Below are 61,474 nucleotides of genomic sequence, written 5' to 3'. Positions count from 1 at the left end.
GCTGGGTAACGGTTAGGTAATGAGGCAGCCAATTAAGCGACAGTATGGAGAAGGATCCTAGAGGAACGAGCCAGAGTCAGGGTCGAGCGAAGATTTTGGTCCATAGGGAAAGCCACTAGTTCGGCCCCTAAAAGCTCAGACTCATATAGCCATAGGGCTTTGTGTAACCTTGAGATCAAGGAAATATTTCAAAGTCCCCAAATCCTTGATATGAAAGTGTTGCTATAAGAAGGAAAGCAGTCCCTGAATTGCTACTTTGTCGTTGCTAGCGACGATGATGTTGTCCACATAAACTAGAACAACAGTGTAGCAAGTGGAGGTGGATTTGACAAATAGAGAGTAATCGGCCTTGGATTGGCGTTAACCAACATCAGTGAGAAAGCGGGCCAGTGTGGCAAACCAATTTCTTGAGGCTTGCTTGAGGCCGTAAAGAGAGTTCTTCAACTTACAAAAATGAGTCTCCCCCGGGGAGAAAAGCTTGGTGGTAGTCGCATATGACGTCCTCGTGAAGGTCACCTTGTAGAAAGGCATTATTGACATCAGGTTGATGTAAATCCAGCCATGAGCAACAGCAACATCGAGAAGGCTACGAATGGTAACGAGCTTAGAAACCAGAGCAAAAGTATTAGTATAATCGAGACCCTCCTACTCTAAAAGTGGAGGGTTCTTGGTCAGAACTAAGGAAAAACAAGAATGCACAATGGGAAGGAGAAAACTGCAAAGCGAAACAAGACGATAAGGAAGTAGAATTACATATATAGTCTTGGAAACGGGGAGGGTGAGTATGAGGACGGGTGGAGAAATGTGGTGGCAGTGGTAGAGGAGAGGGTGGTGAAGGAGATGGAGACAGTAGAGAGGATGCACCGATAGGAGGCGATAAAGATATGGGGTAGTCGAGGTCAGGGACGAGTAAAGGGAGGACAGAGTGAGGGGAGGGAGAGGTGTGGTGGAGAACGGAAAGCTATCCTCATGAAAAGAGACATCTCGAGATACAAAGATTTTGTGCAAGGCAAGGTCATATACTCGATTCCCGGGTTGCCCAGGGATCAAATTTTGTACTAGGAGTGTGATCGTGCACATAACATAAGCATCCAAAAATCCAAAGATGGGAATAGAAGGGTGGAGTACGAAACAACAATTCATGAGGGATTTTTCCATTAAGGTTTGGGGTGAGATGCGGTTTATGAGATAGGCAATGGTTAAAATACATTCCCCTGAGAAACGTAGAGGGAGGTGTGCCTGAAAACGCAAAGCCCGCGCAACCTCGAGGAGATGGCGGTGTTTGCACTCAGCGACACCGTTTTTCTACAAAGTATCCACACAAGAATGCTGGTGTAAAATGCCATGTTGTGAATAAAAGGACTGCATTGGATGAGATAAAAACTCCATCTCGTTATCCGTACGGAATTGTTTAATATATGTTGATATTAAACTGAGTATGAACCATGGCATAAAACTAAATCATCAAATTATACGTTTTGGATTAGTGATGCATTAGAAAAACCTAAACAACACGTGAATGACCATCACCCAAAGTTAAAAATAATGAGCACCGGTGGTAGAAACAGCGCGACACCCGCCCCAAATATCATAGTGAATGAGATGAAAATGTTGATAACTTCTTATATTGCTAATAGGAAATGGTAAACATGTTTGTTTGGATAAATGACAAACATCACATATAGCATGTGGGTAGGAAAAAGAAGAAACATCAGGTAAAAAGGAAGATAAACTTTTGAGACACTCAATGAAGGGGTGGTCCAACTGCTTATGCCAAAGCGCAGAGGATGAACTACGAGTGGCCGGTAAAGCAACAGGGAGCTAAATGGAGGCCATATCTCGTGAAGAAAAATAATAGAGGCCATCACGCATTGCTCCCGCCCCAATCGGCTTCTTCGTTGACAGGTCTTAGACAATACAGAAGGTGGGAAAAATATTGGACACAATTTAAAGATTGGGTGCTAAATCAAATTAAATTTAAAAGAAGGAACATAGAGCACATCTTTAAGAATTATAGAGGAATTAAGAGACTTATCGCCCTTGTGTAAAACAGGTAAGAGTGTATCATTGCATAACCGGACTGGTGTAGACGAAGAAAGAGAAATGGAATTAAGGAGGCTAGAAAGATCGTCTGTCATGTTGTCGAAAGCCTCACTGTCTAATAACCAAGGCACTGCATGACAGGAGGTTTTTCGAAGTGAGAGAAAGTGAGGAGGGGGGGGGGGGGAGAGGAGAGTAGCATCCAATCTGAAATGAAAACAAAAAGGTCACCTACATAGATACATGCATCTAAATAGTCTCAAATAAATGCAACACCACCTCAGTAGCGTTCATAGGAAGATGGCCGCCCTCCACGGCTTGGACAGTCATATGAACCTGACCTTTCCTGGTAGCCTCCTCCAAAATACCTTGTTGGGCCTCCACTTCCATACCTGTCACTGCTCCCTCTTGGGCCACCAACCCTATCATAATTCCTATCTTTTCCAGATCCATTATGTGGGAATCGGTCTGAACCCCCATACTGATCACCAGCAAAGGTATCCCCACCAGAAGGGTACCTGTCACTGGCATCGCGGTCGCATCTGCCATATCTGTCTTTGCTGTCAAAGCACCCCCTGTCTCCATAGCATCCGCCATCATAACGATCATCCATGTAGCTGTAAGTACTGCGGTCCTCCGGGACGAAGGTTTCCTCAGCCCTTCTTTCTGGTGTCTTGGTGACATAGGGTTTTGGGAGATACATGTGTGTGTGTATGGATGTGGATAACATTATCAATATATGATAAATAGGGGATTGGGATCATGCATTAAAATATGTTAACCTAATGAGAAGTCGCCACCTAGGGTTAGGGCCTAGGACCCATTAAGTGTAGCCCTACCCGTGGTGAGCGGAATCGGGCTACGTGACTCCATATGGTCCAACCAAAGGTTCGGTACGGGTCAGGTTACGAGTGTGGGAAGGTGTTAGGCACCCACCTCGCCCGGCCAAGTCGGTCTCTGTGTTAGATGCTACGTAAGGACGAATGTTGTTTCTCTCTTATTACGGGGATGGGGGATATTATGAACTACATTCAGTGCTATGAATTAAACTAAAGTACAATAAACTACATTATATATGTAAAAAGTGCAGATTAAAGCGGTAAAACATGAAAGGACTACATTGGATCGACAAAATGCAATAATTATACCTGTATGGTTGTATGCCCTTGGCTCGGGGAGATGGACGAATGGATGCGCTTTCTTTCTCGGGAGTAACGGCTCTTTCGAGTGATTTGAAAAAGAGTAAGCAGACGAGAATAACGCTCAGTAACAAGGGAGTTTTGATGGTTATCCGTGGGCACGGGATACCAAAGCTAAGGAGCCAAAGCGCTCTATACTCGGAGGGACAATCGAAGGATCTGTCCACCCCAGGGAAACCTCACATACTCACACACTCATGAGAGAAGGAGGAGAAATGAGGGTGAAAAGGGGGAAAAGATGCAAGGAATCACTTGGGGAGGGTCTCTCTACCCAAAATTCCTTGGGAAATGTGGGAGGGGACCCTCCTATTTATAGGGAGGGACCTTTTCTCTCTCCTAGCAGAAAAGTCCTCCACGGCGCCGTGGGTGATGTCAGCAGGCTGATGTCACACCCCCTCATGGCGCCATAGAAATCCGGTACACCTCCCCACAGTGCCGTGGGAAGGCGTCCACGGCGCCGTGGGCGTGCAGTGCCATTTTTCCTTTTTTTGGGCCTAAAATGGGTCATTTTGTGCTCAGCATGGTTCTTGGTCCTATGGGCCAGGTATCTTTGGGTCTGAAAAGAGGGGGGGTGCATCGTCCATCGTCCATGTCCGTTGTCATCATCGCCAATTAGGGGTGACAAAAATCGTGTCTACAGCTTTGCCCCTCTTTGGCCGAGGCCTGTGCCAGCAAACCAAGGGTAAAGACAAAAGACCAACTAATTTTGTCACCAAGAGCATGTATCACGACGCTTTGCTCAAAGGCGGCGAGTTGCTAAAAACAAAGTGTTAATTGCGATGAAATCTTTCGATAATCCTCAAAAAAAAACTCGGAAGAACCAAATCTTTATTGCTCAAACAATTTTTGAGGGTGATAAGGCACCGCTCGACCAAAGACCTAGGTAAGGCACCACTCGGCCTACCGGATCGAATATGAGGGACTCCACCGGGATAGAATTTTGAGGGTGATAAGGCACCACTCAATCGACGATCTAAATAAGGCACCACTCACGACCAAGATCCAATTTGAGGGTGATAAGGCACCACTCGGCCCGAAGATCCAATTTGAGGGTGATAAGGCACCACTCGACCAAAAGTCAAACTTGGATGGTTATAAGGTTCCACTAGAACGAAACCATCAAGTCCGGAGGGTGATAAGGCACCACTCGACCGAAAATCTAGATAAGGCACCACTCGGCCCGAAGATCCAATTTGAGGGTGATAAGGCACCACTCGACCAAAAGTCAAACTTGGATGGTTATAAGGTTCCACTCGCGAAACCATCAAGTCCGGAGGGTGATAAGGCACCACTCGACCGAAAATCTAGATAAGGCACCACTCGGCCCGAAGATCCAATTTGAGGGTGATAAGGCACCACTCGACCAAAAGTCAAACTTGGATGGTTATAAGGTTCCACTCGACAAAACCATCAAGTCCGGAGGGTGATAAGGCACCACTCAATGAAAGTTAGCATTGAGGGATTTCATGGGGATATTTTATATATATATATATATATATATATTTTCTTTTTTTTATTATTTTATTTTATATATATATATATATATATTTATTTTTTTTTTTTTTTTTGGGTCCACGGCGCCGTGTGGGGGTCCGCACGGCCCCGTGTATGGGCGGCACCGTGCCAGACTTCACGGCTCCGTGGGCAATCCTCCACGGTGCCGTGGCCCGCTGTTCCACGGGACCGTGGAGAATTCCACGGCGCCGTGGGCGCGATAGAGAATTTATAAATAGAGGGTTCCCTCCTCATTCCTTCACTCCCATTTCTCGCTGAAGCTCTGCTTTTTTATTTTCGACTTCAAACCCTGTTTATTTGCTCACACCATGTCTTTCCGCCGACGAGGACGCCGCCTCACCGGGAGCCACTACTCGGTACCACTGATCGCGATGCACGGGCTGCATGGTATCTTTCTGGGGTCACCTCCGCAGACACGGCCCGCCATGGTTGTCGCTCCATATGGGGCCAGGTCAGTATTCTTACTCTTTCCCTTTCAATTTATGCATTTATTTATATTAGCTTCATACTTCATCGCATAGATTAGAGGTAATGCCCCTAGATTCTACCCCAATGCTCCTAATGGCACGCAAACGTTGGTAATGCCCCCAGATATTATCTTAGGCACCTAGCAGCACACAAATTTAAGCGAGGCCATCAGACAAATATTCTAAGTGTCTTTTGGCACGCAAATCTAGGTAATGCCTCTAGATACCCTCCTAGGCACCTAGTGGCACACAAATCCAAGCGAGGCCATCAGATACCACCTTAAGTGTTATTTGGCACGTAAATTAAGGTAACGCCTCTAGATACCCTCCTGGGCACCTAGTGGCTCACAAATTAAAGCGAGGCCATCAGACACTACCCTAAGTGTCCTTTGGTACGCAAATCTGGGTGACGCCCCCTTTTATAGCCTCTCCCTCTTTCTCTCTTTTTTCTCTTTTTTTTTTTATTTAATTGTTTAATTGTTGTCCTCACTATCTCGGCTAACCATTTGCCTTATTTTTCTTTGCAGTGGCAGTTCCTTCCTTCGCCCAAGAAATATTGCGGGTGGAGGTCAGTTTGAGTGGTATCGCACACTTTGCCCACCGTAGGATCGCGGTTGTTCGGACCGGGCTGGGGCACATCGCCTCGTCCCCTGGCTCGCGAGTTGGACAGTCCGATGTGAGAGCTCGATAGAGAGGTGGTGGCCGAGCACCCATACATTTCACCTTCCCTTTGGTGAGGCGACGGTCACCCCCTTAGATTTCTACATGATCACGGACTCCCCTTTGGTGGATTACCGTGACATCGACTCCCGGAGGAGAGGATTATAGCCTCGGTAGAGCCATCGAGCGCCTGGAGTACTACGGTAGCGCTTGGGGATTGCCGTTACGAGGAGAGAGATCCCGCGTCGGTCTGAGGGTAGCTGGGATGAGAGGGTTGTTACGGACGGTCGCCGTCCGTCCTTCGGGATCGCGGCTCGATGCTTTCTCCTATTCTTGCCGGCGTGCGGGTGATCTTGCAATATAGCGACGGTACGGCCAGCCGACGCCGCATATGTTCGCTTCTTTGAGCATTTTGACGTGGCCGCAGCTACGATTGGGGGCTCGGCGTTACGCCTACTTCCTGGATATGTTAGATTATCTGGTTGTGGGGTCATCGAACTCCGATCGGATCTTGCTATGTCTTATGGGTGAGTTCTCTCAACTTTGCCTTTTCTTCTCCTTTTTTGTTTTCATTTTATTCTTACTTTTTTGAGCTCATTTATGATTGCCTATTGCGGACGTGGAGCTATGAGATCCTTCGGTTTCGGGTCCCTACTTTCACTGGGGATGACCCCGAACCACCTTTCCTCGGACTACGTGATGGCGTAAGTCCCACTTGCTCGGAGCGGTCGCCATAAGGACCTTGGGTCCATTCGCGCCTCCTGAGCGAGCTGCAGCCGATCGAGGTAAATTTAAAGTGATTGTTTATCTTATTTTCTCTTTCTCCTCTTCCTTTTTATTTTTGCATTGATCGATGTCTCTCTTGACGGCTTCTCTCCGTCCTTATTTGGGGGAGGTGATTTTAGAGCCGGACATGTTTGACAGGCCTCGGCTCTCTCCACTCGCGAGGTCCTTTTGAGGGCCCATGGGGTTTTCTTTTACATGGGAGAGCGAGTGTCCCTGCAGTGGTCCGAGGCTCGCTTGGTGCCCGCCCTCCTCCTCGGGTCCATCACCAGCCTTGATGGATCGAGATGAGATCAGCAACTGGAGGGTTAGTGAGCCCACGATTGGGTTGGTGCTAGCCGAGACGGACTACACCGACTTCCTTCTTCGAGAGACAACACGTCCCCTCACCCGCGAGGGTCCTCGGGTAAGATCTTCTCCATTTTCCCTCTTCTTCTCGATTGTTAATCTATCTTTTATTCGATGTGTTTCTCCTCTCTTGGAGCTTTCCGTGTCGCCCCATGATTCCAGGGGTCTATGGTGGTGGGAGTTCTTCTCGCGCCTCCCGAGTAGGGGAGGTGGAGTCGGTGTTGGGCCTTCGGAGAGGTTCCACCCTGCGGATTGCTGGTCCGGCGACCACATTCCAGGGTATCGTTCATGGTTCATTCGCCACCACGAGCCTGGGATGGTTGAGGTCATCTTACCACCCCCCTCGGGCTACGGATACGGACCTAGGCCTCCCTCTTCCTTATGACGGGGTAAGCACATCCGACTTTCCTAACTTCATCCATTATTTTTCAAACTCTTGACATCTTGGGTGGTTATCATGTTTAGGTGGATGCGAGCCGATACGCCGATATGAGGCGCATGATGGCGAGCATGGATGAGATGATCATCTCGCGTGTGGACGCAGCCATAGTATGGTAATACTTTGTCTCTTCCCCCCCCCCCTTTTCTTCTTTTTTTTTTTGATTTCAATTTTTGTTATTTCTTGCTTATCTTTTGATTTTCCTCTCTCTCTCTTTCTCTCTCCTTTTTAAAGGGTTGAGCTCGACCATTGTCGGAGAGAGATTGAGAGACTCAGCTTACAAATGATCAGCTGCGTTAACCTTACGCGGGCTGAGGTCGAGAGGGATGCCTTGATAGCGTCCCAAAGCGGAGAGGGGGAGGCTTGGACGTTGACGATTATTCCCCGAGTCATGACCGCTCTTTTTTTTTTTTTTTCTTTTATATATATATTTTTTTATTTGGAGATATTGTTACACTTATGTACATTTATTTTCCTTCCCTTCTCTTTTTGTTTATACACTTTGGTATGGATACTGGTGTAATTTTTATGTATACTTTTCTTCTCTTTTTTTTTGTGTACACAAACGAATTGTCTATGAATTCATTGGATATTTCTTTCTTTGAAATGCACATGAGACTCCATCCCTTTCCTTAGAAGCACAAATTCCATTGGTAAATGGTTCCATTACATGAGCAAGGACAGAGAAATTGAGAAAGAAAGACAGACAAGTAAAGATAGGAACATCCAATTGATATCACTTATTTGTAACATTTTTCGGATAATAGCATCACCACTTCTTGTGTCACATCTCCGAGGTTCCAAATTTTCCATCTTAGGTTGTTCTGCCTTAGAGATACTAAGGAAGTGATATAAAAACTGATGTGAGTTAAACCCATGAATCTCACATAATTGTTCCCGATGTTTCGATTTTTCTCTCTCGGCCTTCATCTAAGGGCGTTCCACTGATTTCTTGGACATCTCTCTCCTCCGATATTTCTTCCAGTCTTGGACCTTGTGGAATTCTGACTTTTCCTTTGTATTTAATAATGCATAGGCCGAGATGAGGACACGGAATTGGTGCGACCAATTTTAGTTTTTCCATCAACCACATTTGGAATACCATCGGAGATCCATGAAGGAAATCAGTCGTATATAAGACTCGACTCATGGTATCAAACCCTTTGAATGTTTCGCTAAAACGGTAGGAGCGATGTCGCATCCTTCTTCAATTTGCCTCACCACTTCTGCAATTATTGATGGCATGCCTTTTCCTGGAGATGCTAACAAGTACCTCCCAATCATACTGAGAATAAGTATGCCTACTTTCTGCGTCGGATCTGTCTTTCTTCTTCAAACCCATTGTTGTTGAAGATCTTCACAACTTTCAATGCATCCACCTTGTCATAACGAGAACTTGCTTTAACTCCTTCTTATTCATGGCAAAGAAATCTCCCAAATTTTTGAAGAGCTGCTCTTTCTTCATAGTTGGGAGGAACGACTTTTCTCGAGGGGTGACATCATGCAAGCCCAAAATTCTTCAATGGTCGGAGCCACGGACTTTTCCAAAGTGAAACGCGTGCAATTGGGGGGTTCCAGCACTTCGACACTTCCCTTAGTAAATCATGATGGAGCTTGAAACAACCGATCCTTCCCAATACTATCGAGATGGTGATCCTCTAGGAGTGTAGGCTCGTCCACATTCATCCGGAGAGTCCACCGACGCAACCGTTTATCGAGTCCTTCTTTCTTTGATCCTCTCATGCTACCTGTATCAAGGATGGGGTTAGCATTTTGCGACCTGAGAATGAATAAATTCTTTGTTAATAACCAGCTCTAGATGACTTTTACTTCTAAGCTAGGTCAAGGAATGGAAGGCCAAATGGCAAGATTTACCCATATGTGCAAGGGGCCTGGTGGAATTTATGGGAGGAAACCGATACAATGCCTTCTTTTTTTTTTTTTTTTTTTTTTTTGAGACCGTGCCAATACATCGAGTTGCCTACATATCCCTTCGGAGGAATCAGGTCTAACGTAGTTCAAATTGCTTCACATATCTCGGACAAAATACTTCTTTAGTTGGTCCATATTGACCGGACCCGAAGATCTTCTCCGTCAAGATCGAGAGTTGGACCACTGTCCTGGCAATATGGTCTTGACTTTGTAGGGTCCACTCCAATTGGGTCGGAATTTTCCTCTTGGGTCGTGGATCGGAGCTCTCTCCTCTCTAAGGACCAAATCTCCTTCCTCAATGCTCCGAGTGCGGACACCTTTATTGAATGCCCTAGCCATTCTTTGCTGATATTTCTTGAGATTATCCATGGCCTTCATCCTTTTCTCATCCAGGAGATTGAGCTCTTCGTACCTGGCCCTTACCCATTCTCCTTCTGGCAATTGACTATCGAGTAAGACTCGAAGAGAAGGGACCTGAATTTCCACCGGTAATATGGCTTCCATCCCATATACCAGAGAATACGGGGTAGCTCCGGTAGAGGTTTGGATAGATGTCCGATATGCCCATAAAGCTAGTGGAAGTTTCTGCCGTCATTGTGTGTATCTGCCATCTTTTGCAATATGACCTTCATATTCTTGTTGGCTGCTTCTCTTGCTCCATTAGTCTGTGGTCGGTAAGTAGTAGACTTATGCCTCTTAATGCCAAATTGGTTGCGAGTTCTTCTACTTTTCCCCAAAATGCAGGCCTTGATCTGAAATCAACTATTACGGCACCCGTATCTGCTGATGAGATTCTCTTTTATGAACTTTGCCACCTTGGCGAGAAGTTAGGACTGCATAAGATTGAGCCTCTACCCATTTTGTGAAATAGTCGATGGCGACTAACACGAATTGATGTCCATTTGAAGCCTTTGGAGTTATTTTTCCAACCACATCAATTCCCCAAGTAGAAAATGGCCAAGGGGCATTTAATGAGTGCAACTCTGTCGGAGGAATATGAATGATGTTGGCAAATATCGGCATTTATGACATCGCCTTACGAAGGTAGCACATTCGACTTCCATAGTGGCCCAATAGTATCCCATCCGAGAATTTTCTTGGACATCCTTGCATTCATGTGTGGTCCACATATTCCTTGATGGATTTCTTCCATGATGATTTGAGCCTGATCCTCATCCACACATAATAGTTGGATACCATCATAAGACCTCTTATACAACAAGTTTCCTTGGAGGATGAACTGAGTGGCATATTTTCGTAAATGCCTCTTCTCTCTTTACGAAAACTCTTCGAGATATCTCCTTTCCTTGATGTAGTCGACCATGGAGCATACCAAGGTCTTCCATCCTCGGTGAGCGTGTTGATTGGTTCTCCATATCTGGGCAAGTCCTTCTTTCTATTAGGAAGGGCTGGACCTTGTCTTGAGTATCACATTCTACCATAGACGCTAAAGTGGCTAGAGCATCGGCGAACCGATTGCTATCCTGGGTAGATACTCAAAAGAAACTTCCTTGAAGCATTGCGTCGTTGTTCGAGATAGACTTGGTAGGGCTTCAACTTCTCATCCTTAGTCTTCCACTTTCCTTGTGTTTGACAGATCACTACAGAGGAATCCCCGTAAACTTTAATTGTCAACTCCTACGAATGAGCCATTTCTAACCCAATAGCACAAGCTTCATACTCGCTATGTTATTGGTACAACTAAATTCCAATCGAAGGCCATCGGCAAGTAAAAGTCTTACGGGGTTATCAATAACACCCTGCGCCAAATCCTTTTTGATTGGCGGCTCCATCAAAGTACATTGCCACCCCTTAGTTGGTCCGGCTTCCACGGAGTATAAATCTTCATCACGGGAAGCGGTCCTCTGTTGCTCGAATCATGCTCGAGGGAAATGCTGCTAGATGGTCGAGATTGCTCGCCCTTTCACGGACTTTTGATGACATAGGTTATGTCGAATTCGATAATAGCAACAACCACCTAGCCATCCTTCCTGTCAATGCTGGTTTCTCGAAGAGGTACTTAATGGGATCCATACGAGAGATCAACTGACGGATGTGACACCATATAGTGCCTCGGGCGCTTAGTTACCCAAACCGAGAGATGTACATGTCTTTTCTCTTGGGGCATATCGAGTTTCATACTCGATGAATTTCCTGCTCACATAATAGATTGCATGCTCTTCTCCATCCGCCTTGTCAACTTGGGCCATCATTGATCCAACCGCTGTTTCTCCCTCTTGACAAATATAGGAGCAAAGGTTCACCGAACACTTGGAGGGACAAGTATAGGAGGAGAAAGTAGATACTCTTTGATTTTCTTAAAGGCATCTTGACAATTCTCGTTCCATTCTTTCGACTCTTTCTTCCTTAGGAGTTTGAAGATAGGTTCACAAGTGGATGTCAACCGAGATATGAATCTGCGATGTCTTGGATGCGGCCCAAAAACCCTCGTACCTCTTTTTCTGTCCGGGTGGTGGCATTTCCGTGATGGCTTTTATCTTTTCAGGGTCCACTTCTATCCCTCTTTCGCGACAAGAAATCCCATAATTTTCTGCTTTGGCCCCAAACACACACTCGAGGGTTCACCTCGGCTTGTATTCTTTGATTCTTTCAAAGAACTTTCCGAGAGCTGCAACATGGCCTTGTCGGTCAATAGATTTGACTATCATATCATCGACATATACCTCTACTTCTTTGTGTATCATGTCGTGTAGGATAGCCGTGGCCGCTCTTTGATATGTTGCCCGACATTTTTCAACCCAAAAGGCATTACTTTGTAACAAAACATGCCCGAGGGTGTGGTGAAGGCGAGTTTTCTCCCTGTCCTCCGGGCACATACTAATTTGGTTATATCCCGAGAAACCATCCATGAAGGACAGAGAGCATGGCTGCGGTGTTGTCTACCAAAATGTCAATGTGGGGTAACGAAAAATCATCCTTCGGGCTGACCTGTTTAGGTCACGAAAATCCACACATTCGACCTTCCCATCTTTCTTAGGACTGGGACAATATTGGACAACCATTGAGGGTCTTGAGTTACTTGAAGAAATCCTGCATTCCATTGTTTGATTACTTCTTCCACGATCTTCTCACTCCATTCCGGCCGCATCCTTCTTAACCTGCTTGGTCAGGCGAGCCTCCGGATATGTTGGTAATTAGTGTTGCACAATCTTTGGATCGATGCCAGGCATATCCTTGTAGGACCAGGCGAAGACTTCCTCAAATTCCTTGAGGAGAGAGATCATTTGGGATGTTTCGTTATTGTTGAGAGAAGCACCAATTTTGATTATTTGAGGGCATTGATCGGTCCCTATATTTACGGGGTGGGTATCCTCTCGGACGGGTTGAGCTCTTCTTTGCTCCAATTGTTCTAACAGATTACGATGTTCTAAGACATTATCATCATCGAAGAATAGGAAGAAGAAGAAGAAACATACTCGAATCGATAATTTCATTCATGATAAAGGGAAGAGTACGAGACGGCCCAATGGATGGACATTTCCACCGGACTGAATCTGAGACTCGGATACTGAGACTTAGACAGGACTATACTAGAGTGGTTACAACTTGATTCATTAATATGGAAATCTTCCATCATTCGCCCAATTCGCTATGGATCCTTGGAGAGGTTGTATGAGAAGATGCGGTGCGATCCTTCTTCTTCTTCTTCAATGATCACTGCTACTTGAATAGTTTGCCGATCCCTTGATCCCGTGACTTCCTTCTTGCTTGATCCAATTCCATGGCTATCCGGTCTACTTCGTTCTTAAAGAATATTTTAAGTCCTGGTAGACGTTGCCTGCTTCTTGATTGAACCATGGTTCGGATTTCCACGATAAGGGAAGTCTTCTCCCTCTTTCACGAAGTACCCGTTCGAGTCTTGAAATATGGCTCACCATTTGCCGTACTATTCTTACATCCTATGGTTTTCTTCCTTGGGTTCTTCCGGTTAAACCCTAATCCACAACGGTTGGCATTGGCTGGTATCTCCGAGAACGCCGGTACCCTTGTTGGTTTTTACCCAATCCCAATCTAGGGAAATATTTCATCTTTCTCATAATCTTTACGAGGCCTCGCTCCACATTGTCGGGATTTTCCCTAGACTCGGTCTTCTTCTCTTGCAGAGTAGTACAAATGTGGCCGATTTCAAACCCACCCGGCTGCACTTCTTGCGAGGATGAACCACCTACTTCAATGTTGGCCAAAGTGTACCATTTCCGGGTCTCCAAAAATGGTAATCACTTTCGATCATATATGAACTTCACTTTTGATGAAGACTTGATGCTAGGGCTCCGAGTTGAATGTAACCATGGTCTTCCAAGCAACATATTGAAGGATGCTTGAATGTCGATGACTTGGAAGTCTATGGTAAAGCGGTGGTCCAATCTTGACATTGGTGGTAAGAATCCCAATCACCTCCCTTCGGAATTGTCGTATGCCCCGATGGTTTGAGTGGATGACTTCATTGTGTCTGAGATAAACCCATGCATCCGGCTGCTTTGAGGGCATCACATTGAGGCGGACCCATTATCTATCGGAACCAGGGGACTGATTCTTGTTACATTCCACCGTAATGTAAAGTGCCCGGTTGTGATTCTTTCCTCCTGGGGTAAATCTTCTTACGAGAAAAAGAGTAGTGAGAATGGCATAAGTGGCTCCCACTATGTGAGATAACTCTTCAAGCCCCATTTCTATGGGCACTTGAACCTTGGTAAGAGCTTTGAACTGCTTCTCGGTGGGTTGGTGACGCCATTAATAAACCCCGATTGAGATGTTGGCTTGGGCTTTCTTCAATTGGTCTAGTACTCGGTTTTCGGCTCAACAACTGCCGTGGGTGGCTAGACCGATATTTTTCCACTGTCAACTCTTTATTCTTGAAGTTTCGCCACTCCTGGTTTATGCCACCTCGACTCTCTTTCTTTAGTGACCAACCGGATGGGCAAAAGTCCCCATCTTCTTCGTCACTATCGGTGATGATAAGAGGACCCTTGGGACAAATTCGGGTTTTACCTCCTTCGTCGAGACAAGGCCAAGATAGACTTCGGGCTTGATTTAGGATTCTGACGGGGTTTCTCGCTTTTACCAACTTTCTTTGGGTGTATGGGGTTCTTCTGGTATCAATTGGCCAATGGCATGAAAGGCTTCAAGCCGCTTGGTACATCTTCCTTGCTTTCGCAATGACTTATAGAAGTGTGATCCTTCTTTTCTCCTTGAGAAACTAAAATTTCGGACCTCTTTGTTGAAATAACTGGGTGGATATTCCTGTTGGGTCATTTACCGCTTCTCCCTCATTGACATGACACATATAGAAATCATCATGTGCTCTTGCCCATGCGCGGTATTTTCGTTACCCTGATACGGAGACGAGGAGGAGTCCCACAGTCTTGTGTCAAGGCCAAAGTTAACTTTACGAGTTTTCCAAATGGCGAATTGCTTGAGGGAGCGCCATGTTCTCTAACGATTCCAGTGTTGAAGCTCCTCCTGGTACTTATCATCCAAGACCACCGTCCTCATGAGTGTTTCTGGATTTTATCTACATCCCGGTGGATCTTGTTCACCGAAATGATAATTCCCATGGTGCAGTCCACAAGTGTTCTCATACTTCTCCAGGCGTGTCCTTGGTTGCCAAGGTTCCTCATCCTCCGTTTCTTCTTCCCCTTCGGACACTTCATCATTGGATTCCTCGATGCGGATTCTTGCTCACTTTCATCTTCTTGAGATGATTGTTCTTCTTCCAACGGTTCTTCCCCTTCAAATCGATGTCCATAGGAAAGATACCTCCGGTGGGGTCATTCGAAATTCCCGAGGCTGATATCATTGATCCATGCGTCCCAGGTTTCACTTCTTCGGGGTGGATCGGGATAGGAAAATGAATCGAATACAAGACCAGGTCTTACGGAGGAGTTCGAACGGATCACGAGCCAAAGCATTGACTAACCAAGTCATATTTTTCAGCTCATGGAGGGTGCAAGAGAGTTCATCGCTCTCATTTGGCATCACCAAGCTCTCACAACGTCTTTGCGAAGTTACTACACACCGATCTGGAAATAGAGAAGTAGCCTTATACGAGGATCTCTTGAGTATGGGTGGAAACGTCGAGTATATCTGCGACTGATAGAAGGCGCTCATGTTCCAACGCTCGAAATCTTCTCGGACCTTCCAATCGCCTCGGGAACCTCGGAGATGATATCTCCTCATCATCTCTGCTTTCATACTCATCGATGATGATACAGGTTGAATAAGGCCGGTAGGGTCATTATTATCATCATTTTCGATGTTATTTACCTAATCCATCTCTTCTACTCCTTCGTCCTCCATCGTCGGACTTTGCTCGGCATACTCTATCCATCCTCGTGGATATCTTGGTCATCTTCCTCATCGAGCTGTTGTCAATATCTCCCCTTATATGGGCAAGAGAGACTTCTTTGGTCGAGCTTGTCCAATAGCTAATCTTGAGGCCTTTAAGGAGTGAGATGTGACTCGGTGATTTTAGTCCCTTCTTCTTCTTCAGGAACCAGGTGAGATATTTCGGATGAGGAGAAACCATACTTGCACAATGGTGTCATAATCTCGAGACCCTCTAATCCATACTCCAAGAAATCCAACTTTGAAGCGGTTGATGGATGCTATACCTCTACCTTGGTCACATGGTTGCCGCTTTGTTCGGATATTCCCGTCACGATTGGTTGAGCGCAATAAACGCAAATCTGCATCCTTTCGCCCGTGCTTGCCGTGACCGCTTGTCTCTTCCTAAATACCACGGGATGGGCTGGATCGATGTGGTAGGATCTTGGAATGGTGTCTCTTCTGCGGCATGTTCACTGATCCCGTAGACGACTCGGGGAATAGGTCCCTTTCACCAATGGTTGTGAGATTTTCCATGCGGGTATCGGTATTCTACCCATGTGGCACCTTCGACTTTGGATGATAGAAAGGGAATCGGGCCGATCCACTTCTGAGACACCTCTTGTCGAATCGTGGTTCTTTTTCCTCCTTGAGTTTCTTGGTCAACATTGCTATATAGACGTGTGCTTTCATTAGCTTCCTCTTCCCGACTAGATGAATCAAGGTAGTAGGATCTGCTTGCTCGGCACCCTCTTGAAGCATATTTACTCCATGGTTAGGTAGAGGATTTGTGGTGACTTTTGGCGGTGCTTCTTACAGTTCAATTTTACCCTCGTCAATCAAGTCCTGGATCGCATGCTTAAGAGCTAGGCATCTATCCGTATGATGGCCTTGTTGGTCGTGGTAATGACGATGATTGGGCTTATACCAGGTAGGTGGATTGTTCAAATCCACGAGGCTTAGGAGGGACGAATTGATCATTCCTGTTTCTTGAGCTTGGTGAATAACAACAAGGGCATCATTCCTTCAAAGTTGAAATTCCTCCCGGGTGCTTCATATTCAGTTTGGATCACGAGAGGGGTGGATCCTGTGGCTACCACCACGGACTTCTTGCTTGGCTGCTTGTCCCTCTGACATTTCCTCCTTTGGCTCTTGGGCTTTTCCTTGCTGAATAGCTTCACGATGCTTCACGGGTCATACCACGATTCTGTCTTTCTTTAAAGATCTTATCTTCAATCTTCTTCCCGATTGTCATAAGAGCATCAAATGTTTTGATGTCTTTGGTAGTATATCTTCTCACGGTACTCCCCATACAGATTTTCTAATAATATCTCGACCTGCTCCTCCTCGGTGGGCGGTTCCACATTTTCGCGGCCTTCTCCCTGAACCGCATGATGTAGTTTGAGAACTCTTCACTTGGTTCTTGCCTCAAGGTTTCCAATTCTCTTGAGTAATGTCCATCTCGGTGTTGTATGAATATTGCTTAGTGAAGGCTTTAACCACGAGGCCCATGCTGGGTTTGGGTGTGATCAAGTGGGTTAACCATCTCAAAGCGATCCGGCCAAAGAATATAAGAACGCCTGTCCCATTTGGTTTTCGAAAGTCCCCATGATCGGCAATGGTGGCAAAAATCTTGAGATGAGCCCTAGGATCTCCCGATCCGTCGAACTTATCAATTTCCATTTGAAATCTTGGGGATTTTCCCTTCGGGAAAGAACACCAGGTCTTCTTCATCTTTTTCTTTGACTTTGCCCTTGACAACCACTTCCAACTCAGCTACTTTTTCTCTCATTTTCTTCTCCCTTTCGGTCTTAGGAGGGTCCATAGGGTGGCTATCTTCCCCTTCTTCCACTGGTATGATGATTGGAGTCTTGAGGGTTGCGGGGTTAGTTTTCCGAACTTCTTGCTCTGCAGTCCAGCTATGGATCCGCCCCTAGATAGTTCATTGACGACTGAACTAGTCGTGCCATGAGTTCTGCATTTCGGCCATGTCTACTTGCAGCCTATCCACTCGATCTTCGACGTGACTTTCGGACAAATGATCCTCCGAGGATTCATGTTACTCACAAGTGATATCTCGAGAAGATGAACTAGAAGAATGAGAAGGAATCGGGGATCTTGAGGAGAATGGTGGGTTGGCTCGAGTCAACCTTCCGTCGCGTCGGACCCAGATGGATAAGGACGGAATCGTGCTTCTACGAAAGAGAGAAGAATACCTAGTTTAGACCCTAAGAAGGCTAAAGAAGAATTTTATTTTATTTATCTTTTTTTTTGTTTGTGATATTTTTGTATTTTATAACATTTGTTTCATTTTATTATTTTATTCGACTCAAGTAATCGAGTGGTCATGAGTTTCGCGGACTCCTTCGAGACCGGACTTGAATGCCGTCATTGCCCAAGCATTTTCGAACACAACAAAAAACAAACAAAAGAAAGATCCTAGTTACCGGGTCATTGATGATTATGTCTGGAGTCAAGATGAGATACCTTCTTTTTTTTTTTCTCGAGGGACATGTAAGGTTCCATTATATGGAAGTGGATTTTCATTTTTCTTTGAGGGACCATCGTGGGACTATGGAATTCCTTATCTTTGGCGGTATCTCATGTCAAAACCAGGTTAATCGTCAAATGACCCTAAACTCGGTCTTTCTTACAGCTAACAAAGGTTAGTTTGTGTCGTACCCTAATCATATGTGGTCTATTTTCCTACATGATGCATGTAATGGGTAGGCTTTCATAGGACAGAACAAGGCCACCCTTGAAAGAACCGATATACCTATCACTCGTGGTCGCGAATTGTAGGCACGTGGTTCTTTTGATATACCTGGAGAATAGGTCACACAAACTCGAGTAATCGAGCTAGTGCCTTTTTGAGTGGCGAGCACTCCACGACACACTAGTGAATACCCTCGCGGTGATTCTAAACTCGTGATAAATATCAAGGGCTGTAGCCCGCGAATTACCCATGACTACTCATGGGGTCCAACAACTAACTACGAGGGTAAGAGGAGTTCCCATGCAGTGTATGTGTGCAAGAGAGTGGTACAGGAAGCGGCTATCATCCGATCTCAAAGTACTTAGTATGACGTGCCTCACCTCCCGGGGGTAAAGGCACGACAGGGAGTACCCTCGCCGTTTGATTTCACTTGAGCACTATGCATGATGCGGTTAGTATACACAAAGGTTAGCCAGACAAATATATTATGGTACTTATTTATTCATTTATTTATTTTTTTGTATTTTGTTTTGCATATTTTTTTTTTTTTTTTTATCATATTTTTTTTTCTTTTTATAAAAGTTTAGAGAGAACATTCTGTCATTTATTGATAGCACCTATTTAGAGAGCTTGACCTCGGGTGGACATTTGCCCACCATTCCCCAGTGAGGTCGCCACTGTAAGTACCGCGGTCCTCCGGGACGAAGGTTTCCTCAGCCCTTCTTTCTGGTGTCTTGGTGACATAGGGTTTTGGGAGATACATGTGTGTGTGTATGGATGTGGATAACATTATCAATATATGATAAATAGGGGATTGGGATCATGCATTAAAATATGTTAACCTAATGAGAAGTCGCCACCTAGGGTTAGGGCCTAGGACCCATTAAGTGTAGCCCTACCCGTGGTGAGCGGAATCGGGCTACATGACTCCATATGGTCCAACCAAAGGTTCGGGTAAGGGGTCAGGTTACGAGTGTGGGAAGGGGCTAGGCACCCACCTTGCCCGGCCGAAGCCGGTCTCTCTGTGTTAGATGCTACGTAAGGACGAATGTTGTTTCTCTCTTATTACGGGGATGGGGGATATTATGAACTACATTCAGGTGCTATGAATTAAACTAAAGTACAATAAACTACATTATATATGTAAAAAGTGCAGATTAAAGCGGTAAAACATGAAAGGACTACATTGGATCGACAAAATGCAATAATTATACTGTATGGTTGTATGCCCCTGGCTCGGGGAGATGGGCGAATGGATGACGTGCTTCTTTCTCGGCGAAACTTGGCTCTTTCGAGTGATTTGGAAAAGAGTAAAGCAGCGAATAACGTCTGTAACAAGGGAGTTTTGATGGTTATCCGTGCACGACGGGATACCAAAGCTAAGGACCCAAAGCGCTCTATACTCGGAGGGACAATCGAAGGATCTGTCACCCCAGGAAACCTCACATACTCACACACTTATGAGAGAAGGAGGAGAAATGAGGGTGAAAAGGGGAAAAGATGCAAGGAATCACTTGGGGAGGGTCTCTCTACCCAAAATTCCTTGGGAAATGTGGGAGGGGACCCTCCTATTTATAGGGAGGGACCTTTTCTCTCTCCTGGCCAAAAGTCCTCCACGGCGCCGTGGGAGATGTCCACGGCGCCGTGGGTGACGTCGGCAGGCTGATGTCACACCCCTCATGGCGCCGTGGAAATCCGCACACCTCCCCACGAGGCCGTGGGAAGGCGTCCACGGCGCCGTGGGCGCGATGTGCCATTTTTCCTTTTTTTGGGCCTAAAATGGGTCATTTTGTGCTCAGCATGGTTCTTGGTCCTATGGGCCAGGTATCTTTGGGTCTAAAAAGAGGGGGGGATGCGTCATCCATCGTCCATGTCCCGTTGTCATCATCGCCAATTAGGGGGTGACAAAAATCAGTGTCTACAATAGCGTAGCCATCACCAAAACGATCTCCTCCAAAGCGATCCCCACGATCTCATTAAAATAGATGAATTGACCATATTTCCTTCCTCTCTATATCTAAAGTATGATAAATGCATAAACATGTCTATAATCTTGCCGCAATTATATCATCAAGCACAATTTTTCCCAATATATAGAAAGCAAAATCTGTATACAACAACAACAAACTCAGCCATATCCCAACTTAATGGGATTGGCTACATGAATTCAAACAAAGAAAGTACGTAAAACTAAGAACTAAACAAAATAAGGGAATGAATAGATAGAAAAAGAAGGGAGCGAAATGAGATGAGAAGTACGTGAAAATTGAGAAATGACAAATGAATGATGTAAAAAAAGAAAAAAGAAAAAATGTAAGATAAAAGTGACAGATAAAATTAAGAGGAAAGAGACACAATCCATCAAACCAGGAGAATCTCAACTAAATAGAGTCTACCACGTGGATCCTTGCCCTCCATGTATAGAAAGCAAAATCTGTATACTTGACTAACAGCAACAAATTCTCACGTTACCAAACCATCCGAACTTCAGTCATATTTAATTATTGAATATTTGCCATAAAAAATAATAGAAAATCAATGAAATCAAAGCCAACAATTATGCTAATCGTGACTGGTTTCAATTCTCTGTGACCAGAACTTTGCCAACCCTCCTTGGAGTCACTGCAACCTAAAAATATTCTGGGGTTGCCCACAGTGAAGGTGGCTCTATCATTTCTATAAAATGCTATCTGGTTGTTAAACCAAAAAACATTAATGGAGGGGAATGATGTTTTGAAAATCACAATCACAAGCATAGCCAGGCACTAGAAACAGGACATAATAAATTAGCATTTCAAGATAGGCCATCTCTCAAAAACAAAAAAGAGACACATTGCACAGTTAAAGTCCGTGGAGATACCATTTTGAAAGTCACAATCATATGACCATAAGAGGCGCTCAAAACAATAATAAAAAGTGGAAAATATAAGGACACCCTCTCAACTGTGGCCTGTTTTCATGTGCACCCCTTCGTCTTTAAAATTTTTCAAACACCCCCGCTCATCTATTGAAAGTAAGTAAATTAGTCCATCAAACTAACAATTGTTTAGTTTTAAACATTAATACTCCTCCAGCCATTTTTTTAAGACCAAATTGCCCAAATTAAAAGTTTGAAGATGAAAATACCCTTTAAAGGTAAATACTAAATACCCCTAAAATGGATAACATTGCTGCATTGACACTGAGTTAACTCACCGTTATCTATATACAAATTAAAGTGGGCAACATAGCTGCATGGATAAACAAATCCAGCAGTCCACACGGTTAGTTTATTGTCATTGGTGGGTCTTCTTCCATTAATTTCTCCTTTCTTTCTCCTTTCTTTCTTTTTCGTCTGTGTGTGTATAATGGCATTGATTTTATACAAATGTTGTTGTTAATTCTTATACTTTGTCCTTAATCCATTCTTATATGTTTCATACAAAATACCCCTATCATTTTAAGTGTTGGGAGCTGGGAGCGGTACAAGGGAGTGATGGGGGTGGTGAAGCAAATTAATAGAGGTGGGGTGGGGCGGTACAGGGGAGTGATGGGGTGAGGAAGATAGTGGAAATGGGGGTGGGGTCGGTACAAGAGAGATGTGCCCAACCCTATGGCAGACTAGGGAAAAAAAAGGCTTGATGGGTATTTAGTATTTACCCCTAAAGGGTATTTTCGTCTTCAAACTTTTAATTTGGGCAACTATCAAATCTAAAAAAGAATGAGATCTCCAAATTGTGTTAACCTGAGTCAATTGCCAAGCAGGGGTATAACTAGGGCCAAATTTGAGGTCAACTTTGAATCAAACTGAGCCCAGCTTGGGCTCAATGTGTGGATCAAAATCAATTCCCCAACCCTGGCAAGTCCACAAGCATCCCTAGTGCCAACTAAAGTTATTGGGAGCATTCACAGAACACATACACCTACTCACCCACCAAACCACCCCGGAAGGGAGGAGTCACAGAGGATTTCATTCAACAACAACAACTCAGCCTTGTTCCAACTAAATGGGGTTGTCTACATGGATCCTTCATCCTTGTCCTCTAATCAACTCTAAAAAAATGGAAAAGTGACCAATGACATTCTCATGATACAGTAACAATTTGAGTCTCAGATGCACTCTGACAATAGCTGGGGCACCTCAATGGCTACCGACTAGCCACATGCTAAGTTAGGGAATTATAATCTAGGATGCATTCAACCATTATCACTTGAGAATGGAAAATGTGATTACTCCCATGTTAAGGAGCAGACATAGCATTCCATGGAAGAAAATTTCCCTTTTTTGTAGATCAAATGAACTGAGTTTGTTTCAATCTGGCTCCTTGTTTCTCTATTGCCACACAATGAAAAACTCTGAAGAAAAGCTTTGAAGGTGTATTAAACATGATTGTGGAATTCACCCAAAAAAAAAAGGGTTTTTGACAAATGCCCCCCTGAAAATGTCTATTCGTCCAAATGCCGCCTATAACTTTTTTAATTGCAAACTCTCCGTACTTTCAAACTTTATAGTACTTTGGTCCCTAGCGTTAATTTGGAATGTTAGATGTTAGTTTCAAGGTATCTAATGACCAAAATGCCCTCATCTTCTCTAAATGGTTTAGGGTTTGAAACTGAAAATCAAACCCTAAACCATTTGGGGAAGATGAACCCTAAAATCTAACCTCCAAAATTGAAGTTGCAGAAATGGAGAGTAGATGTAGGGAATGCAAGAAGTGGCAAAAACATTGGTACTGGAACCACCTTGAATCCACTCAAATCCGTTTCTCCAAGATTCTCACTCCCAGATTCCATCATGGATTGGTACATTCTCTATTAATCTTCAATCTTTAATTCTTTTCATTAGTATGTTTTTTCCTATCTTCCATGGTTTTTTCGTATTTGAATAAGAAAATCTTTTGGCTTCAATGTGATTCCATTTTTATTTGTTTTCTGGATTGGGTTTCGATCAGGTTGTTCCAAGAGAGATTGTTTCTAAGTTCCGAGAACGTACAACTTGCAAACACTGCAACTCTGAAAAACCTAATAACTGGTAAAACATGGACCATAGGGCTCGAAGAAAGAGATGAAGACTTGGTTTTTAAGAATGGCTGGGAGGATTTGTGATGCATCACTCTCTGAAGGATGGGGTTATAATGATTTTTCAGCGACTTCAATTTTGGAGGTTTGAACAACTTGCAAACGATTATTATTTGTCCTGGTGACGAAAATGATGGATGTCACACCCAACAACTTCAATTTTGAAGGTTTGATTTTAGGGTTCATCTTCCCCAAATGGTTTAGGGTTTGATTTTCAGTTTCAAACCCTAAACCATTTGGAGAAGATGAGGGTATTTTGGCCATTTTATTTTTAAATTCTGATGGGTTTTTATCAGAAGGGTATTTTGGTCATTAGATACCCTGAAACTAACATCTAACGTTCCAAATTAACATCAGGGACCAAAGTGCTACAAAGTTTTGAAAGTAGGGGGAGTTTGCAATTAGAAAAGTTGTAAAGGAACATTTGGACAAATGGGTATTTTCAGAGGAGGCATTTGTCCAAAACCCAAAAAATAAAAGGATTGAGAAATATAGGAGTCCCTGTCAAGAAACTAATATAACAACTAATGTAGGGAACACAACCTACATATTTACGACGGAGCCACGTTGTTATTGGGAGCATTCACTACCAACTAAATGGGGTCGTGTACATGGATCCTTCATCCTTGCCCTCCAATCAACTCTAAAAAAATGGAAAAGTGACCAATGACATTCTCATGATACAGTAACAATTTGAGTCTCAGATGCACTCTGACAATAGCTGGGGCACCTCAATGGCTACCGGCTAGCCACATGCTAAGTTAGGGAATTATAATTTAGGATGCATTCAACCATTATCACTTGAGAATGGCAAATGTGATTACTCCCATGTTAAGGAGCAGACATAGTATTCCATGGAAGAGAATTTCCCTTTTTTGTAGATCAAATGAATTGAGTTTGTTTCGATCTGGCTCCTTGTTTCTCTATTGCCACACAATGAAAAACTCCGAAGAAAAGCTTTGAAGGTGTATTAAACATGATTGTGGAATTCACCAACAAAAAAATGGATTGTGAAATAATGCAACCTTGGGTTTCAAAACCATTATATAGGTCACTGTGGGACTAACAAAGTGAATAAATTTTAGATATGAAGAAGCAGTGGCAATTTCATAATTTTCTGGACATTCTAGGACATCTTTGGGCAAGAAAAAAGGTCTGGGGCAGAATAGTAATTAAGGTGAGGAGAGGAGGACAAATTAGTAACTTCAGAGAAGGTAGGAATTAAACAGAACAGAACTAAAAGAAAGCAGCTATTCTGGTATTTTAAAACAACAGTGGGGACGCTTTTTGAAGAAATAAAGAATCTGTCCTAAAAAGTAATTAAATAAAGGTAGATCTTCTTCTACCTTTCGTTAAAAACAGATCCTGCTCAAACCCATACCACAATTGAGCTGTAACTTTAACTCAAGTCAATCCAGATGATGCCAGAACTTCAGGGATGGAATCACACAACCTTAGTACTTAATCAAAACCCAAAAAATACTTGAATGATAGGAGCTAAGATGTTGCGATAGAACAACTACAGCAAAAAAAAGAAAACAGCTAGGCCAGGAAACCAATATCTCTCATATGGAAGAACCAGCGGTGGAGGGCCAATTAGGGAAGGGAAAAATCTGAAACAAGGTCTCAGAGTTGCAGGGGAAAAGGAAGAAACCCACTATCACACAGTCACTCAGAGCAAAATCCCAATTTGTGTCTATTCCCTGTTTTATAACGTTGGGTACATGCAAATATACAAAGGAAAATAACAAGACTCTTAATTAGACTTTAGGAATGAAATTAACTTTTGTAAACCAACTCTAAAACTAAATAGAGTTCAAAATAAAATAACTAGCCTACTTCCAATCGTTGTTGGACCAAAAACCCGGGTTGGACCGGTTCCATCTGGATTTAGGTTTCCAAAGTTGGCCATATTTGCGCAACCAACCAAGTGCTACAACATCAATTCACCTCCTTTGAAAAGAACTCGACTTTGTCGCATTGGGATAAGGACCAAGGAGGCCATCTGAGTCAACACGCTATAGAAGAAAAGATCCCACTACCTTCTTGAGCCTAATGTCGAGGAGATCTTTAGTAGGAAAAAACTTCATGGCTTTGTTGCCACACTTGAAGGAGTACGTATTCGCATACCCACAATGTCATACCTTTTATCAAACAGCCACGGTCGACCAAGAAGAATATGACACACCTTCAAAGGGAGAAGGTCGCAATCTTGAGATTAGAATTGTCCAATATATGACTTTGTAGGGAGTTGAATGTGGCTCTGTCTGCAATCTCAGCTTACGAACAGCGTCTTCAGAGATAACATTAATACAACCACCTCCATCGATCACTAGACTACATTACTGGTTGTAAGTACCGTGGTCCTCGGGATGAGGGTTCCTCAGCCTTATGGCCAATATGGGTTTGATATATATATATGGATGGATAATAGATGATATTGTCAATGTATAATATTGATAAATGGGGGATTAGGATCATGCATTAAAATATGCTAATATAATGTGAAGTCGCCACCTAGGGTTAGGGCCTAGGACCCATTAAGTGTAGCCCTATTCGTTGTGTACAGAATCGGGCTACATGACTCCATGTGGACTGACCAAAGGTTCGAGTAAGGGGTTAGGTTATGAGTGTGGGAAGGTGTTAGGCACCCACCTCGCCCGGTCGAAGCCGATTTCTCTGTATTAGATGCTACATAAAGAGGAATGTTCTCTCTTTTTTATTACGGGGATGGGGGATATTATGAACTACATTTAGATGCTATGAATTGAACTAAAACATAATAAACTACATTACATGTATGAGAAATACGGACTAAAACGATGCAATACGAAAGGACTACATTGAATCAACAAGAATGCAGTAATTATACCTGTATGGTTGTATTCCCCTAGCTCAGGGGAGATAGACGAATGGACTGACGTCGATTCTTTCTGGGCAGAGTAACGGCTCTTTCAAATGATTTGGAGAGGAGAAAACAAACAAAATAACGTCTGAAATAAAAGGGTTTTTATAGTTATCCGTGCACTGACGGGATAACAATGCCTAGGAGCAGGAGTACTCGATGCTCGAAAGGATAATCGAAGGATCTATCCACGACCAAGAAAATTTCACTCACTCACACTCTCATAAGAGAAAGGAGAGAAAAGAGGGTAAAAAATGAGACAAAGATAGTGGAAATCACTTGGGGAGGGTCTCTCTACCCAAAATTCCTTGTAAAATGAGGGAGGGGGACCCTCCTATTTATAGGGAGGGATCCCCTCTCTCCTGGCCAGATAAGTCCTCCACGGCGTCGTGGAGATGTCCACGGCATCGTGGGGGACTTTTCCACAGTGCCGTGTGTGACATCAGCAAGCTGATGTCACACCCTCTTATGACGTCGTGGCAATCCGGTACACATTCCCACGGTGCCGTGGGAAGGGATCTATGGCGCCGTGGAAGGAGTCCACGGCGGGTGGGGGTGTAGTGCCATTTTTTCTTTTTTTTGGGCCTAAAATGGGTCATTTTGTGCTCAGCATGGTTCTTGGTCTTATGGGTCAGGTATCTTGGGTCTAGAAAGAGGGAGAGTGTGTCGTCCATCGTCCATGTCCCGTTGTCATCATCGCCAATTAGGGGGTGACAAAAATCAATGTCTACACTGGTCATTGTACTTCACGTGGGTCTAGAAGATATTGCTACGACATCAATCTTCATTCTCAGTGACCTTGTGAGTGGTTAAAACGAAAAGAAGAACATAACAAGCGTGTCACTCCACATCATTGTCATTGCCGCTGACTTTACTCGGTTCACACCCTACCTCCTAATCAATTGTCTCAAAACCGAGGTGCTCTTCTGAAACATGAGGTATAAAAGAATCCTTATCAATAAAAGTCACCATACAAGTATAAAAGAATCCTTATCAATAAAAGCCACCATACAATTGGGAATTGAGCACTAATATGTCAGTACCCTTTGCACGTAAAGCACTGAATGACAGCCTTTGGCATCATAGGAGATTTATTGGAACCATGCTGAGGTTAAGAATATAGTCGATTAGGTCGTGAATATGCCATAGATGAACAACTAGCTTAATGTAGTCCTAGGTGGTAGGGATACCGACTAGAAGCCAATGCAGCAGGATCAAATAAGAACATGTAGTCCTAATGGGGTATTATGTGAAATTTGGTCAAAATTAGGGTTAGGGTTAGGGTTGGATTAGGTTTTGAAGGACTGGTTTAATAAGCAGGTGTAGGGGGGATCTAGTAATATAGAAAAAGTGATGATTGAATGAGTGGAAGTGTGACAATTTCAAAACAGCAGGCTAGGGTTTTAGGTTTTGGATTTTTGAAAAAAAGGGGAGTGAAGAATTATAGGGTTTAATGTGGGATTTAGAGGGAGGGCTTTGGATCGAGTTCTCCAAGGGTGGAGAAGAATACTCGGTCAAAGTCTGGAGGGGATTTGATGATTGGAATGGCCTTAGTGGAATTTTAGGATTTTAGAGGTCTAATGGAGATTGGGGGACAATTAGCATTTTGAAGATGAAAAGGGGGAGATGCTGGTATCGAGTGGGGGAGGGTAGTTGAGGGGATGTTGTGGCCTAAGTATGGCGAGATAGGGTCTAGGGGAATTGAAGGAAAATAAGGGAAAGGCTAGGGTTAGGCTATAGAAGGTTTAGGAACAGAGGATAGGGTTTAGGGGGATTCAAACTTACTTGGACGTGCAGGGGGAATAATGGCAGCAACTGAAACTTGAAGAAGAACCTTGAGGGAGCTTGTTCGAACCACATGGGCTTCGCACCGCAAGGTGTCAATTAGATCAAACACCAATCCCACCTTGCCTTGATCGACACAAGACAATCTCACATGGAGAAGAGAAGCAACTGTTTGCAAATCATATTTAATTTCAAAAAAGTGGAGAATGAAGTGCTCCATGATTTGCATTAATTTAAATAAGGCTGAAAAGCCTTACAATCATATTCAGCCTAGGATTCTAAATAATCCTGGCCAGCTAATTAATTCTCACCCCCTACTCTAAATCGTGGGAGTGAGATAGGATCCAAATAAAATAAAATGAAAGTAAATTACAAAATAACCCTTATGACTTAAGTCACTTAAATTGATCCAGGTTTGAGCCGGTTCAATCTAAGAAAACATAGAACACTTAAAGTAAAACTAAGTTTAAATAAAACCAAGTTGTATGGATCCCAGTTAAATACTACTGACTATACTACTTGTAAAGCAGCTCCTTGTGCTTCTTCTTGCGGGTATAGGGCAACACTGCATCAGCTCTCCCTAGCATGAAAACATTCGTCTCTGACAAATGGATGAAGGACATATACCAGTCATATAGCTCAAGATCGAGCTTTTTGAAGTCATCGACATGAATCCATGTGCTATTTTAGCTGGGACGACCCTTCCACTTGGCAAGGAAGGCATGGTAACTGCTACCATGTTGAGTGGTCTTGTGCATGTCGTCCAATATTTCCTCAATGATGTCTTCAGTGGGCGGTTTGAGTTGGGACAGCTTCAACATGTGTTCGGAGTCATTCTCATCTGAATGATGCCCCGTATAAAGATATAAATCAGTACATTGAAGATGTTGCTTATGCCCATTTCAGCAGGCAACTCTAGGACATAAGCGTTGGGCCCGATATGCTTCAACACCTTGTATAGACCCATTTTCTTTGGGTGAAGCTTGCTGTTAATACCCGGCTAGTGCCTCTCTGGGTTGACTCTGACCATAACCATGTCTCCAGGCTTGAACTCAACATACCGACGATGGCGATCCGCATTAGCGTTATAAACTTCGTTACTGAGAGCAATCCTTCTTCTAACATCAGCATGTACCTCTGTGATATGGCGTAAGAACTCATCAGCTTCAACACTTACCCTAGCTTGAGGGGGTAGTGGAATATGGTCAATGGGGCATCGTGGCTGAATTCCCAAAAGAATCTCAAAAGGAGTGCTTCCTATTGTTCTGTTCACGGAGCTGTTATAGGTAAATTCAGAAATGTCCAGAATTGAAGGCCATGACTTCTCATAATCTCGGACCAAACACCTCAACAAATTACCCAGGCTTCTATTCACTACTTCTATCTGTTCGTCAGTTTGTGGTTGGAAAGCAGTAGAGAACAGTAACTTGGTGTTAGATTTCAGCCATAGGGTTTTTCAAAAGTAGCTCATGAATTTTACATCTCTATAAAAAACAATAGTATTTGGCAACCCATGAATACACACTATTTCTTTAAAGAACAGCTTGACCATGAGATAAGCATCTAATGTTTTACTACACGAAATAAAATGAGTCATCTTTGTAAATCGGTCAACCACAGCCATGATGGAGTCATACCTTTCCCGTGTAGATGGTAGCCCCAAAATAAAGTCCATACTAATATCCATCCAAGGTGCATGAGGAACCGACAGCGGTGAATAAAGGCCTGAATTTTGCTTACCTTCCTTGGCCAATTAACAAACTCGGCACCTCTTGATGACAAGCTCCACATCCTTAGCAATGTGGGGCCAGTATTAACGATCAACCACCTGTAAGATGGTCTTGTCCTTCCCAAAATGTCCTCGAGGCCTCCTCCATGTAACTCCCTAATGATGTGATGGCGTAGCGAGGAGTTTGGTATGCACAATCTCATCCCCAAGAACAAGTACCCGTCGGGTAGAGCATACTTAGGGTGCTGCCTACCCTACTGTAATTCAGCATATAGGATACTAAAGTCCTTGTCACTTGCATATTCTCCATGAATCTGCTTTATGCTAAGTGCATGTGCTGAAAAAGTGCTCAAAGTCAGTAGTTTCCTGCTCAGTGCATCGGCCACTGTGTTCTTCTTTCCTGACTTATATTTCAAAGCGAATATGAACTCTTATAAGTAGGCAACCCATTTGGCATAGCGGTTGCTGATTGATTTTCAGGAATGTAGATGCTTCAGTGCCTCATGATCAGTGTATAATATAAATTCCTTACCAATAAGGTAGTGCCTCCAGTGTCTCAACACTTGAACAATTGCATATAGCTCCAAGTCATATGTAGAGTACTTCTTCTTTGCATCGTTGAGCTTCTCACTGTAGAAGGCAATAGGGTATCCTCCTTGCATCAAAACACCTTCTAGACCCACATGTGAAGCATCAGTGGCAATTTCAAATATGCGGTCAAAGACTGGCAGCCTTTACACCGGAGCCTCAGTCATTTTCTTCTTAATCAGATTGAAGGCTTCGGTAGTAACCGCTGTCCACTCAAACTTTCCTTTACTTTGCTTAGTGCATTCGGCAATGGGCTCCATGATTATGCTGAAATTTTGAATAAATTGCCTATAGAAGGAAGCAAGCCCATTAAAGCTTCGGACTTCAGTAAAGGTCTTCGGTATGGGCTAATCAACAATGCTCTTGATCTTCTCCGGATCAGCTTCTATATACCCCTTTGGAGGACACAATGAAACCAAGGAATATAACCTTGAGTAGCATAAATGAACACTTCTTAAGATTGATGAAGAGCTTCCCTTGCCTTAGCACTCTTAACACTTGTTTCAAGTGATCGATGTGCTCATCTGGATGTTTACTATACACCTAAATATCGTTAAAATAAACAACCAAAAATTTACCAAGGAAGGGACGGAGTACCTGTGTCATCACCCTCATAAAAGTGCTGGATACGTTGGTCATACTGAAGGGCATAACCTTCCATTCGAATAAACCCTCCTTGGTTTTGAATGCCATCTTCCACTCGTCTCCAGGCCGGATCTAATGGTATCTACTCTGTAGATCAATCTTCGAAAGATCTTAGAACTGGATAGCATATCAAACATATCATCAAGTCTAGGGATTGGGAACCTATACTTGATGGTAATCTTATTTATGGCCTTGTTGTTGACACATATGCGCTAAGAACCATCATTCTTGGGTGTTAACAAAATTGGAACAGTGCAAGGGCTGAGGCTCTCTTAGATGAACCCCTTTTTCAACAGGTCTTCAACATGCTGCTTCAACTCTTCATGCTCCGTAGGACTCAGCCTATAAGCAGGCAGATTAGGCAAGACCAAACCTGGAACCAGGTTTATAGCATGCTGTGTATCGCGTAGGCGAGGTAATTCATCTGGCAACTCCTTCGGTATAATATCAGAAAAGTCAGATAATAGCTCTTTGATGACTGGGGAAAGTGACATGGCTGGCTGTGGGGTCACTTCGCGAGTTACCAAAGCGAAAACCAAACCTGTAGCCTTGCTGGGTTTTATAAACTCCTTTTTGGGAATAGCAAGGGGTTTCGTCTCCAATTTGGTCCCACTTTGGTTGGTGCGTAAGGACTGCACTTTGCGCATTTCTGCCGACAAGTTCAGAGGATGGAGTATGGTTTGCTACCCATTATACTAGAAAATACATTGATTCTTCCTTCCCCCAATGGTGACATCATTGTCGTATAGCCAAGGTAGTCCCCATAGAACATCAGTCATTCTTATGGGAATGATGTCGCACCATATGTCCTTCGAATAACGATGAAGATGTAGAGGTACAAAACAACCCTAGTTTACCTCCATCTTGTTACCATTCAAAAGGGACACCTTGTAGGGTTATGGGTGTTTTTCAATTTTCAACCTAGCCTTCTTCGCAAAATGTTCGGATACCACATTAACATAACTACCACTGTCAACAACTACTTGGGCATTGTGATCGCTTGCACGCATACGAGTGTAGAAGATGCAAGTGCGTCGCCAATCTTCTCCTTTGGTTTTAGCCACCAAAACTCGCGTAACTATGTGGATCTCATAGGCACCCTCCTCACCAAGCATGTCATCAAAATACCCATCCTCATAATCTTTTTCATCTAATGGGTAAGGATACAGACCATCATCTTCTTCCTTTGTTTCCTCTTTCACAGCAGCAGCAAGGGGTTTTCTTCGATGGTGCCAGTCCTTAGCATAGTGTCCTAAGTCTTGGCAATTGTAACATCTGACTTTATCCGGACTTATCATGGGTGTTTTACCTTTGTTATTAGCCCGTGCAGAACCAGCATTGGAAGAGTTAGTGGTAAAGGATTTGGTTGCTGGAAAAGTTTTCTTGTCGTCGACAGCAGGGGTACCTAACCTTTTACCATAAGGTGCTAACAATTCCTCAGCCTTAAAAGCCTTCTCAAAACAGTCCCTAACACTGGACACATCTACAACTCCAATGGCCTTGTTGATTTCATACTTTAAACCCAAATGAAAACGTAACAGTATCTGAACATCATCATCCCTAATGCCAGTGCAATAAAAGAGTGCATCAAACTTTTGCATATACTCCGCCACTGTCATGCTTCCTTGACGTAGGGTATTCAGCTGGTCTTGCAATTGTAGCCTAAAGTGTTTGGGCAGATATTTCTTCTTAAGCTCATGCTTCATATCAGCCCATGTGGTAGGTGCAATACCATCATACTCCATGTCTCCCTCAATGGCTCTCCACCACTCATGGGCATGTCCTATTAGCTTGATACGGGCTAGTCTAATTTTCCTCTCCTCTGGTAAGTCATACCAGTCAAAGTAGTCATCCAATGCAACCAACCAATCATAAAATACTTAAGGGTTATGGCTACCATCGAATTCCTTTAATTCCAACTTGACCTTCTGCATATCATGATATCGTCGACGAGGGGCACTATTATCAGCATTGAAATAAGACCTAATATGATTTTCAAAGCTCATATGATTCTCAGGAGTTCTCTGTTGATCTCTCTATCTTCTCTATAACGATTATTTTTATATCTGTCTCTATCGTCCCTGTACCTTTCCCTGTCTTTTCTATCTCTATGTTGAGGTCGGTAGACTTGGGATTGGAGTTGTATCCTGTCTTCCTCCATGGGCAAGTTGCTGTCCCTAATAGGTGTATTCTGCCATTACTCAATAAGCTGTAGTCGATCATGTATAGACTTCTGATCAGCTTATACTTACTATAGCACTTCTAGAATTTTGTTCAAGGGGTCGGTGGAGGTAGAGGTGATGGGCTGGCCATGTTCATCCATAGCTCTGATACCATTTAATGTAGTCCTAGGTGGTAGGGATACCAACTAGAAGCCAATGCAGTAGGATCAAATAAGAACAGGCAGTTCGAATGGGGTATTATGTAGAATTTGGTCAAAATTAAGATTAGGGTTGGATTAGGTTTTGAAGGACTGGTTTGATAGGCAGGTGTAAGGGGGATGTAGTAGTATAAGAAAAGTGATGATTGAATGAGTGAAAGTGTGACAATTATAAAACAGTAGGCTAAGGGTTTAAGTTTCGGGTTTTTGAAAAAAAGGGGAGTGAGGAACTCTAAGGTTTAATGTGGGATTTAGAGAGAGGACTTTGGATCAAGTTCTCCAAGAGTAGAGAAGCGTAGTCAGTCAAAGTCTGGAGGGGATTTGATGGTTTGAATGACCTGGGTAGAATTTTAGGGTTTTAGAGGTCTAATGGAGATGGGGAACAATTAGGGTTTTGAAGGTGAAAAGGGGGAGATGCTGGTATTGAGTGGGGGGGTAGTTGAGGGGGTGTTGTGGCCTAAGTATGGTGAGATTCTGATGGTTAGATAAGGTCGTGAGTGATTTAGGGTCTAGGGGAATTGAAGGAAAATAAGGGCAAGGCTAGAGTTAGGCTGTAGAAAGTTTAGGAACAGAGGACAAGGGTTGGGGGGATTCAAACTTACTTGGACGTGCAGGGGGAATGATGGCAGTAACTGAAACTTGAAGAAGAACCTTGAAGGAGCTTGTTCGAACCACTTAGGCTTGGCACCATAAGGTGTCGATTGGATCAAACACCAATCCCACCTTACCTTGATCGGCACAAGCCAATCTCACATGGAGAAGAGAAGCAGCAGCTTGCAAAACATATTTAATTTCAGAAAAGTGGAGAATGAAGTGCTCCATGATTTGCATTAATTTAAATAGGGCTGAAAAGCCTTACAATCATACTCAGCCTAGGATTCTAAATAATCCTGGCCGGCTAATTAATTCTCACCCCGTACTCTAAATCGTGGGAGTAAGATAAGATCTAAATAAAATAAAAGGAAAGTAAATTACAGAATAATTCTTATAACTTAAGTAACTTAAATTGAACCAGGTTTGAATCGGTTCAATCTAAGAAAACATAGAACACTTAAAATAAAACTAAGTTTAAAATAAAACTAAGTTGTATGGATCTCAATTAAATACTACTTACTATACTACTTGTAAAGTATCTCCTTGTGCTTCTTCTTTTTACGAGTATAGGGCACCACTGCATCAAGCCTGTGGTTTACTGAATGACTTTTCCTGGGGAGAGGACTGTTGCTGACTAGAATTGTTACCCCTAGGGAAAATATCTATAAAAATCCTTCAAGTGTATAGCTACTTCAAACTCTCTTCTACCTAATATGCCACTTGTACAACATCCTCCATTGTATGCTATCGATTGGATGCTAGCGCAACACTGATCTAAGGATGTAAACCATTGCGAAACTATGCCACCAATACCTCTTCATTCCACTCAAAATCAGATCGAGTAGCTAAATAATAATCACCAAAGTGTGCTGAAATCAACACCGTGTGAAGATGATGACTAGCATAGTCACAACAGATTATTTCAATACCACCTACAGACCCATTTAAAGGTAAAGATGCATCACAATTTATTTTCACCTGGCTTGGACATGGCGCACTCTAAGATACCGAATCTAGTGAAGCAACAGGTAATAAAATCTGATGTGTATCAGAGGCAGTTTGGGATTTCATAAAATCTCTAAAACCCAAGAGAGAAGTTAGGATAACTTCTTGAGGAGTCCATCTACGTCGCCCAAAAACAACATCATTACTGTTTTTCATAACATCCAACATATGAAAGTACAATGCAAAATCACTTCCCATTTGGTCACCTTATCCAGAGATGCTATAGAGGGTCTCTTACAGACCAATCTCGAGGCACTGTTGACTTGGCGTAGGAGATATCATTACATGCGAGTATGGGTGTTCATTTTCACCCATTTAAGTAATCGGACCTCGTAGGTTAGGACATGGATATGTTTTTATTCAGTGGATCGGCTACCAAACCATAATCAGGCTTTAAACATGCTAATTAACTAATCGGCTATTAACAATTCATAAATGGGCCATAATTAAAAAATAATTGGGCTAAATGGACTTAAACAGGTTAGTCATGATATAAAATGATCGATTATTAGTTGGTCTCAGTATTAGGACAGTCCTGGTCGGGTGACCATTGTTGGGCCACTACCGTGCACCGAAAATACTCAATTATTAATTGGTTGATGCTTGAGCTTGACATGTTTAGTAATCAATTGGACCAATCTCAAATTTCAACTATTCGGTTCAAGTCATGCCTGCTAGTGCTGTCAACTTTTGACATCTTCACATAAGCACAAATAATATTCATGTTAAAATGACCAGGCCCCCTGTTGGGATATCCATACATAAGACAAAACATGAATAGTCCCACAACGGATATGAAAGGGGATGTGGGTGGGTTAATAGATACTTGGGCACCCTCTCCTTAATCGCTAACTTTTGAGGATGAGACCCAAGTCCCTAACAAGTGGTATCAGAACCGGGACGTGAAAATTCTAGTTTGGCCTAGGGTTCTTGGGGTTTGATCTCAGGCTTCATACAGCTCCCAAGTGGAGGGGGAGATCAGGATCTTAGGCTCCATGGGTTTGCCATCCGCGTGGAGGGGGAGATTGTTGGGATATCCACGCATGAGGTAAAAAAAGAATAGTCCCACATCGGATATGAAAGGGGATGTGGGCGGGTTAATAGGTACTTGGGCACCCTCTCCTTAATGGCTAGCTTTTGAGGATGAGACCCAAGTCCCTAACACCCCCCCCCCAAATGATCCAAATCCCGCCCCTGTCCCGCCCCATATTTTTGGGAGCAGCCTATGCCCAGATGCGCTCCCGAACAGAGAACGTGCACCCTATTTATGTGACAAAAGACTTTAGCCACGTTAAAGGAAGAATTTCTTCATTGATGACCATCATTGCACTTGGATGGATGCCTTAGGAACAGTGAAAACTTTAAGACCACCAACATATAGAGGGAAATAACAATGGCCTTAGATTCATGCGTGAACCCTCTACTGTGAATGAAAGAAAATTTTTTCCCAAGATATTTCATAATCTTACATTATTTAAATATTTTTGTTTACTATGTACTAGGATCCCCCCTTCTTTTTTTTCGGTGCAAAAAACCCTCATAAAGGAAAAATCATTCAATCATTGAGGTAAAACATAATTACAAGATCTAAGAGGTCCTCTGAGAAGAAGGATATCCAAAGCCCATACCAAGGAAAAAGAGAGAATCCACTTAGAAATAGCATGGACAAGATCATTCTTAGCTCTACCAATATACACAAATCTACAAAAGGTGAAGGCAGCCTTCAAGGCCAAAATATCTCAAACAATGGTGTAAATATAAGAGTGGGGGAGGAGAGGAGGGTGAGAGGCAATTGATGACAAGAACCAAGCAGTCCGAATATATGGTGGGACCATGTGTTTGACAGTCTAACAGCTATAGCTTCATCCACCATAGCCGGCATGAGTACCAAGTAATCGAAAGCAATCAGCCGAACATTTTTCATATGATCCAAAATGATAAAAATGATGGAACCTACTCCCATAGCCCTAGGCTTAGAAGCCATCGCGGCATCCGAGATAGCAAGGCCCTTAATTGGAGGAGGAAACAACATGGAGATCATAGGAAGCTTACCATAATCAATTCTATGAGGGAGATCTAGAACTTCATCAACATTCTGATTCACCATAGCAACCCAAGATATTAAAGAGGGAATGATCGCTCTGAAAACTCGAATGTTCCTCAACTTTCAAATTTTCCACAAAGTAATAGCGTGAGAAACAAAGCACTGTTGTTGCTCCTTTTTTGTCGAGCCTAGCAAGTTAACCCACTTCAAGATCCACTTGAAAAGGATCAAAATTGGGGCACTTGTAGATCTTAAGGAGACTGCATAGACAAACCACTTCTACTGGGCCAACGAGCTATAAAGAAAGGCATGCTCAATAGTTTTGGCTTCTAGGCCATGCTTAGAACAAATCTTGGACTGAACAATGCACCATTGCTTTAAGTTCATCAACACACCAATAATCATTAGGCAAGCTTTCCATAGAAAAAAATTCACCTTAGTGGAGGGACTGAGAGTTCCTAATAATCCTCCAAACCACCTTTAGAGTAGAAAAAAAATTTTCAATTAATTTAGATTAGCATGTAGAAAGTTGAATGACAAAGAAACTCCCATTTCAGTGGGGCCCCCTAACAAAGTTTATTAGGAGACCCCTCAGAGCTAATGGGGATGTTTAAGATGCTCTCCATCTCGAGGGAAGAAAAAAAACTCTCAACTTATGAAGGCCCCACTAAGCATGATTATCAAACAAGTCTGAATCCCGTTGAAATGTGCAATCTAGAGGCCTTGGAAGGTGGAGCTGGTAACCCTCAAGAGACAAAATCCATGGGTAATTCCATATCTAAATAGATGTATCATTTTCAACTATCCATAAGAGCCCTCGAAGTAAGTGATCTCTTCCATGTAGAATGCTCCTCTAAGCCCAAGATGGCTTTTGCCTTGCTAAAGCAAGGGAGAACACCTCCAAAGGAAAATAAATAATTTCAATCAATCTAGCCCACAAGGAGTGCCCATTAAACAAGAGCTTTCATCCTAGCTTTGCAAGTAAAGCTTGATTTTGAATATTTAGATCTTTTATCCCCAATCCTCTCTTGATTCTTTTGGGTCCACATAAATTTGCCTATGTAAGTCAATGTAATCTTAAAACATCTCATATACATCCTTAATATACTTACATATTTTACTAGGAAAATAAATATTAATTACAAACTAATAATGTACCATACGTTTTTTTTTTTTCTTTCAAAGGGCAATTTATTATTTTTCTTCAGTGTGTTGTTGAATCTACATAAACTTTTTCTTAAATCTTCATCAAGACTTAATATAAAATAGGAAGAAAATTTTCACTAAGGGAATGTGCGCCCTACGCCCAGAGATAGATGGGAAAAACCATCCCGCCCCCCCCATGAATGGCGCTAATGATCACCCTATTGATGCCTTTGTGCATGCAGGGGCCACACTCCCCCACAGAGAGCTCTTCCCCTATAAAATATTATGTCTTGATGAAAAAGACAACTTTTCCTAACGATTTAATCTGGCGTGTTCTAGTGAAGAGAAGGGTGTCAAGTAAATATATAGATGTACTTAAAGATACATATGAGGGCGTGGCAACTAGTGTGAAATCTGTGGGAGAACAAGACAAAGAATTCCCAATTATGATTGGGTCACATCAGGGATCAATCTTAAGTTCTTATTTATTTGCGTTTATCATGGATGACCTAACCAAGAGCATTCAAGACAAGGTCCAATGGTGTATACTATTCACCAATGATATCATTTTGGTGGATGAGACAAAAGAAGGGATTCACGCTAAGTTAGAGCGATGGAGATCAACTTTGGAAAAAAGAGGCTTTGCGATAAGTAGAACGAAGACGAAGTATATGATGTGTAATTTTAGTTATATTATGATGGATACTGACATGGTGCGAATTGAAGAAAGAGGGTTACCGCAAAGTGACTATTTTAGATATATGGGGTCAATCATAAATAAAGAAGGTGCCATAGATAATGATGTTTCACATAGAATTAAAATAGGATGGATGAAATGGAGAGGTGCGTCTGGAGTATTGTGTGATCGTCGTGCTCCTTTAAAACTTATAGGAAAATTCTATATGACTGTTGTACGACCGGTTATGATGTATGGAGCAAAATGTTGGGCAGTTAAATAAGAAGTGTCATATTAAGAAGCTATGTGTAGTATAGATGAGGATGTTAAGATGGATGTGCAGAAAAACTAGAAAAGATAAAGTACGGAATGAACGTATTAGAGTTGACTTGGGAGTTGTCCCGATCAATGACAATATACGAGAGAGTCGTTTGAGGTGGTATGGTCATGTCCAACGGAGGCCTAGGGACACCCCAATAAGGAGGAGTGATATGATTCCAAGTGAAGGAGCTAAAAGAGCTAGGGCAGACCTAAAATGACCGTAGGAGAAGTTGTGAGGAAGGACATGCTAGTTTAGATCTTGTACCAAGTATGACCTTGGATAGAGCCTGTTGGAAGGCAAGGATCCATGTACTGGACCCCATTTAGCTGAGTTCCTCTTGGCGTATTGAGTTGTGCCTTTTTCACTTTTATTTTTCATCTTTCAACTTTCATTTTTCTTTTTTCAATCTTTCATTTGTCATTTCCCAATTTTCATTTCTCATCTCCTTCTCCATCCTTCTTTTTCCATTTCTTCATTCCCCTTTTTTTGTTCAGACCTCAGTCTTCCCTACTTCGTTTTGTTTGGATCCATGTAGCCGGCCCAATTAAGTTGGGATAAGGTTGAGTTTATTGTTGTTGGTCTATCATACAATATTTGTGACCGTCCATTGGTTGGATTGTTTTCCTCAATCAAACAATGCCCAAATATGGTTTCTTGTCATCAATGTTATACAAAAAAGTGGCAAAAGTATAAAATAATCTATAGAAAATTTAATTTTACAGGAACTTTTTTCATGCTTAAACAAACATACCCTTGGCGGCACTTGCATCAATTTTAATTACCAACAATTTTTTTTTCCTATTGTTCAGTAGTTGTAAGGTCGAGAAGCTAACCCACAAATAAAATGCATTCTAAACCTCTAGAGATGTGTGAAATAGGGCCACATTGATTTCTCTTTGGTTAGGCTCTTGACTCTATTGGAATACAGGAATTAGCTGCTTTAATGAGAACCTAATCATTTATTTCTTTTTCTTTTTGGCAACCCAAGAACCTAATATATTGCACGAACCCAACTTAGCAAATTCGCATATTATTAAGCAATAAATCAAATTACCTTCTAAAATTATAGAAAATTTGCAATTTTTTTAGGCTGAATATTTGTAATATAATTAGGGAAATAAAAATTTCAACTAATAACATTTGGACTCCAAAAGTAATTGTGAATACTTGATGAATCAAATAACTCAGACCAAAACATTTGGAATCTTTTCACAATTTTAAGGAGAAAAAAGAAGAAGAAATTCGACTGCTTCTGTTCAGTTCGGAAAGCTGCTAAACCACCGAAATGCATTCTTCAACTACTGGAGAGTTGATGTTATGGTAGCCATACTGGTGGTCAACCAGGAATATTATCAATGTGTTTAGAGGTTCCAATGGTCATGCTTTTTTTAGATCGGATCTCACGGCAACACAATTAGATCTGAAATTTTCCCATTCTGAATTTGCAAACTATGGCTGGAGGCTGGACTAATCATTATCACTAATTAAATGTAAATGCAAACTAATCCTCAGCTCTGAAGACTGTGCTGATCCAAACTGAACAGGACTAGAAAAAGGAAAGGAATTCAAACAGATATAAAAGAAAATTGCGCTTCCACAATGCATATAATTGTTGCCTTGGTTAAAATCCCACATGAAGTCATTCGATCATAACAACATCATTAAAGTTTCAGTTTTTCTCCCATTACATTTTGATTAAAAAAGAAGACAAATAGACAATACAGTGATAGAACATCGCAGGAGGTTTAAAGGGCTTAATAACCTAAAACTCACATTTCCCCAACCCACCACCACCACTAAAAAGGAAGAGAGAAATGCAACCAATGAGATTGAACAGACTGGTCCATGGTAAAACAGATCCAGGCAGAAAACCCTGGGGAGGTGGTTAAAATATTAAGCCTAAGCTCACATTTTCAGCCCAAAGTTTTAACTCGGTTTCGGTTAATCCCTTCTCCCCAAGATGCATTGCACCCTTCATTCATCTGAACTGAGAATTTTTGCAACAATAAGCAATCTACTGATGATAATTTTCACTTCTAAAATCAATCCTACCCAGATTGTCAATCCCAAAGCTACAATACCTGCTCTCTGTCTTTATGCAATGTCGACTGGAGGGATCATGCTGGAATCTCCACAATGTTGGTGTTCAGAATCCCAGTCCACATAAGTTCTATGTGCCATGTAGGTTCCTTTAGTGCAGTAACCAAAAATTCAGAATATTCCAATAGCCATATATGCTCCCCCCCCCCCCCCCCCCACAAAAAAAAAAAATTTCCCAGGTTGAGAGGGGGGAAAAGGGTGCTTATGTTCATATGCTGATGCAAGAGGGTTCTCTTAATAATATAGAGTGCTCAAATAGGTTATGTAAACATACCAGTAGAAAGTAAGAATGCTGGAAACCTGAATCTCTTAATCATGCTTTGGTGGAAGACAACTGCACCCTGCCAGTAAGTTGCAGGGGTCCCAGGAGTTCATGGTATCGACAATCCTGCTTCACTGGGGAGGGGGGATTAAGGGGTGTAGGGTTAAATATAATAGATCTTTCCTGTTTCAAACAATGATGGCTGCCTAAATGGGAGAGGAGAATAGGGCAGCAACCAAAGTTTGGAAGGCAATGGCAGCCATGCATCTGACAAGCAGAAGGCACACGCAAGAAGAAGTGATGGGAATGCTTGAGAGGCACAACACAACAAGGTCAGAGGTACGTGGAAATCAGAAGAACAGTAATGCCATCATCTAGCAGTTTCAATCACCTCTACGATCTTCTTAAAGTTTGAACTGTATACTTGGGGGTCCTGACCTCAATGTGTACTAAGGTGCCCTGAAATCATGGCCATTATGCTCTTTTCTGCCTGCAATAGTTCTAAGTTCTAATACTAAAGGCCTAATATGGTTTGACACTTTGACATCAATGCAGGCCGCATGTCTTGACACTACTACTAGACTCGCATTAATTCTGTATGGATCATAACGTATATAAACAGAACAGCCAACAAATGTTTCAGAGAGTATTCTACAGAAGAAATAATTATGATTCGCAATATTGCATCATACAAGAATAATAAATTACATTGACTGTACATGGCCTGTACACTTATCAGCTAAAGTATGACATTCATAACAATGTCGTTGTAATATGACTATTCGGCAGAAGGGGTAGCCAGGAAACGATTGTACCTCCATCACCACTGGTTTGTGAATTAGAGCTTGGTTCGCTTCATCTACCGAAACTGGATTCATTGTATTTATCAGAAGCTTTCTTGTTTAACCTCAGAGGAAGGATCTGCAACCTCGGGTTCAACTCTGTACCCGACTTCTCCGCAGCCAGCTGATAGCTCTCAACAAGCTCAAGCTGTCGTGCAATTATCTCGGAGCGCCTTGGGAGAAGTTCTACAGGTTCACCACCAGGAATCACGATATACTCGATTGCTAGTCGAACCTCCTAATGGAAATACAGTGTTACAGTATATAAGCACGAACAGTTCCATATGAAATGTAGTTAAAATCAGTGGTCCGTCTCTCATCAGTTGAAATAAATTTGCACTAAAATCATCAGATGATTGTCTTCACAAGAATATAGAAAAATCATAATAGAAGCCTGAAGAGCATATTCTTATATAAATTCTACTTGAAGATGCAACTATGGGAAAATTTAGGGGCAACAGATGAACACGGTATAAGGCCCATGAAAGATTGATGATTATTCTCCGAAATAACAGTACTAGACAATAAAACCCAACTACATATTTTGTTTTAGATTCAGAGAAGATGACGAGGGCAAGGTTGATCTCTTTCATCCCAAAAAGCACTGGCTATTTATCTGGTATTTAATTTCCTGCAATTAGTATAAGACTCTAAATTAAAAAAGAGGGCAGGTTCTCTACAACAGCGGGTGTGGATCCACGTCAGGACCCCAAGTTATGCCACATGATAAATTGCATAAGGCTGGATTTTGTAGACAGGTAGACCCAAAGATCTCATACTCACATGTCAAGTTTCAACCCAAATAGAGTTTGCCAAGTGGAAAACTGAAGAATTGAAAATTTCTAATTGTGGAGAATGGGTGCATGAACATACATGGGAGGTTATATACTTATATGATTGAATCTGAGTCTGAAATTTAATGTCGCCAATTCACAGCTTTTCTAGATAAAGATATAGCTGAAACAGCCACATCACTTTCTGAGTAGCAAAAATTTGGGTAGTGGTGTAGAGATACCCTCTACGCTGCTGGTGTAGAGAAAAATCACTAAAAAAAAAGAAATATAACATATGGAAGCCTATAACTACTTTCTACAAACTTAAATGAGACAAATAGAGAGATAGAGACTGAGTCTTTTAAATTGAGTATAACTTCTAATTCCTTTACTTACAAATAAGAGAACAAATTATAGACGGCTAGATTTCACTTAAAATAATAGTCCTATCAGTTGGTTCCACAGATACCTATCTGTACAAATATCTTATCTTTGACAGCACAAGAATCTAAGTTGCGTCCCCTTTTGCAAATTTAGACGATACAATCCATATCATAAGCACCCACCCTCCCCCCCCCCCCAAAAAAAAAAAAAAAAAGAAAAGAAGAGGAATAAACAAGGGAAACACAAGGTCCCTCCAATCAAAACCAGGGAATAAGTCTAAAGAGTGCAAGTTCTTTTATCACTAATTCAATGGTAACTGTAGACTAAAAGCTAGTAGATATATTATAAATATCATCTAAAAAAAGCCGTGGATTTTATTAAGTAAATTATGCTTGTGAAAAGGAGAATCAGTTAGCAAGATGCATGTAATGAGATTTCACCTCCAAGGCATCGATCTCCTCCAATGAGGGTTTTCTTTTTGGTGCATCATCTTCAATTTCAATATCTGACGAACGCTTTCTGTGTGGCAAGTTCAAAGTATAATCAAATGAATCCATACCAATAATCATGCGAACTGCCTTTACCATTTGTGCCATTGTATTTGACTGCAGTTTCGGGTATAGAAGCAATCAGAATTCATGTATTAAAAGTAAATGGCTGAAAAAAACAATAGGAGGTGGGCTACCTTTATAACAAAAATTGGCAACCGATGAAACTTAGCTACACCACGGATCCAGGGATTCTGCTTCATCTCAGAACTGGATGCTAGAATAGCATCTGCTGTTCCAATATCTCCAGTTACATCCAAGTCATCCTCCAGCCCCATTACTTTTGCTACTTGTAGCACATCAGATTCCAGGATCTGAAACATAGCCATTTAATATTTTTTTTATTGAATTAAATTTATTCCTTGGATAAATTTGGAAAGAAAACTGGCCCCTTAGACATGGATTCAAAAGATAGTATTCTTGGGAGCCAAGCACCTCCAATGTCTCAGCTGAATTTATTAGCATACTTATTTGCCATATTCCCTTGGAAAAAATAGTAAATGACAACAAAGCAGAGGATATTAAGCAGGAATTGCTTACTTTGTATGTGTAAATTAGAACTGGGGAAGTCTTCCTAGTGGATCTACCAGTGCTCCATTTCTTGGTGTGCTTGGCAGGATAATCTCCAATATCTTGAATAGGCTCTACTTGAGTACCAGTATCATCGTTCTTAGTGACCTGGCCTCCCTCAACATGATGGCTTTGAAGTTCAAGAGTGGAAGTAACAGACTTGTTATCATCTTCGGCATCCATATGACGCACTTCAAATAAAGGTAACTTCCCTAATTCCAGGGGAAAAAAAGTTTCAATCAAGATTAATATTGGCCAAAACCTTCAGGTTTAGAGCAGTTTTCTGTCACATGCATTGGTGAAGCTGGTCAATTTGGTTGAAATGCCATTTGGTACAATAAAAGGTTGGTCAATCTCATGACCTGTCTTCTCCAAAGAAGCATTGACTAGTTAATGGCCCAGGATGGTTCAGAGAACCAATTTCCCTGACAGCCAACCAACAATCATCTGAACCATGAATGTGTGTGTTAAAAAGAGCTTGCCATAAGGATTCAATGCTTCAGGTAAAGCCAAAATATAATTACCAATTACAACCGAGGTAAACTTCAGTTGTGTTTAAAAATGGCTTTGTTAAACCGTTACAATATACGTCTATTTATAGCCTTATGATCAGAACTGTTTGATCTGCACACTTGAACCACAAATGAACTGGTGTACAGTGACCGGCCTCATTTACCGGTCAAAGGATGGTGATGTTTCAGAAAATTTGTAAAGATGTAATTAAACAAAACTTTATATAGGATCAGTTGCATGGTTGAAAGAAGTAAAGAATACCTGCCAGAATAGCATCCACTGTTGCATCTAATCTGTGGTGAACACGGCACTCCGTCTTAGATATCATCTCGACAGAACATGTAAACGTTGGAGGTCCTTTCCTCTCAAGAATTGTCTTCTGCACTTTCCTTTTCTTTGCTTCCTCGTCACCAAGAGTAACACTCTGTTTGCAGGTATCATTTAGTATGAAAGGATTACTTAACTCAAGGTACAACATCATTAGCTTTTTACATATAATACGAGCATAAGAGGGTACATATATCTTAGCCTAAAAAGCATTCAACTAAACATTCACTGTTATGCATCTTATATCAATGGCTTGTTACTGTAACAGGCCATTAAAAAGGGCGTATCCAGTGCACAAGGCTCCCGCCACTGCGGGGTCTGAAAAGGATCATAATGTACGCAGCCTTACCCCTGTTTTCACAGAGAGGCTGTTTCCAGACTCGAACCCGGTCACAATGGAGCAACCTTTACCATTGCACTCGAACCCGTGACCACTTGGTTACTGTAACAGGCCATTGAGAAGCATAATACTGATAGCTATCTTTCACCAATGTAAGAACTAGTCTTACAAATGTTGATATCATACTATGGCAAGAAATAAGTTGAAAAAACCCTAGCCTATCAACTTATCCTGCATATCATCTTTCAACACTCAGAGACGCTATCATGAAGATCAGATCTGTCAAATGTATAGCACAGGTCCAAACAGTACACTGACTGTGCACCCTAGGAAATCCAAAGTTCTTCCAAATACCAAGATCAGGCCACCTTTATTCATAGGCAAATTGTAACTGATCATGGTTGGAATCAGTTTGTTTGAAACAATATGTCATGCACAACGATATTGTGGTGGCTCACTTATTAATGGAAAATTCTGGAAATTCCAGTCGTTGACAGAGCCATGTCCATGAGCCCAAATTATTTAGGTTATATAGCCTATCAGTAATATCTATGTTCTCTGAAACTCTCGCCTACTCTATAGTTGGCAAATATTTGTATTCAAAACCAGGCTGCAAACTCAGTTTTTGAGTATCACAATCATTTTGCACCTCAATGCCACCAACAAGAATTTGCAGAGAAGGATTCTTTATTATGTTTTCGATTGTCATTCCATGTGCTGTTCCAACCAATTGAACCCCTCTTTGAGCAATTGTACTGGCTGCTAATGCTTCAAGCTCTGTCCCAATTTCATCAATTATAATGGTTTCAGGCATGTGATTTTCAACTGCTTCAATCATAACCTGCATCAACATTAAACGGGCTTAGAAAGCAATAGAACCAATACATTCCACCCCCAGAGAGCGAGATAGATATCTGCATATAGTGGGAGCTTATCATGACTACATAAATTTTCTGCAATGTAAGCAAAGGGTCAATTTCAAGGCTCACATTGTGCTGCATATTGACATTTGGGACTTGCATCCTCCGTGCACGGCCTATTCCTGAATGAGGGACATCTCCATCACCTCCAATCTCATTTGATGTATCTACAATGATAACACGTTTCATGTGTTCATCTGCCAACATTCTAGCTATTTCTCTGCAGCAGTGCAGCACCAAAGCTTCATCAATTTGCTAACATCAAGTCCACATGGCATCTATACAGACAAATATTCATAATTCTAAAATTGAGTATGAAAGGTAGGAATATGTGGCACTTGCACCACTTTTTTTTGGATTTTTCCTTTTTCAAAAATATAAAATTCTAGTTGTTTTAGATCTTAAGGTTTATTGTTATAAAACCCTATTCCTTTTTAAGCAACCTGTCAACAAATCTCATTAAGAAACTAAAACCTCCTAAAATCTCCCTCTCCTAGGAGATCTAAAGTTAATTGAGAAACTACACTCTCTCTCTCTCTCTCTCTCTCTCTCTCTCTCTCTCCTCTCTTGAAATTCCATGAATAGGAAATGTTTACTAAACTATCTTACCCACAGTTTCAAAAATCGGGAATCGGATCAGTTAATTGGCCAATTCGGATCAGTCCAGACGATCCGATACAGCCTATTCATTCCAAGAAACTCTATAATCACTAACTTTTCAGATCTGAGGGCTGATTTCTTATTTTCAGACTCTGATCTTAACATTTTTTCAAAATATACATTCTGAGTCTCTCCCTCTTCCACATTCATAACATCAGAACTTTCTCTTCTTCCAAATATGATTTCTCCACCACATACAGGTGTGTCAATGGTTCTCTCTCCCCGTCTGTCTCCAAATTTCAATTTTACTTCGATTTTGGAATTTCCTTTTCTTTTTTTTATTCTTCCACGAAAATGGGTTCATTAGATGGGCTTTTGGTTATCTTATTTTGCTTTTCATCTAATGACCTAATTTGGAAATTCCAAAAGGAATTGAAGAGTGGACTAGCACAACATAATGAGCATTGGATAAAGAGCTCTACTTATTTTATCACCAATAACATTTCCTAAGGAAACAGAGAGAAAGCTAAGCAGTAAAAGGGTAATACCAAGAAAAAAAAAAAAAAAAAAAAGGGACTATTATTGATTGAAAACTATTATATCAACAGTCAACTTGACAGTCGACCTAGTTTTGCAATGTGGCAATCCCGATCGTTGGATAGATAGGGTGTGGTCTGTGTCGGTCACTCGTTAAATTTTAGAGCTAAATTTAATCATATATTCCCATGTATTACAGTATTAGCATCCATTCTCTCATAGTCCTGGATCATTCAAAGCTTTATTTTGTCACTGGGACAATTCCATTTGGGTGGAAACTTGATACCAACCCTAACTACTTTCTTCACCTTTATTCTCCATCCCAGTCAGACTTGCAACATAAACAATGTCGGATGCTTGATCAGGGAAATGGTATGCATGGCCAGAAACAACAAGAAGAAAAGATAAACTTAAAATGAAGAAAAGTGAATTCCTTTAAAGAAGAACCAAAATAAAGGCGGTGGGCGTTTGTAATCTTTGGTGTCTTTGAATGTCTAACTGGAACCTCAAAATTTATGTGATTGTAATGATAGCATCACTCAATATTTGAAGAACAACAGGTTAATGAAATAATTCTCAACATGCTCATTCAGAAGAAATACAATCAGCAATAAGTGATAACAAAATGAGCATATAAAATTGTAGTAACTACTGCACCATCAAGAAAAAAGAAATGTTAAATACCTGATTAATGTTGTTTTACCAACCCCAGGAGGTCCTATGACCAAGATAGAACCACCTCCCTCTACCAAGTCTCGTATCATTCCCGCACTTCCAGATATAGCACGGCCAAACCGACAAGTGAGGCCAATTATTTGCATCTTACGGTTTCGAATAGCACTGATACGGTGCAGGGAATGATTAATGCCCGAACGGTTGTCATCCGAAAATTCACCAACCTTGAGGAATCGAATAATGCAATGCAAAAAGGTCATCAACCATCTACATTTCTACAGTATCCCAATCCAAATAATATAGAATGCATTCTTGCATGTATCTCGTTTGCTAGTTTTATTTTCTCATCACGAGACCTGAGAACTAGGATTTAAATTTCTGTTTGTACAACTGAGCATAAAATACCTTGAGTCAAGGAGCATTCTTATGAGAAATTATTATCTTCTAACACCTCTTCTAGTCAGAACAGACTAAAAAGTAAGCTTTAAAGCTTAGACACTGGACACTCTTCTCTTCAGATGAAATCGTAAGGTCAAAAATGTTAAGTCGATCTCTATCGTGATCTTCGTAGGCGAAACAGTGAAAGTGATAGGGGTTTCCCAAACCGAAGTAAAAAATTTTGTTATATAAATGAACAAAGAGCCAGCTTGCCTTCCGCAATAAAAGCCGGGATTTGAATTCGATTCTGTAGAGTGTGAGGTAGAAAATTTACCTTGGAGACGGCATGCCTCAGATCTTCGAGCTTCACGGGCTGCTCGGACATCATCCAATCACCAGAAGGGAAGCGGGCGAGGGGCTTTCGACCCAAATCCATAACCACTTCAATCAAATTGGTAATCTCAGGGTGGCGGAGTAGCTCCATGCGCATTTTCGAAGGAATCAACTCCAGGAACAACTCCAATTCTGAAGCAGCTTCAGCCCTCGACGAGATCGAGGTGGAAGTCGAAGGTGATGGTAGAAGGAGCCCATTTGCAGCAGAGAAGCGATCACTAGGCCGACGAATTTGAGGAGATGGAAGCGATGAAGACGAAAAAGCAGTCCCAGGGACAAAAGATGAAGAAGTACAAATTCCCCTACGTGAGCGACGCGTTCGACGAAATGAAGAAGAGACCGAGGAAACGAGGTTGGAATTTTGAAGGTAAGTGAAGGCCGAGAGAGGAATGTGGTTCGCGGACTGCCATGAGTTGTGCAGATCGATCAGCATGAACCGTGAATTCAAAGTTCTCATATTATTTACCCAGAGAGAGAGAGAGAGAGAGAGCAGGAACGGGTTAGCGCGAAGTATGAAGGAGACGGTGAAGGTCAGAATTTTATTTATTGTGTGTGTGTGTCATGTTGGACTTACTGAATGAAGGAGAAATTGGAGGAGGAGAAGAAGAAGAAGAAGAAAGCAAGCAAGAAGAAGGAGAAGATTCCAGGGGATCTCCTATTGTCCTCCGATATCGGAGAGAGGTGGGGCCTCCGAAGAAGATTGAACAGACGGTTACCGACCGTTGAGAGCTTGTTGGCGTGCCTCGTGGTGCTGCGGTCCACAGAGTCCACACCAACAAATGAAGAGTTGGATTGCAGAGTCGTCGCTGGTGTGTAGCGTTTCATTCATGTTGTTTGTACTTTTTTTGTAGTAGTAAGAGTAGTAGTTGTTAGTTTGTACACTTCTACCGATGAGCCTACAAAACTAGCCACTCATTATTTGGATTTATAAAACTGGCCAAAACAGTGCCTTCCCTCAATTATAAAACTTTTTTGACAATTTTTCCCTATCTCCACTTGTCCGATTACGTTTCTGGTCCACCCTATTCTACTAGGGATGTAAACGGATCGGATTCGGATCGGATGTGATCGGAGCCGGATATTCCTTGGTCGAATACGAATACCTCTAAACGGATTCGGATGCGGATCGGATTCGGATTTTCGACCATCCATTTACATCTCTGTCTTGTGTAACCCAGACCTTCCTCCCCCTAAGAGATACAATTCACTCTCAATCCACATCTCTTAGATCATGATTCTCTTTTTATCATATTCTAGAACTTGTTTAATCTTCAAAAACCCTCAAAATCATTATTTACTTAATTTTTTATTATTAAGTATTCGGATTTTTTTTCGGACGGATTTTAATCGGAGTATTCGGATTATTTTTCGGATATCTCTAAACGAATACGGATGCCCCTAAACGAATACGGATGCGGATTCGGATTCGGATTTCGGTTATCCATTTACATCCCTATTTCCTACCCCTTCTTAGAGGTGGGGGGACTAGGTACTGGGGACTAGGGACTGCATCGTCTTATTTTTTAATATTTTATTCTGGGGTTAAAGGATATCTTATTTCAAAATGTTGCAAGAGAAACACGAGGCTTCCAAATTATAAAGATCCTTAAGCCAGGGAGTGGAATGTGGTCAGTCTATCGTACTTGCCATTGACAGGGCCTTCCAGGCTAGGGTATGAGCTATTACATTAGCTCCCCTAGAAATAAAAGAGAAATTACCAATATTACGACCTTCGGCTAGGCGATGGATATTTGATATCAGGCTTGAGATGCTTGAAGGGGTGGGAATCATTCTGCAGATGGCTTGAATCACTATCTCATTATCTGACTCCACGTGAATATTAAGTATTCCCTTCTCGACGATTCGTAAGATGCCAGATCTGATGGCCATCGCCTCACCTATAAGCGCATCTAAGAAGCAGGCAGATTCAGAATATGCCTTAACCAGAGAGCCATGTTGATCTCTAATGATGCATCCTAGACCTCCAGATGAAGAGTTGAGGGGAAGAGCAGCATCACAATTGAGTTTAAAACCATTGTTTGGAGTCGTCCACATATGCTGGTCCTCCTGGGCTTGCATTGCAATGGGAGTTTGTCGAAGAATGTGGTGCTTGGAAAGATTCATAAACTTATTGAAGGCCCATTGAGCTTTACTAAAGACCTCCACTGGAGTCCAGTCTTTGTTAGTAAACAGGAGATCATTCTTTGCAGTCCATAGATGCTAGCAGACAAAGGAAAAGAACCCAAGAACTTCCACCCCATGATTCTTTGATGTAAAATTGAACTGATCCCATTCTTCCAGAATCTTAGCAAGCTTTGGCGATGCAAGATTAGAGACAGAGAGAGATAGACTACTACCAAACCATTTGGCTTTTGCAAATGGGCAAACGAAGAGAATATGGTCAATGGATTCAGTCTCAACTCCACATTTCTTACAGCTCGGGTCTTTATTCATATGACGCTTGATGAAGCTATCTCCGGTTGCCAGTCCTTTAGCACATGCTCTCCACCAGAAGGATTTAATCTTGGGCAATGTTTTGCAATTCCATATTTTTTTCCAAACCCTCGATGTTATGTCTTCCCAATCATGGCGATGATGGGATGGTGAACGAGCATTTTCTTGGTGATCTCTAAGATTTGAGATATGGTGATAAGCTGATTTTGAGGAAAAAACTCCATTGCTAGAAGCCCCCAACGTAATTTGTCTTCTCTTGCAAATAGGCTAAGGTTGATCTTCACGATTCTTGCTTTGTCATCAGGGTGGAAAAATTGATCCAGAACTATAGTCTTCTCTATGGTTGGCATGATCAATCAACTCTGATACATTGCTAAGCGCACAGCCAAAGGGACGGGAATGTTGGATTTTAAAATCTAGAGAGAAGGGCACCCAATTGCAGTCCCAGATATTAACCTTCGTTCCATCTCCAATTTCCCAAATCAAGCCACGAGATAAAACCTTTCTCCCCACAAGTACACTGCGCCAAGCCCAGGATGGTTTATTACCCACTGTGGCTTGGAGGAGGTCAGTTCTAGGGAAATAGATTGCTTTCATAAACTTCGCCCAAAGTGAGTCCAGCTTGTCCCATAGTCTCCAAGCTAACTTTGAGAGTAAGGCTCTATTTTGGAGTATCAGATCTGGGAATCCCAAGCCTCCCTTTTCCTTTGATCTACAAAGGCGTGACCATGAAATTCAGTGGGTTTTTTTCTCATTCTCTTTTTGGTCTCAATAGAAATTAGTCATGCTTTGGCGAATGGAATTGTGAGTCACTACCGGCAATAGGAAGTGAGAGGTAGCATAGGAAGAGCTTATGTTTGCCACCAATTTGATGAGTATCTCACGCCCAAAATGCCAGAGCAATTGGTTCTTCCATCCTTGGACTCTTCTCCCAGTTCTCTTTGCAACTTCTTTAAAGACTTTTGATTTAGATACACCTATCTCTATAGAGAGACCCAAGTATTTGGAAGGATCATCATCATATGAAACCTTCAAAATACGAGAGAATCCACCTTTTGAAACTGTTGGGGGTGTTTGGGCTGAATGTGAGACTGGACTTCCTCAAATTAATTTCCTGACTGCTCACCCTACAATATATGTCCAAACAAGCCTTTAGGCGAGTCACCTCATGTAGTTTAACTTTCGAAAAGAGAAGACAGTCATCGGCAAAAAGGAGGTGGGATATGGATGGTGCATGGTTGTGCACTTTGATGCCTTTGATGAGATTTACATGCTCTTCCTCTTCAATGATTGAACTCAACACCTGAGAGCACAAAATAAAAATGAAGGGGGAAAGGGGTTCGCCTTAGCGGATCCCTCTGGTGGTGGAGAATGAGCCACGCCCAGCTCCATTGATAAGAAGTGAGTAAGAAACAGAAATAATACATTCCATCACGAAACCTACCCATTTGTTACAAAAGCCCAGCCTAGTAAGAGCAGCTTCAATAAACTTCCACTCGAGCCTATCATAGGCTTTTTTCACATCTAGTTTTAAAGCTAAACATCTCCTTTTTCCTTCTTTTTTTTATGCTTAATGTAATGAAATAATTCATGAGCAATCAATATATTATTTGAGATCAAGCGATCAGGCATGAAAGCTGACTGAGTGGGAGAGATAATACCTTGGAGAACCAATCTCAACCTATCCGCCATTATCTTGGTGATGATTTTCAAAGTGACGCCAAATAAGCTTATAGGCCGAAAGTGTTCAGCTATCTCTGGGTTGGGAATTTTCAGAATGAGGCATATGTAAGTCCGATTCTGCTCCTTTGGAAGATGGCCAGTGTGGAAGAATTCAGAGACAAATTTGTAGATATCCTCCTTTGTGGTTTGCCATAAAGGCTGAAAGAACAGGGGGAGAAGCCGTCGGGCCCCGGGGCCTTAAGAGGCCCCATTGTTGAGAGGGCTTTAAAGGTTTCCTCCATAGTGGGGCAGGCAGAGAGCCTATCATTTAGAGTGTCATTCACAACGTACTAGTTGAACAGAATTTAAAGCAAGTTGAAGCATATCTGCATCTATCCCTTGAGTAGTAGCTGTAGAACTAAAATGGGTCAATAATTCAGAGTAAATTTCATCTTCTGTGGTGGTCCATGTCCCATTTGGATTTTTGAGCTTGAGGATTCTATTTGTTTGGCGCCTTTGTATTGTTGAGGCATGAAAATAGGCAGAATTTCTATCTCCATTAAATCCAATTTTCTCAGGACTTCGGATGCCACATGACCTCCTCCTTGGAAAATTCTTCTCCAATAGGGCGGCAGTAAAATTTTCATCATCTTGATTATGAAGGGAAGTCGAAAGACTTTGAATAGCCTCAAGCTGAAGTTTGAGGGCATTGATCCTTTTTTGGACATGCCCAAAGTCTTCTCTATTCCATTTGGTGAGAAGGGAGCTACAATGGGATGTTTTCTGTATCAGAGTTGAGGAGGCTGTATTGTTAAATGGAATAGACCAAGCCTTAGTGACCACTTCCTTGCACCCCGGGTGTCTTAGCCACATCTTCTCAAAGCGAAACGGTCTACACCCTTTATACTTGCCTCTGTCAGTGTTAACCAACAAAGGATTATGGTCAGAGGACACTGCTGGTAAAATGAAGGTCGTTACATTATCGTATTTAGTTCTCCAGGCCGAGTTTGCAAGAGCCCTATCCAACTTGATTCTAATCTTCGCAGCTCCAGACCTCCTGTTGCTCCAAGAAAATGCTGGTCCATTGGATCCTAGATTGAGAAAACAACATTGATTTAAGACATCCTGAAATTGTTGTATGTCTCTCAAGCCTTAACATTTTTCACCTTCTTTTTCATGCCACCCCAGAAATGAGTTAAAATCTCTGATACACAATCATTGCTCTAGACGATTCCTTCCAATTGAAATAAGCCTAGCTTGCTTTCTCCTATTTTTAATTGGGTCACCATAGATGCAAGATAATAGGAATTTATGTCCCTATGACGATGTAACCTCCGAGTCAATGATTCTATTATCTGAGTAAAGGACATTGAGATCAATATATTACTGCCATAAGAGAACCAGTCCTCCAGATAAACCCACAACATTTACCACAAAACTATTTTGAAACTTCAACTTTCTTCTAATCCTTTCCACTTTGTCAGCTTGACACTTGGATTTAATCAAGAAAAGAATATCAGGAGCTTCAGTTTTGGAGAGATTTCTTAAAGCTCGAACTGATCGGGGACTCCCTAGGCCCCTACAGTTCAAGCTAATGATTTCATATCTGCCCATGGGACTGATATACCCCAGTCACCACGGGTCTAGATAATAAAAAAGACTCTGATTGTTGTTGCGAGATGCACCTCTAATCCTGTTCCTCCTCTTGTTGAGACTTTGAATGGTCTGCCACGTCTATTTTTCCATGTCTGGCTCGCTTGGGTTTGTTTGAATTTTTGTATGGTTCCACTATGCAGCTATGACAGTTTTTAGGCTGGCTGGAGATCCTTCGTGAGGTTGAAGATTGGTTGAGGTGGTGGGGATGTGTTTCGGTTTGGCTAATGATTAGTGTGGGGCTGAGTTGGACTTGGAGAGGTCTGGTATTGGTATCGGGTATGGAGGTTGGTTGGAGAGATACAGGGGTATGCTGGTGTGTATTGGTGATGAGTGGGTCTGAAATAGGATGATTGGGATTTCTGGTTTTGTGGGCGAATGTGTGTAGGATCCATGTAATTTGTGGGTCAATAAAGGGTAGGTTCTAGGTTGGGCTAAGGAGTGTGGAGGGTGGGTCATAAATGGGCTCAGCTTGAATTAAGGGGTAGTTTGAGGTAGGTGGGCCACCCGGAGTGGGAACAACAGACATGGTTTGGACACGTGGATTTGAGTTTGAGATAGAAACATCCGACATGTGGGACAACAGAGAAAGGATGGCTTTGTGGGCGATGTGTGTAGGATCCATGTGAATTTGTGGGTCAATAATGGGTAGGTTCTAGGTTGGGCTGAGGAGTGTGGAGGGTGGGTCATAAATGGGCTAGGCTTGCATTAAGGGGTAGTTTGAGGTAGGTGGGTCACCCGGAGTGGGAACAACAGACATGATTTGGACACATGGATTTGGGTTTGAGATAGAAACATCCGACTTGTGGGACAACAGAGAAAGGATGGCTTCTTGGTGTTCTGGGCACCGTCTTAAGTAATCATGGAGTATAGGGGAAAGGGATACCTGGGAGTGAGGAATTTCTTGATGGGCTGATTCCTCATTCTCTTGCACGATGTAACGGTTACTATCGAACGTGGCACTTGATGACAAACTATGCGCATGAGATTAAGGTTGATTTTTGGTGACCAAATCATTTGTAGGAGGCTGAAGGAGGTGCGCAGCAGATGCTGATACACCCGACATAACACATGTACTAGTACGATTGTCTTGTCTCACAATAAGACATCCTGTTGTTGTAAAGATACCGTATTCGTCTCTCCCCTTCCTGATGGATGAAGCCTCAACTATCGTTGTCGCTGCAACTACGTTCTCTGTAACCGGATTAGGGATTTATGATCCGCCGTGAGCAGCACCGCTAAAGAGTATAGTGGCCTTTTGGGTGAGACGTTCATCTGGGGTAGTGCCTCGAACATCGGAGCTACACTTTGGTGGGGGAAGTTCCTTATAGGTAATGGACATACCGTAGCCGTGGGTGGTACTATGACTTTGATGCTCTTCAAACTGAGTAATGCATCGCTTTTCTTCATAACCAAGGATGCCGCAAAAGTAGCAAAACAAGGGGATCCTCTTGTATTTGACCTAGATGATGGAGTTGTTATCTCGGGCTCTTTGACGGTGATGGAGCTCTTCAGAGGTTTACGAATATCGAGTCAAAACCTAGCTCAAATGTAGCTCACCTTTTCCCCAAACTGATTCCCTTCAATAATTATAAGCTTTGAAATCTCCCCAAGTTTAGAAGACAACCGGAGTAGTATACTCCTTTCCTTAAGCTCTAATGGCACATAATGGAGTTGTGCCCAGAAATCGCAGTGTGTAAAGTCCCATTGCTGTTCATTGTTCCAGTGTTCCAATAGCAAAAGATTACCCAAAATTGACCACGGACCTTCATTTAGCACATTCTGTTTATCCATCACGTGATGGAATTGAAATAGAATTTCCTTCCCGCAAATGTTGAAATCTCCACTTTTTGCCTTGGGTTCCAAGCTGTTTGCATAGCTTCAAACACTGCCTGCTTTCGAAACAGTCTACCTTCAAGAATATACGCAACAAGGGTATTCTGTCACAGATGAGATAGTTGTTCCTTAGTATCTTCATCAACAAAGAAATCATCATCGGACTCGTCATTGAGGACTTCTGTCCAGAGTGGTATCTCCCCCGTAGGAGGGTTCATCAGAGGACCACTATCTGGCTATGTGGACATATGGATAGGGTTTGGGGATCTGGTGGTCTCGAAATGGAGGCTGATTGCATATTTGAAGCTTCAAAAGAAAGCAACTATGGGAGAAGGCCACAGAGGGAAAGAGAGGTATACGCGTTACGTACAGGGCAGCACCAGGTGGATTATCAGTGCCCTAGAACCAGTAGGAGTAATCGCACAAAAAGTTCCAAGCAGAGGTATGTGAATAGTAGGAGGGGGAAGCATGCCGTGTAGAAGGGGGAAGAGAAAGCTGAGTAGCAAGTCATCGGTGAAGGCCATGGCGGTAGGGAGGGGGCTTGAAGATCATCAAAGGATTGCTAGCACGCACAGGGCGGAGATTATTGCAATTTATGGAGGAGCCATTGATAATGGCTTTTAATGTTGCTTTTAATTCCTAAAATTTCGATTGTGTTTGGTATGTGATGAGTCCTAAACCAGCAGGCCAATTCGAAGCTGACATGTGGCATGCCAAACCGACCATCAGAGCTGAGTCCGATGATAGAGGACGGTCCAGTATGTGTATTGATACGAACTAAATCTTATGAGTCGGATAATAGATAACCTCCAAGATCAGGCCCATATTATCTGGCAGGAAGACGAGCTCGCACCGACAGTGTCGATATGACCCAAGGCTAAGGGTCGGCACAGGATACAAGAATTGCAGGCCCAACCAAGCATTCATGACAGGGAAGCCACTAACCGTCCCCGCATACCCCGGGAATGACACCTAACGGCTCTATAAATGACGTGCATAACTTCGCCCATAGTGGCGTAACACAAGGATTCTTATCCAAACACCCGATAAAGGCTCCACGTAGCCTTAGATCACGCCTTGGACTCCTCCTCAACCAGGACACTCCATCACTGCAAGGACTTTCTCCTCACGATGCCTATAAATACCTAGGTAATTTACACGACTAATCTAGCTCAATTCAATCAGTATTATTTGTTGCTCAGAGTGCTGATTTAGGCATCAGTTTATCCTACACTTGCTCGGCCCAGTCACTCTTGTGCTAACTGCTTTCTGTTCAGGACCGACCCGAGGAGGTTGATCATCAGTTCTTGACGCAACAGTATGCATTCTACAAATAGATTTTATAATTATAATGCATTTTAGTTAAAACTCGATTCTCTCTATTTTCTCCTTCCAGAATAGATTCTAAGTCTATATGCATTATGAAATCTGAAGTGATAAAAAATAGAAAAATTGGATTTTAAAATGCATTCTAGAATCTATTCGTAAAATGCATACCAAACACATACTACCATTAAAAATAACGAAAAATCAACTATAGAAGAAATGACACTGATACCAAATTTTAAGAATGAAGAATTGGATCGATGAATTGGTCGATTCAAATTGGAATTTGTAGTTATCAATTTCGATTTCCACTAATCCGATACAGCTGATTCGGACATATGCATTATAACACTTCTGTGTCTTTATTTTCTCTGTTTTTTTTTTTATTTATGGGAACAAAAAAAATAAGAGAAATCCACTTGTTAACATTAGTTCGTTTTTTTGTTCCTGAAAATGAATCAGGACAAAAAAGTCGCTAAGAAATAGGGAAAAAAAAAGCTCCAATTTGAAGCTCTTCTCTGTCCGAGGAATAAAGGGAAGAAATAAGGGGGAGTTGCTCTTTAATGAGCACAAACTTAATTTAACGAGTAAAACAGTAATTTCATGTTCAAAATAAAACACCACCTCCAATGCAACTTCAATCACCACCACCACCATCGATGCCGTCACCACCACCATCTCCACCTCTAACATCGCCACCACCACCTACATCACCAACTGTGCCACTGCCACCAACACCACCGCCGCCTCCACCACCTCCACCGCCGCTACCACCGCCATTTTCTCTACCTTTGCCACCTCCACCATCGCCACAACCACCACATGCACTTCCACCAAAATTTTAGATATTTAATGGCATGTTTTAAATTTTATTAGTGATTGTGCATAACAAACGTGTTTCTGTTTCTTTGTTGGCTAAGAAATAGAAATTATTATGCGTTATCAAATGTGTTTTTTTTTTCTTAGAACTTTGGCGTATAAGTAGTATCATAAATACAAAAAGTTGTTTCTAGATTCAGGAATAGAAAATCCTTTTTTAATATGGGACCGATTTTAGGAATTTTGAGCAACGATTTGGGCCGATTTCGATCAGAATCACCAATGACCGATTCCACCCCCGGTTCATGTTTTAAAATCCTTACTGATGGATGATACACTAACGCAAAGCCCTATCATAAATACAAAAAGTTGTTTCTGGATTCAGGAATAGAAATTCCTTTTTTAATATGGGACCGATTTAGGAATTTTGAGCAACGATTTGGGCCGATTTCGATCGGAATCACCAATGACCGATTCCACCCCCGGTTCATGTTTTAAAATCCTTACTGATGGATGATACACTAACGCAAAGCCCTAACATAACAACAGAAGCGGTGCACGAAGTAAAACCCTGCGGGAAGGTATTTTCAGTTCCGTGCCCGGTTCCGCCACAACCCTAGACTTTGTTTCACTGTATTAAAAGTGACACCTCGGAGATAAGTTCATGGCGGAACCCGTGAAAGAAGCTCCTGTGAAGAGAAAACCTGAACTTGAGTTAGTCGATGAGGTTGATAATCCAAAGAAGATAAAACCTGAGGTTTCTGGTAATGATCCCCCACTCATTGAAGAAAAATCTAGCAAAGATGACTCAGAAGCAGAAGCAAACGGTGAAAACGATGAAGATGAATATGGAGATGACGATGACGACGACGATGATGATGATGATGATGACGACGACGAAGACGATGAAATTGTGGACGAGAACGGTGAGCATTCCAACGGGAAATCTGTGATTGATAGTAAGGGTAAAGGGATAATGGTGGAAGACAAAGGGAAGGGTAAATTGAAGGTTGAAAACAGAAGTGAAGATGATTCCAGTGACGATGGAAACCCCTCCGACGAGGACACTGACCTTTCCGATGATCCGCTTGCTGAAGTCGATCTAGAAAACATTATTCCTTTAAGGACGCGGAGGCGGGTCGCTCAGCCGGGAGCTTATATTGTTAACGATCCCGACGGTGATGATGACAGTGACGATAGTGATGCCTAATTTGAACAAGGTCAGTTGGTCTTAGCCACATTTTAGGTCTTAGATTTTGGAGTTCAAGATTGTAATTTGGAGATGAAATTCTACTAATTCATTGTCTGGAATACAATGTAGTATGACTTGAGTACATGATATAGCTCAATTTAAGCGACATGCTTGGTTTTGTTTAAATTGGACCAATTAATGACCTAACTCTTTGCTTCACAATTTGCAATCTTCTGCGCCTTCCCCTCTTTTTCTCCTCTTTTTCCGTCAAATGACACTATATAATACCTCTAATTGCTTGTCATGGAAAGAATTTCTGTCTCCCTCGAGTTGGGATCAACATCAACCTTGGTTCTTGCATGTCTTGGCGGTTCCAAAGCAGATGAACCGTGGAATGTCTAGTTTGAACTTTGAAGGTAGTTATTTCTATACTCTCTCTTGGTTCGCTTCTGGCAGACTTAGAAAAGTGGTTTTGATGAATCATTAAATGGTTTTTCAACTGTATGTACTCTTCATAGTACTTCTCACCATTATTATTATTATTATTATTTTTTTGGGACTTTACAAGAACCATTTAATAATATATAGGCTAAATTTTGGTTTATGTGTCAGCAGTTTAGCTCATATATAGTGATCTACTCACAAGTGCTTGAGGAGGGTCTGCTGATCGTTGTTTTCAGCATGATCCTTGTTTTCAAAATCCCAAAGGATAGAACACTCAAAGTTGCATGCTGGAATTGAGCTAGTATTAGGATTGAATGACAAATATTATGTCAATTGGAACTGAAAGAATTTATTTTAGAGGCTAAATGCCATTAACTCCCTTTGTTTGATAGTAATATTCTTGCACTCCAACTGCCTGAAGTCGCTATTGAGTCTTTTTGGGATGTTGGATCTCCTCATCTCCATTGTCCAAGTTCCTCAAGCACAAAGGAAACGTTGTTGTAAGACTAGATCCAATTCTACCAGGTTGAGTTATAGCTTGTTGACTTTGGCAGATCATCTCATCTGGTTGAGATCAGGGTTTATATGTATTGGTCTCTGGTTGT

General features: G+C 42.1%; 2 protein-coding genes across 3 annotated transcripts; one reads left to right on the top strand and one right to left on the bottom strand.

Annotated features, from left to right (window-relative positions):
- Positions 1–42,261: 42,261 nt before the first annotated feature.
- On the bottom strand, positions 42,262–49,976 carry LOC122654767 (protein SEEDLING PLASTID DEVELOPMENT 1). Its single transcript, XM_043849007.1, has 9 exons — positions 49,425–49,976; positions 48,722–48,936; positions 46,970–47,120; positions 46,630–46,821; positions 45,575–45,737; positions 44,771–45,012; positions 44,368–44,544; positions 44,123–44,287; positions 42,262–42,763 (listed from the first exon to the last, which is right to left on the bottom strand). The coding sequence occupies exons 1-9, from the start codon at positions 49,938–49,940 to the stop codon at positions 42,539–42,541; spliced, it is 2,046 nt and encodes a 681-aa protein (XP_043704942.1). The 5' UTR covers positions 49,941–49,976; the 3' UTR covers positions 42,262–42,538.
- Positions 49,977–59,862: 9,886 nt separating this feature from the next.
- On the top strand, positions 59,863–60,654 carry LOC122653891 (histone H2A.Z-specific chaperone CHZ1-like). 2 transcript variants are annotated; one of them, XM_043847849.1, is made up of 2 exons: positions 59,863–60,074; positions 60,108–60,654. In XM_043847849.1, exons 1-2 carry the CDS (start codon positions 59,898–59,900, stop codon positions 60,441–60,443), a joined length of 513 nt encoding a protein of 170 aa, XP_043703784.1. In that variant the 5' UTR covers positions 59,863–59,897; the 3' UTR covers positions 60,444–60,654. The 2 variants fall into 2 exon arrangements, with proteins under 2 accessions (XP_043703784.1, XP_043703783.1); XM_043847848.1 differs by having other exon boundaries at positions 59,863–60,080; positions 60,114–60,654.
- Positions 60,655–61,474: the final 820 nt, after the last annotated feature.

Source organism: Telopea speciosissima, chromosome 3, assembly GCF_018873765.1.
Source record: "Telopea speciosissima isolate NSW1024214 ecotype Mountain lineage chromosome 3, Tspe_v1, whole genome shotgun sequence".
Lineage (NCBI taxonomy): Eukaryota > Viridiplantae > Streptophyta > Magnoliopsida > Proteales > Proteaceae > Telopea > Telopea speciosissima.
The sequence above is the reverse complement of the archived record's forward strand: the minus strand, read 5'-3'. Positions and strand labels throughout refer to the sequence as shown.

Coding starts and splice junctions, on each gene's coding strand:
- LOC122654767 (XM_043849007.1), bottom strand. CDS start 49,940: ATGAGAACTTTGAATTCACGGTTCATGCTGATCGATCTGCACAACTCA. Junction 45,738..46,629: donor TTCTTGTTGGTGGCATTGAG/GTGCAAAATGAT, acceptor ACCTGCAAACAG/AGTGTTACTCTTGGTGACGA. Junction 42,764..44,122: donor AGGAGATCGATGCCTTGGAG/GTGAAATCTCAT, acceptor TATTTCCATTAG/GAGGTTCGACTAGCAATCGA.
- LOC122653891 (XM_043847849.1), top strand. CDS start 59,898: ATGGCGGAACCCGTGAAAGAAGCTCCTGTGAAGAGAAAACCTGAACTT. Junction 60,075..60,107: donor CAAACGGTGAAAACGATGAA/GATGAATATGGA, acceptor GACGACGACGAT/GATGATGATGATGATGACGA.